This window comes from Glossina fuscipes, unplaced genomic scaffold (assembly GCF_014805625.2).
Source record: "Glossina fuscipes isolate IAEA_lab_2018 unplaced genomic scaffold, Yale_Gfus_2 88, whole genome shotgun sequence".
Taxonomy (NCBI): domain Eukaryota; kingdom Metazoa; phylum Arthropoda; class Insecta; order Diptera; family Glossinidae; genus Glossina; species Glossina fuscipes.
In genome coordinates this window covers 425,051-478,381 of record NW_023998442.1, presented here as the reverse complement: position 1 = coordinate 478,381, position 53,331 = coordinate 425,051, and the positions used below count along the sequence as shown (strand labels likewise).

Below are 53,331 nucleotides of genomic sequence, written 5' to 3'. Positions count from 1 at the left end.
AATAGATCTACCTGATACAAATTCGGTCAGGTTGACCTGTCTGTCTGTCAATTTGCTTTCATAAATCATGAAATATTGAAAATTAGACCTTTTTACCTTATAAAGATTTTGTTTTCATAGAAACGGTTATAAGAGAGGAGGGTCAAAAAATTTCCACAGCCGGTTCAAAATTTTCCAGAATACTATTACTCAGCCTATTTTGTCGCGAAGCTTTGAAAATTGCAATTTTTGCCCATATAGAGCGTTATATTGGGAGCGATCGAAAAAATGGATCAATTCAAACCATTTTCAACAGCATTCATCCTTGAGTCAAAGCATGTCAATGCAACAAATTTGATCGAAATATCTCTAAAATCGCTATCTGTAGCATAGACACAAATTTTAGCCAGACAGACATGCGGACACGCTTAGATCGATTGACGTAATGATTCTGATAAAACTTATGTAAATTAGGATCAGAAAAAATAAGGCAATATCCATGATTCTGAATCGATCGAACTGAATATATCCGGTAACACAAGTCATGTATGGTGTAAAAAAGTTAATGTATATAATATAGGGGTTTAGCGTCGTACTCTTACCAATGAAATGCTGTCAAATTGGATAAAAAATTTGTGATAGTTATATGATTTAGAACATACATACATCGAGCGAATAGCTCTTCGGTCCATCTTATATATGGAACGTATACTGACGAAAAATATTCAACAAATTTTTTGAATGAATCTAAATTTTTTCACTTGTTTATTTTCCTGTGGTTGGCAAGATTAAGGTTCCGAGAATGCTACTGCGGAGTTTACACAAATTGTTCTATCATTCGAATGAATCCAAAGGGATTCATATGAAAGGAATGATTAGAGCTCTGGCCACATTTCTCATTGACGTTGCGGTCGTTATGTGCAATATAGATACCTAATAATTGCTTTTTTATATGAAAATCGCACTGCAATCAATATGACATGAAATGAATTTGAAAGAGCAAATAACTTTGGGATTAGCGGTGCTAAGCTGGCTGATCAAACATATGTATAGCGTGTTGATTTTTCTTATTCGTTGCCGTTTGTGTTTTCATGTCTTTTCGTCAGCAAATAAAAAAAATGTTTGCGTTTGACTTAGTGTTGTTATTATTATTATTGTTATTGCTCTTGTTGTTGTTGTTGCTGTTGGTACGTTGATTTTATTTCAAATTTATTCCTGCTACTCTGAATGTTTTTACTAGTTATTCTTCACTCAGCATTGCCGCCGACCGTTGGTCAAATACATATGTGTGTATTATGGTCTCACATATGGTATACCTATGCATACTCATACACTTGTGGATGGTTGAATTGGTAGATAATATACATTTATGCACGCATAAGCGCGCACAAACACATTCGCGCGAAGACAATATGATAGATGCCCCCCATTTTTGTGCGCTGATTGTGACCAACACATGGACATATGTTGAAAATTGTACCGCAACAAAATATACGACACTGCTAACCAGCGAATCAACTAACTAAACCAACTTTAATAAGCGATGAGAGCAGACATGACTGAATTCATGAGCACACGTTTGCGTTTTATTTATTTATTTTTTCTATTTTTCAAGCTTTTTTCTCATTCTGTCTTCACTTATATCATACAACGAGGAGGAAAAAAAATTGGCAAATTTTAATTTTCCGAAGAGATAAAGTATATATATTGAGAAATTTCACCAATTTTTTTTTTTTGTTTGTTTAGGTTTTTTTTGTGTTCTTCATAAATTAATAGAGCGTTTTATTACCTTTTACGGGAAAAATTAAATCGTTATTAAGTATTTTGAAAAAGGAAAACTAAAGAGAATCATACGTTTCAGTAGAGTATTCGTGTCGAGATAATTGAGAAGACGATAATATGTAGAAAAAAAAAAGACTCGACTCGTTTTGCGCGAGACAAATATTTCATTTTTTTTTTTTTTTGCTTTTGTCCCCACATTTACATCGCGCACCTTATTACACACTACTTAACAAGCATGTGCACGTCAAAGAATATAAAAAAATAAAAAAAAACGAACAAAAATTCCACCAACGTAAGCCTTTCATATCACAGAAGGCAATAATAGTAACAGCAACAACAATCACAACAACAACAACAACAACAACATTACTGCATATGTAAAATATAAGGGAAAGAAAAATCTAAAACTTCTAAAAAATATTACAGTCATTCTAAAAAGGTAAAGTTTTAATAAACTTACTGTGAAAAGCACACCGCGCAATATAAAATACGAGCATTAAAGTTATTAATGATTGCTGCAACGATTTTTTTTTTTCCTTTTTTTGGTTTTTTGATTTTTCCTAATGCTACTCGCTCACGACGACGACGTTATTTCTAATCAGACCGCACAATTTAGCAAGATGATTTTCGCGTTCACATGTCCACTCATTCATAAATTTCATGGCTTAGATTTTGTTTTAATAAGAAACGTTCTAAAAATATACAACCAATTCAGTATGAATATTAAAGTCAGCCCTCGCTTTTTACGATTTTCACTGGATGAGCGATAAAAGACACACAAAAAACTTTCTGATAACGCGGCATTTAGTTTTTCAATCTTCTTTCTTAGACGTTTGTACATGTGTTGGTGTTGTCACAAAAAAAAAAAAAAGGAAAAAACGCACTACTTGACAGTCTCTGCTACTTACGATACACACCGAAAATTTAACACATATACGTGTATGCGATGATGGGGGACCCGAAAAATGGTTGGAAAACAAGAGTTGCACAGGTACACTACATACTACTTTTTTTTTTTTTTTGTTAAATATATACCGATGACGGCAATGATGATGATTTACTCGTCGATGTATAGTTCGTGTGCTGTGCTGTGTTGTGTTGATCTTTTACAATTTCCTGATGATGTTATTGTTGTTTATGTCTTTTTCATACATATTTGTTGTTATTACTGTTATTTAACGAATAACGACAAAAAAGCAACACCAGCATGGGAGCTTCTGTTGCGAGCACAATGCCTGCTTTGGAATGGGGCACAAAATTCAAATATTTTATCTAATTATTACGCCAAGAATTTCTTTATCCCTCTCAATGCTATTTTATGTTATCAATACACACATATCTATATATATACATGGATAAATTTGCATATGCAAATATATTTATATATATATATATACACATATGTATGTATATGGATATATATTTAATATTCCCGTTTTGTTTTGCTTATACATTTCTCGACATTAAAATCAACGTATAACCAATATTTTCTTCAACACACCATTCACTAAATATTTGACCTTCGCTCAAGCGGAACCTGATCATTCTTTAATTACACATACATTAGCCCTTTAAATATCACTTGGAATAAGCAAGAGTTTAACACAATCCACCGGTATTCCTTATGCACATTTATTTTCTCTCATCATCAGTTCACATGTGTTTTCAAAAAAAACGCATACAGCTGTTTTGGGAAAGTAATATTAACGATCAGCTGTTTTGCCAACAGCTGCGCAATAAATTCGAAATGTAAGTGATTATTGCCAGCACCACCACTGATGCAACGAACATGTGTAATAAACCAACAGAGTTCTGTATTTAAAGTAACAGACTCTTTCCGGTTTAAAAATGTATAGTTAATGATAATATTTAATGCAATTATAATGTAATTTTATTATAAATATTATCATTTTGATTTTATTTTAAATTCAAATCCACCAATTTTGTTTTAAATCATTTAATACAATGCAACCATGTTTGCATAAAAAGTAGCAATTGTGATAACATTAGTACATTTGACAATGCTCGGGCAAACGTAATCGTGTATATAGATTTCCCTACATTGAGTTGAAATATTAAGTATGATAAATGCATTAAAAAAAAACTAAAAAAAGCATATACTTCTGCAAGGATAAATCTTTTTAATTACCTTAGCATTTAGAGAGGAACGTTTTTTCTTCAAGATTCTACTAAGTTAATGTGGAATGTTATTGAACTTAATCTTCATTTTAATGGTATATAAAACCACATTTTTTCCACATGGTCTTTTTTATACGATTTTGAAATAACACGGTCCACTAATGAGAGCAAATATACTTTTTTTAAACGAATGAAAAAAAAAAATTTTTTTTAATTCTAGTTTTGGCAGTCTCTCACAGAAACTTAAGTGTACACCAACAAAATACAATTGAGGGAATACGATAATCAGATATCAGTTGGTTTATGACCATACAGGTACTAGTGACTTGCTCTACTGCTACTTGGACGTTTAAAATTAACGAAAATTCTTCATTTGAATCAAACCAAAAAGATTGTACTGGACATGTCTGACCTATCTATGGGCGATAACATTTTTAATCCAATTCGTAATAAAGCCGTTTCTGAATAAGAGTGTTACCTTTCTAAATACGATCTTAGATACGAAATTTTGAAATACCTGCCTTAAATATTCGAGGCAACTGTTTATCTACAATTATCAGAAAAGGGTATACAAAGGATATAAAAGCGGGATAAGTAAATATTTTAACAATTTACTATCTAGTGTTACTCATTATGTCATGGCGTGAACTTTGCCTCTTCTTTATAATGGCTTGAAATTTATTCGATATATACCCAACTTCTTTTTACACGGTCTTTTTTACACGGTGTTAAAATAACGCAGTTCACCAATGAGACAAAAAAAACCTTTCAATTCTAATTTCGGCAGTGACTCACAGAAACTTATATATGCAGCAACAATATACAATTGAGAAAATACTGTGTTTCGGTTTATGGTCCCACACGTGTCAATGATATGTATTAGTTAGAGTTGGGAAATTGATTTTTATTCCTAATTTAAATTCAAATTTTGGCATGTTATACTTATGGATCGAATTTTACTATACACTAATATTATTCATTTTTTTTTTTTTTTCTTTGTAATGAATATGAATTGTTTTCGTCTTACAAGTATGTAACATGGGTTTCATTATTACTTTTTTTGCAGGGTGTTCTCCGAAAATATTTGAAATTATTCCATTTTACTCGATCCCCAAATTTATCATCACGGCATGATTTTTCTGCGCGGTGTTCTTACGAACGTATCTACCGTGTAAAAAAAGAGTTGGGAGAGTATCGTAACATATACCATTTGTATTTCTAGAATGGCATTCACACACTATACGCTCGCATGTATGTCGGAGTTGCGAGTTCTGAACGCGTCTGCAATTGATTTTAATTAAAATGCATGAAAACATGTTCTCAAGATTTCATAAAGTATGTATATTTTCTCAGTCGAAAATCAATTATTATACCTTTTCGTTTCTTAAATTACAGTTTCAAAGCCTTGTTTTCCGAATTCTGGAATAAGTGTCAAGTTATTCTATAACAAAATGCTAGCGCTAGGTTCAATAGTCCACGTAAATATGCCAACATATGTACTACGAAAGAGTGTACTTTGGTGGTAGAAAGTTGTAGCTAGTGTCTAATCGGTAAGGGCTTAAGACATAGACCCACGGTGATCAGCCGCCGGTGTTCTTCTTCGATGTGTGACATCTTATTGTAGAAAAAGTCGGGGAATATTTCATCTTCAAGGTCGTAAGCTAGAAACTGTTTTTCGGTTCTCGCTGCGAATTTTTAGCTTACTTTGTCGATGAGGAAGTAATCATTTTCAGGCCTGGAGCCGCCACACCAACTCAATTTGGACCGGGTCCACATCCTGAAGCCAGCGCCATGTTAAAGAAGAGTCTCTCCAAGAGATCCTGCCTTGCCCTGTATGACGCGATGGTTTTCCAGGGTAAGGAGGTTCTCCATTACGCGTATGAAATTTTTGGCATTTAAACCCATGTCCACCGCTTGAGCGTCTGCGAATAAATTACAAGAATTTTTATTATAAATTTTTGATGTAGGTTTTGTTGAAACGAAAACCGGATGAATTTCTCTTATAAGTTGTTGGTGTAGGTTTTGTCAAACCGAAAACGGGATGAATTTTGTTTATAAACTTTTGGTGTAGGTTTTGTTGAAACGAAAATCAGAAGAATCAAACATAACATCAACACAGTGTTTCATGTATGTGAACAAATTGTGTCAACGACAGCTTTATTGAATCTCGTACATTCTTCTTCTTTTGTGCAGAGGTACTCGCTGATTTTTTTACTTTTTTATAGAATTTCTTCTACGTCGCTTCATTATTTCTTCTATGACTAAAACGAAACATGAGACGAAGGAAACGAGCAGGCACAACACACTCGCGATATGTGCGTGTGGCTGTGTGTGTGCAGTATGTTTGCCATGTTATTATAATTATGTGGGTTTATTCGCTAAGAAACACATATTAAGCGATTACATTAAGTAAATGTTCCTTGAATATCATGGATCACAGAGGGCATGCAGCATAGAAACGATGACCAGTGTTAGAATGAAGTTCATAAAATTAAAAAAGACAAAATTTTTAACCAAAACTTTTTGTTCATCTTTAAAACATTCGGAAAAATGAACTGTTTTTATTGTCTTAAGATAACATAGGGAACGTCAAACGTTATTTTCTCTCTTATCATGTAAGAAGTGTAAAAAAAAAGTAGGTGACCCTCATCTACCAAAGTCAAAGCTAATCTAAAATTCTTTCTTCTTGCCTTGAAAGACATGTAATTAATAGGTGCTTGCAAGTATTGCAATCATTTCAACACTTGAGGCAAGTTGATATAATATATATTAACCAATCATTTTGTACAACTTGTATCACCGCTTTGAAAGCAGGTTAAAGTTTAGTCAGCGATCGATCCATTTTCGCAATTCCGCAGCATTTTGAAACCGCATGCCAAGCCAAGCCATGTCGCACCGATCTAAAGAAGTGCCAATCAGAAGGTGCTATGTCTGTCGAGAACGGTTGTTGCGGCTGACCTGCCCATTCGAGTTACAACAGTGCATCCTTGACAGCTATTACAATATGTGAACGAGCGCTGTCATGGAAAAGGATGACTTTGCGTCTGCTAACCGCTATTGGCGATCTTTTTTGCAGCAATGCGTCATTCAGTTACTTTCGAGGTGGTTTGAGGAGCTCGTAACATGCTACAGCTTTATGATGCTAGCATATGCAGAGCAAAGCTTTATGAATCGGGGATGATGTGGATGGCTCTGCTGGACCGATCTATGCCTTTTTGCTCTTGGGATAGCCGTAATAGATAAAGTTTTCATCTTCAGTCATAATACGCTACAGAAAACCCTCTTTTTTTGCCTGGCAAGCAAAGAAACCGCAGTGTTGAAACGGTTCGAAGTGGCATTATCAGTCAATTCATATAGCAATCATTTTCTCTTCTTTCCGATCTTTCCCATCGCGTTTAGAAGCAAACAATTGATTTACCAAATACTAAGCTGTTCGCAAATTCTTTGACAGTTTGAGCTGGACTTTCGTTTTGCAATTTATTGTCTTTGAAATTTTTAAGGTCTACAAGGCGTTCTTTGTCATGGACATCAAAATCACCATTTTTAGGCTTTTGAAACTAAAATAATTGGGATATGATGGAGCAGCATCACCCTAAGCTTCTAAAAATGTTAGCCGGGCTTCGGCTATCAAATTAAACAGGAGTATAAAGAATGTCGAAAATGCAATTTTGAGCGTTCCATTCATGCCTATATGCCTATGGAATAACGCAATAATACAAAATGAAAAACTGTTGTTTTAATCCTCTAAATTAACCTGTTTCACACATTGATACTTCGCATTACCTAATCATTTTCACTAATTGATGTCGCTGATCAAAATACATGCAAACACCTAATATTTACCTTAAATAGAAAATTTGCAAAACACATTTCTTGCATCTGATCCGATTGAAAGCAAATTTTTCTTTTGTTCGACAGTAAACGCAATAATTATTTAGTTCATTGCTTTCGCGCTTCTTTCCCTAATAAACTTAAAAATTATCCTTCAGCAACGCCTTTTTAATGGGGTAAAGATTTCTTTTTTAAAACCATTTAAATTAAGTGCAAATATTCTTCTTTGTTAAAACCTGTCAAACTGCAAAAATTAAAAAAAATTTAAAAAAAATAAATAAATAAAACGAATTTAAAAGGAACCACAAAAATTTGCAAGAATTTTGAAAAAAAAAGAAGAGATTGTTTAAATTGTAAACCATTTCATGAAAAGGCAAAGGGGTGGAAAATGATCTCCATTAAATGAAAAGAGAAGCCACGCTAGGTATGAGACTGTATGTATAGTATGTATATAAAGGTAACCAAAACTGAAACGAAAAAATTATACCAACGATGTTAGGTATCCTTAAAGAAAACATTTCACTTTTTTTCTTTTTTTTTTTATTATTAAATGCAATTTATCCGAAATTTTTTTTTTTTTTTGTGTGTGTATTCAATCAAAAACTTAGCTTGAGAGCTGAGTTTATATGCATTTCCCACAAATGGAAGTAAAACAAACACATGGTATATATGCATATGTAAATATATAGTTTTGCGTACACGCATAAATGATCAATGATTGCATCTCGAAAAGAATTGAGTTATTTGTATGAGATCATTGTACGATTCTTTCATTTCATTTCATTTTCAGTTTCATTTATTTATTTATTAAATAACTACCTTAGGCCTTTTACCTAGTTACATAGATACATTAGATGCGCAAAAAGACGCTATGACATAAGTGATTATGCATGTGTAGCTAAATGGGTGCTAATGTAATCATCTTGCCCCATAAACTGCATAATCATCAATTCCTACCATCAAGAGTGCGGTCAAGTTTCTTCTAAAAGTATTCAAAGTATCATCGAAGGTTTTCGGACTCAGTCTAGAAACACGAACAGTAAAAGATCGTTTAGCTGATCACGGCAATCGTTGAAAAGGCTTGGGGATCGAGTTTAAGCGATTTTGTAAAGGTAGTTGAGCAATGTGATTTTGAGAGAATCGTGAAAGGAGAATTTTCACACAGCTTAAATGAAGCAGGTGATATGGCCTCTAACTTTGACACTATGTAAACAAAATATGTTATACTTTCAACCCTATCTAAATAATCCTTTGGGCACCCAGAAAGGTCTTCAATACAATACAATCCAACATGCGTCTCGAGGAGAGATTGCCTAATAGTATGTTTTTTAACCTATAGGTGCAGATGTAGGTTAAGTTTGTACAGTTTTTGGAGAGTAAGACAAAATTTAGCACAGAAATTGTCAACGTGGGAGCCAAGGTTGAGTTTGCGATAAAGGGCTACCTCAACACATTGGATGGAATCTACTAAGCCAATGGAATACTTAGATTGAATGACCCAGCACAGGGAGAATTGAAGAATAGGCTTTTAGTCGTACTGAAGTTAATGCAACGCATATTATCTATCACCCAGCAGTTAACAACTACTACAGTTAATATTGTTTTCGAACGAATACAAATTATTTGTATTATCTCTATAAAGCCGAAAGATGTCATCTGCATAGGCAAAAAAACCGCGGTCGTTACCATCCAAATCCCCAAGATCATTTACGAAGAGATTAAACAGTAGGGAATCCGAAATGGAACCTTACGGTACACCAGGCATAATCACAGTTAGGGAAGTTTTAGAATCATTCAAGGAAACGCAGTGTTTACGATTCGAAATACGATACGACTACATAAGCTTACGAGCACTCCAAGAAAAGTTGTGTTTATCATACAATTTCTTATTAAGCTTAGTATATGGGACTCTGTCAAATGTTTTTCTTAGATCGAGAGCGACAAGAACGCAGCTACAAACAACAATGATGTTATCCCTCATGGACTCCGTGACGGAGATTGGAAACTTTCAAACTTTCGTCGAAGTTCAAGTCCGGGTCGAAAACCGAACTGGCCGTCATACAGGACAATACTGTTATTCAAAAATGAATCAAGTTGTTCCTTCATGATATATTCCGCAACTTTAAGAGGCAGGCTAGGATGCTAACCGCTCGCAGATTATGATGTGTTTTTTATCAATGATAGATAGAATTTTTTAAAGTTTGCTTTACATTGATAATATGTAGCAAATTTTTCTCATGAATATTTTTGTAATCACCAGAACGTGATATATATTAGCTTAAGATTTGTTCAGCCAATACACATCATTCTTGATACCGCTCAGATGCGATTTATAACCATACTTTCAATCAATTGTGGGCAAGACAAATCCATATTTGAATTATTTCGACTGTATGGTCTCTTATTTGACTAGCTCCGACTCCAACTTAACCCGACGAGAAAAAATTCGTTCTTCCAGGCAAAAGCTAACAATTATTTTGCCAGACGAATATATAAAGAAATATGGCTAATTCCATTCGCTTATAACGTGGGCCAAGAGAGACAAATATTTCATGGGCTTACCGGCACGCATTTCAAATAATCCATAAAGAAACCATAAGGATTTATCAGCTTGATAGTCTATCAAAATGGAATGATTTATAGTCCACCAAAAATGGAGAAAAATTGAATGATGCTTTGCCATTAAGAATTAACTATCCAATGTATTCAACCCATAAAAAATTCGACGATGTAAATTTACCCCTCTTTATGGGAAACGCCATCAAATATTTTACTCAGAAGAACCTTAAAAAACTTACGATTAAAACAAATTTGTCTATCGATTTTTACACAAGGTACAACCGATTTTCGGAATATGCTGGAAACTGTTAAATCCACAACTCATTCTCTGTGCTCTACAGCTTATATGCAACAATCTCTGTTCACTAATTGAAGACACTTAGGTAATTATATGGGACGAGAAATTTTATATGCATCATTGAACTCATCATGGAAGTAAAAGTGCGACGAAAAGCATAGGATGAACAATGAAGCATAAAAGAACTAAATGCTTGCTGTGCCTTGATAATCTCTACCTAAACCGCGCCCTTCCCAAACGCTGCGCCTTGTTTAGCCAGGTCTGTGGATAACCACTGCGCAAGATGCCTTCATGGTAAGGCCACGTCAATCCTTCGTGCCCTTTCGAGCCCGTACTGAGAGCTCGCCGTAATACGTACGCAAAGCTATCATTGTCACCAAAATATCATAAGACGGAGCCAATTCTCTAAAAGCCTCCACGGTGGCTTAATTAGGTACGAATGCCTTGATTTTTCCAACCCGACTTGAAGGTAACTGCCACACTTGGTGAACGATACGATTGTCATATAGCTATCATGTCTGCATAAGCTACATTGGTTTCGTTTAAGATGCCTTTTTAAACACTAACGCTATGGCAAAATCGTCGTAAGTCTGTCGAAGATAGCCGTAATGCCTCTAAGGACACTGTTGCTATAACAAAAGTAACATAAAACTATACCCAGTCGCTAATAAAACCTCCAGAACTTTCACTTGTGCTTTTCAAACTCAATTTGATGGCTGACAAGTCGGTAATCGCGGATTCAATTCTCAGAGCGGTAGAATTGTCTTTGGTCGTAGCTATAGTAACGGTTCAGTAGGCGAAGACGTAATGCTTACTTACCAGGCTGCGGCCACCTCAGCTTTCTTGACTTTTTCATTTTGTTACACTAATAGGAGATATCCCCTGAGTGATCAATCGTTTAAACAACATTCAGGATATACAAAAATCGATTAATGCAATGTCACAATAACCAAAAAAATTCTATCTTATACTAATATCAATCTTATAATGGCCTCTGTAGAAGATGTACCTTCTGCAATTGCTGTACCCTTTCAATATAGAGATCTAGGGCCGGTTATCGCAAGCGCTAGGGAATCGTTCTATTGTGACCAGTGAGCTTGCGTCGGCTTTACAGTAACATACGCACAAGTTAAGTGATAAGAAGTCACACAGGCATTCATATTCCATTGGCGGCCAGATTTAACTTAACACGAAGGTTATGATTACAGCCCTTCCTGCAGCGGCCTCAAGATTACCGATAAACTGATCTTAAAGATATTAAAAATATTCCCAAATTCCCAATTTACGACGCATGATATGAGTTGACTAAATCTAACACCTTGTCTTCTCGCCTGGATTAGAACTGCAAGCTTAAATAAGTATGCCAACCTGTGCTTGTTTTCTTCCAAGACAATAGTCGAATAGTCGAAGTGTTGTGATATCAAAAACGGTTTCGTAACGAACTTTCAATTACAATTGCCTGGTCTAGGCCATTCGGAAGCAAATAGATCGGATTATCCGAAGTTATTGGTGTAACCCATTTCTCTTCTCTCTTTTCCGTTTTGGTTTGGGAAATGTTTGTAAAATTTTTAAGAAAATTTAAAAACATATTAAAAGAAAGAATTTGTTTTAAATTGAAGATAAGACTTTATCACAAAATTTCATATCGTCTAATATTAATACTTTAGTTGTCATTATACTTTATATATATTTTTTATATATTTACAAAAGTCGATGCTTTTTGAAGCTTTTAAATTTTCTTAAAATATTCACTAATTAAATATCGATTATAACGAATACTTCGTAATGATTTCTTTCAGGTTCTTGGACAATTTGCATGGCTGAATACGTTATGGCTTTCACTTCGGTACCTTGCGGATGTTTATCCAAATCGAATGGCTCGCCGTAACAGCGACACTCAATTTCAAATGTTTCCATATCAAATTTTGTAATTTCCAATCGTTTGCATATTAAAAATGGCTCAGCCGAAAATAAAAATAACAATTCATCCAAGAAATGAAATAGTAAGCCTTCCACATCATCGGCTTTCGCTTCAATTTGATAACAATTAGTAACAGTAACATAATCCAATTCTGTCATGTAACCGAACATCGCCATTCCGCATTGCTCAAATGTTTCGAGTAGTGACTCTCCCCAAGCATGTAATCTTAAATGGAGATTTCATGAAACAATTATTCCAAATATTTAACATAAACGAGACGAAGATTGATAGACTTACTGTACATCGGCGGTATGATCCAAATCTGCATTAATAGAAAAAGACGAACAATTGGCTATCAAATTGAGAATTAATAACTTTTAATTGTGCCTTAGTACTTACATTCGTATTTGATTTCGGGTAAAAAGAACTCTTCTTTACTAAATTCAACTTCCATTTTATATAATTAACAAAATATAAACGATCAAATAACCAAAACAAAAAATATATTGAATAAAGTTTACTTTATATTAATAGAAAAATTCCATGTGTCACTGTATTTAAGTATTGTGTTTGTTCTTGTTGTTGTTGCTGTTGGTCTCGTAATGTTTAACATGTGTGTTTTGTTTTTATTGTGAAATTTTACTGTCAACTTTGAACATATGTTCATGCTTTTGCAGTCATCTGTTTTAATTCGCTAGATGTAGTTATTGTAAAAGATTAATTGATCTTGAAACGGATGTACATAAAATAACAGATTAACAGGAAAAAAGTTTAAATTTAAATTTCATTTAAACATTTTTATATGAGATAGTTAAGACGTCAATTATACTACAATGAGTTTGATTTTGTTTTTTTTTTTTTTTTTACGACCACTACAGAACGATGAGCGCATATTCAGCTCGTCAAAACGTTTGCAAAACTCAGAAGCAAGTTTTAGAGACCGCATATCTGTCTACATACATTCTCGATCAGCACCAATTCTGAAAGAAAGATTTTCATGGGGCTTGCTCCCGCTTGGAACTTCAAACGAGAAGTAGTAAAATTTATCAAATATTGCTAAATTTTTCAAAGATTCTTACCGAGACATTTCACTGCCGTGATGTCATTATCGCTCAGGCTTCTCCTACTGCTGAATATGACAACCGAATAGATTAATAGCTCATATAAAATCCCATTGCGTGTTCTTCTTTTCAAATGATTCCAAACTGACATGGGGTTGATGTGTAGTGCCTCCCTTACTCCTCGCAGCTTACGTGCGGGTCGTGCTCCATCAGTTGCAAAATTTCATCGACTTTTTGAATCAGAGCCAGATTCATCTTTGACATCGAAATATCTAGAACCAAGTCAAGCAAAGCTGTGGTGTTCACTAATCTGGATTGTATGGTTAATACGAAGGAAAGAGTGACTATGTCGCTTAAACTAAGGCTAAAGGCATTATAGTCTAAATTTATGCTCCACGGGTGTCGGCAGCCCTCTCACACCGACTATTGTTTTGGAATTCCTAAAGGATGAAACCGAAAAGTGTATATTATGTTCATTGGTCATATTCTTTGTCTTTATAAGGAGAAGGATAGTCCATTTATGCAGCCCTTCACGCAACATGCACAGTGACCTATTTCCTAAAAAAAAGTGAACGGTCTTAAAGTCATGAAGTTTTTGAGAACAAAATTCTTGTGGCACTTTATCTATACGTTTTACAATGCCAGTGTTCAAGCAAAAAGGGAGGAATATATGATGAAGGGAGTAATTGTTTCTTTTCTATATAAGCACAAGCCAGTAGTTATTTTTTCGTAACTCTCTGTAGAAAGCATATGCGATTTGTCAAATATAAAATGCAGAAATAACACAAGTAATAACGCGATAGCTGGGCAAAGGCCGACTTTTACCTATCCTGCAGCACTTCGTTCGGTGATGGATATAAAGACGCACATTTAATAGAATTAGTGAATCTATCAATTCTGGTAGACGAGAGAAATTCCAAAATATTGCGAAATATAATAATTTAAATGGGTGAGGAGAGTTTCGATGCTTTCGCGTATTACCGAAATAAAGTAAAAAAGTATTATGAAAGGAGGAACTATTAAAAAAAATTCTGAGAACGATTAAAGGATTAACAGAAACTACAATGGTAACATATTTCCTAAATGCTCACGAGTAGCTGCGAGTAGAGTTGGTTGCATTGGTTTACTGCAGATTGGTGTTTGCCAAAATCCTTTAGGGGTAAGCTTGGGTACTTACTTAAATGTAAATACCCTGCTAGAAGCTAGTAGGTCTAATCACTCAGTTTGAACCAATGTGTGAGTTTTAATTGCTGTGTACAGCCCTTCGGCGGGTATAGAGATAATGATAGGCCTCAACACTTCCCAGAGTGAGTTCATAGGGCCATACACAATAAATATATCTGGTTTTGCCAGTATACCTTGGTGTAAAACCTTCATGGTAGTACCCATGTACCCACGTTAAATCTTCAGAGAGATCTGTTTAATAAAGCTATTCGTAAAAAAACTCTCCAAAATAACGCTTCATATGGAGAATGGTTGAAAAAGTGTTCCGAATTGAACCATTTCCAATAGCGTTCGTTCTTAGACGAAAACACATCGTTATACCAAATATTGTCAAAATATTTTAGAAATTGCAACCTATAGTTTGAACACAAGAAAATAAGACGGACAAACGGACAGATAAGCTTAGATCAATTCAAAAAGTCATTCAGAATCGACGATCGATGATAAAACGAACGGTAAAAAAAGTCGACGCCAAGACATTCTGAATGTTGCATGCAATCGCGTAAGCTTAATACCCCCTTGTACCACCACCACTACAAGATACAAAAACAAGATAATTAATAAAATTCAAGTCTTTGCACGTCTTATATTAAAGCATTATATTATCTTTTTCTTTTATATATGTAAAATTCTATGCCACCTTTCCTAATATAACAAACTTTTTCTTCTATTAATTTATAACAATTTTATAAATAAAGAAAAAAATCAAAAAAAAAAAAAACAGTCATTATTTAATTCGATTATCATGAGTATCTTAAGAACTTTTCTACGGGAAAATATCTAAACGATTCATTAAAAATATCAGTAAAAGCCGTACTAATTAATTCATTAATCATCGGTTTTATAAACGGTAGACCCAGCGGCCACATCGTATTTATCACACCATCTGTTAAATTGTCGAATGTCGATTGACCTGCGGCTAAAATATCGGCAACATGCATTTTTAATCCGCCCATATTATTCACTTCTATGTTGACTTTTAAAAGTGATCCTGGTCCACCCAATCGCCTAACGCTCGTGGTTTGACTAAAACACGCATTTTAACTTGTCTTAGAAGCAATTTGTAACTTAATAATGAAAGGCATTTTAAAATTTTTACCTATAATCATTTAATGTCATATTCCAGAAACCTTTACGCTTAATGGGTGTACCAAATAACGCACCAGAAAATTCATACCAACCGTCCAAACTCTTTTCAGGGAAATATTGCGAATATATTATTCGTTTTTGCGATAAATCCGTCTGATATTTTGTTATCTGAGAACGTGACCACCCGTATTCGGATATATTGCGTAAAAGTAATTTAAAGCCAGCTAAACCATTGCTATCCCCTCGACGCATTTCAACAAATGAAGCATAGTGGGGATCAAAAGGTCGTACATTATAGATGGGAATACCTAAAAATGAGAATTAATTTATTGAAAAAATTGAAATTTTGAAATGAAAACTCTCTACCTACCCGTCGTATAATATGTTTTTAAATCATTCAAAACTTCTTTCATACATTGATCGTAGTCTTCACTGTTCATTTTACAGCGGCCAAGCAAATGGGTTAAGTCTTCATCAACCGAAAATTGATCTTGTGCTTGGACATTACAATTAATTATAACTATAATGACTAGTAGTATAGCGTTTTTTACTACTTTTCTCAAGCACATATTTAAGTATTAATGTTATGACTTTTCTTTTATTATTATATCACCAATTAATGTTATGCCATTCGTTATGAAGTTTTTAAACCATTACAACTTTTGCCGATGAAATTAACATTAAAAAAAAAAAAAAGAAGAAAACAAATTGCTCCGCTTTGTAACCTTTAGCGCTTTATAAAAGGCATCAGTTTTAATGAATGTTACAGCAATTTTGTACATATACCGACTATTAAATTATGTATCAAGAAAATATGAAATTTAACAATTTCCACATAAGGCAAGTAAAAACGTTATTAAATAACCCTACATCATTTTACAGTTATTTATGCAATTGCTTTTCAAAATAAGCAGTTACAGGGGAATTGATCGAAAAAGCGGTCCGATTGGAAAAATTTCCAATAGCGTTCGTTCTTAAGTCCAGAACATGTCAGCCTATCAACTTTCATGAAAATATCCCAAAAATTACGACAAGTAGTGTAGATTGAAGATGCACAGGCGCATAGACGGACTGATAAGCTTAAGTCGATTCAGAAAGTTATTCTTAATCGGTCGGTATAATAAAGAGATGGAGGGCGGTCTCCAATCCCCTTCCTTCTGAGTGTTACATACAATCACACAAATTTAATACATTCTTCTACCAAATGCGATGTAGAGTATAACATAAGCGAGAAGCTTGATTAACTTATGCAAAATCATGTAATACCCGCTAAACCTTGCATTACATTTAATAACAGGAGGAAGGGCAGTACCTTTCATTCGGCAAACGTTGCGTATTATATCATTTATATATCATATATGATATATATTTAAAATTGTCGAGATCCATATTTAAATTCTCTGATTTTCAAACGGTTTCATTTTTTCTTCAAATCTAACTCTGGATTTAACAAATTCTTGATTGAGATTTTCACCAAGCGAACAGACCTACATGTCCAATCCGATCTCGATATTCTATTAGTAACGCAGGTAAAGAGCATGTGTACATTTGCGGAAGGTCACATTACTTAAGCCGACTATCGTATGCGTACCAAATCCGATTTTTATATGACTTGAGAGCATTTCATAGGCATTTGTAAAAACTAAAAATCATATAAACACACTTATAATACACTTTTTATATCCTCTACTGAGGGACGGGAGTATACTCTTTTTATTTTTTTTTCATAATGTGCGTATTACTCATAAGGAAGCTTGTAAGTCTGAGTAAGTCTGAGTCTATAAAGTATATATATTTGTGATCAGCGCGTAATTCTGAATTGATTAAGTAATGTCTGTCCGTAATACCTGTGTGGTGTTTGTTGTTGGCACTTTTCTGGTTGCAAAAATGAAGAGAGAATCAACTTCAAATTTAATAGAAACATTCGAAGTTTCAGCACGGAGGTTGGTATTGAAAACGGGCCAAATTGGTCTGAGCAGAAGCGCACAGTTGAGCATCAACTGAATTCAATTTCACTTTTTTTATAACAATTCGTAGGTTTTTGCACGTTACTTAGAAATTATGAAAGTTTGAAGGCTGAAATTTTCCACATTTACTTTGTGAAAAATTCTTTTTATTAAATTTTATTTTTTTCACTTTTTAAGGTTTTATGCTTATTTACCATAAGGCAAACAAGATAGAATGTTTTAAACTATTTTTCATATACCTCAAAGGAAGATATATTATTCGCCTAAGAATGGATAGACACCTCTATCTGGTGGTTTAATTTTTTCTTAATCATACCAGCGATGTGGGTACTAAATAGAAGAACTTGGAGAATAAAATACGAAAAGCATGGCGGTGAGTATACGAGAATATAACTTTCGTACTTATTTAGATTGTTAAACTTGACTCGAAGTTTCTACTACCGAAAAGTTCATCACCTGTTTTAAGGAACCTCAAGCTTTTTCGAATTTATTGCCCATATTTCAAAAAAGAAGAAGAAAGGAAGTGATCCATTTTTGTACATTATCAACGAACTGAAATTTTCCTTATTTCTCGACTTAAAACGGCACAAACGATAAGAAACAGTTCGATTTCAAGGGGGCGGATAAGCAGATATCCCGGGCCAACCGGGCAAATTACACGATGACCAAATGCATACTTCTATGCATCTATGTGTTAAAAAATTTCGATATCTAATACTGCAACAACAAAATTTTACGATAATGGCTCATTAACAGATCCCAAGCTTTTGAGTAGCTCCCTAAATCCAAATCATAATAGCTGTGTTACGGACAGTGGATTATAGACGAAAATGTATTTAAAAAATTAAAACGTTTTAATCGGTGGTAACCTACTGCCAAATACTGCTATCAAATATAGCTCGTTCAATATTATTCTTCGTCACAAAATGCCAAAAAAACATGCGTCGCTACCGTGCAAAACCGTACTTTCTATGAGAACTCTTTACGTAGGAGGGAGGGGAGTGTGAGAAATAGATCAATGCGGTGCAAATTTTTATGTCTAGTCAGTAACATGGTCTAATTTCCGTCATAAAATATGAAAAACAAGTGAAAAACTTTTTTTCCGGAACGATCATCGATCGTCAAAGATCTTCCTATTCTTTATCTATTTTCGCCAAAGAAATTTTGCTATCATATGAAGGCTTGTTTTTCATGAAAAATCTTACCTAGGATTCAATAAATAAATACACCCAATAGGATAGAATCTAAATCATTTCCAATAGGAATTGCTCTTGGGCTCGAACAACCTATTATTAAAGCATTCCGTAAATTGCGATCTATGAAAGCAACATACATGCGTAGATACCAGACAGATAGACAGGCAGACGTACGAACGGACAGACAAACTAAAATCTATTTGGGAAACGATTCCAAATAGATTGATACAATAGAAGGTGTATTTCATTCGCTCGTTAGCTATACTCGCATACTTTTTTTGAAAACTGACAACAAGTGGTGTAGGGTATAAATAAACATCATTTTTTGTTATTTGGCCGCCATAAACAGACTTGTGGTGTCGCGAGTATCTGATTTAAATTTTAAATGTTGATCTCTTTTAATGAAAATGATATGAGATTTCCAACCACAAACACCAAACCAACCGACCTACATAATTAATTCGTTACAAGTTTACAAAGACCCTTAGGCTAGTCTCTGTTGTGAGGAAATCAGCAAACCTCTTAACACACAATGATCGTTGCAATGCCGGGTAATTGTTTACATATATATATGACGCATAAGTTAGTTAATGCAACTGCGTTTCTTTACGGTAAATATTACAACCACTTAATCGAAACACGTTTATCATTGCATTGCTTTAACGAAAATCTCTTTGTTGTGCAATATTTTCAGGAACAATGAATGAACGGATTTGCAAAAATCCTGTTAATTATTGTATAGCGCGTGCAACGTACCACACTTATTTAACATCAATTATTATGAAACATTAAAACAAAAAATTTATTTTTAATTATATTTAACTATTTGCAATATTAACGCTTCCTTCTTACTACGTCTTCACTCGATGAAAAACGTAAAGAGCGTCTGCTTCGATATACCTCACTCAACTGTTTAAAACCATGTTGCTTGAAAACACACAGAAAAAAAAGAAAAAGAAAATTGCACGCAAATAAAACGATTTTTTGTAAAATTTAGTAACATAGAGCAAATGCTTTACAGAAATATGAAAGCTTTTCGTTAAAGCTTTTTAATCGAAAACACGCTTATGTTGCATTTAGTTTTTTCAAAAATCAAAAAAAAAATAAATAAACAAAAATGCAATAAAGCAGGTGTGGCCAAGTAACAATCTCTCCCTGGCCAAGAACGGAAAACACTTTCATAATAAATTTGCAACAAGTGTTCACTCGAAACTCTCACAAAAACAGCATAAAACCTCTATGCAGCTGCAATTGTCCTAGTCCATCAAGCCTTCCTTGATTGCCTAATGTCGCGAAATATACTTAAGTGTGATATAGATTTGGAAATTTCAGAAAAATCCATTCCTCCGCCGAAGGATAAGGAATATATTCATTTTGTGAAAAAACTTGCAACGACCAGAAGAATGCTTCAGAGATCCCAGTTATCATATATATTCTTAATCAGCATTAAATTTTAAATTGATTGAAGCATGTCCATCTGTCCAAGTGTGTAATGTAGGTTGTAAGGACTCTCTTGACCCCAAGAATGAAGCTCTTGATTTCAATTCATATAAATTTGGCATAAACGCTGGAATTTTTTGCACGCAGGTTGGTGTTGGAAATGGGCCTATCCAATATTATAGTGTATCGAAATTTCTTTTTTTTCATACAAGCAGAAACAAGCTTTAAAACCCACACAAATTATGTAAATTCTTAGTCAGTTTCAAATTTGGAATGGACCTAAACATGTTGATATGTTCGTCTGTTCCTCTGTCTGCCTGCGCAACTGTGTGTAGTGTTTGTGGTAAACATTTTTCCGTCAGCGAAAATGAAGCTATCGCCTACAAATTTGCAAAAAATGTTGTAAAAGTGACTTAAACTTTTCCAAGAACACGCCTATAATGTAGCCCACTATGCGACACAAACTTTTATTTCGGAAATAGAAAAACTCAGCCGCGCCTTCTGCTTATCATAGAGCATGAAAATTTAGTTCTTTTACTTTTTTTGTCTTTTTTAGGATAAAGGCGATGGGTACGAAATATTCGGTCAAGAGCGAATATACTTTTCTTTCTTGTTAATCCTACCACTGCCTCTGGCACATATTTTTGTATTTTAAATTATAAAAATATGTGCATTGATAAAATGTAACGGTTAAAAAAAAGAGAATTTACAAAAAAAGTCTGCCAGAGTGAGATTATGAACGCGGGAATGGGAATGTCGTATCACTCCGGACTGTTCGTCGATATTTGTTAGGTAGAAATTTACCAAGAAGAACAGCTCGGGAAGTTACTTTGCTTAGAGCAGTTAATTTGCGGAAGAAGAAAAACATTGCTTCCTCCGAGAGTGGAGAAATATAGTTTGGAATGACAAAACAAAAATAAATTTTTTTGGAAATGATGCGTGAAGGAATATATTTCGACCAAAAACAGAAGAATTTCACATTAGGTTTACTAAAAACCACTAAAGCGTGAAGGAGGACATCAAATGGTATGGGGCTCTTTCCCTTGGCAGGTTATCGGTCTGCTACATCTCAGAAAATGGATCTGTTTTTCTTTGGATGGTGTCGATCCGATATATGTCAGAGAAAACACTATAGATAGTTGTGTATTTGAAAACTTGTCGCAAACAAGTAGGTGATATACTCATTTTGTTTTTTGCTTTAGAGATCCTATTAAGTATATATATTCTTGAAAGCCCCTTGAGAGCCCCTTAATTTCCTTCAACGTTATTATTCTATCAGCCTTTGTTCTATTCAAGATAAAGGCGTTCACAAGCCAATGTGTTTTTTTTTTTGAGCTATTAACGTGGTTTTGTAAGTTAAGAATTCAATTTCATGTCTACGGTAGTCCTGTGTATCCTGAGTATAAATAATTATAATTTTGCTTCGCTATATTTACTACCCTATTGTTGTGGTTACAACTAACTATCGCTTAAATTATTATATGGCATAGGTCATTGTGAATATTTGCCTACTTTACAATTCTGACGACATTGTGTTAACGTTTAGTAGGCATAAGGAAACAGAACACTCTTTTCAAGACTGTTCTAGTAGATTAGACGCAGGTTGGTAACGCGGCGTATATGTAACTAGATATATTAGATATATTATTTGTTAAATAATTGAATTCCATATTTATCCTTTGGTGTCTTACAAATAAGCAATACATAATCTTTCGCAGTTCTATTTGGATATGTGCTACGAAATACATGGAGAAATTTGAACCCACTCAATGGCCTTAAAGATAGATACTGATTATGGGACCTATTTGAAATTTTTAAGGCGTATATAACAAGTACAAACACTGTTGATGTCTGCTCCTGTGTCTAATAGAAATGATATTTCTGGTTTGGTTGCATTGTTAATATTTAGTAATATATGGTTGGATAATTTTGAGAGGGAGAAGATATGGGAGTTTGCTTGTTTTGTGTATTCAGTCGATGCCTGGTTCAAGTGTTTTGTTGAGGAATCTGGGTGAAATTCGTTTCCCTGGTCTTCTATTGCGTGTACGCGGTTGTTTTGGTTGTTGTTTCTGTGATTTCTGTTATTATTATTATTTTGATTTCGATAGTTGAAATTCCTATTATTGTTATTGTTTCTATTTAAATTGTTGTTATTGTAATAATTCCTCTTTTGATTATTGTATCCTTGATTGTTTTTATTGGGATTACTGTTGTGATATTGATGATAGCTCTGAAGTGTTCCTTTGAAAGAAGAACTGTTTTGTAGAGGTTGATGAAACTTCTTTTACAAAATCACGAAATATCTTATATGAAAAATTGGACCCTTGTGCTTCAAATTTGATCCACTTCATTACTCAAACTAATATCTTGCACAAACTTTCATCAAAAGTCTTAGGTTATTTTGACATAGAAGTGTTTACACTTACTGAGGATCGATGCTACCCGAAAGAATAGATCAACGTGGGCCAAATTTGATTACATAGATTTCTTTGTCAATTTTTTGTTATGAATCAGTTTTCATCATATAAAGATTCAGTTTTCGTAGGTATGTCGTATGGTCAAATGTGTGAAAATGTCCCCAGCCGATTCAAAGTTTTCGCACCAATTTGGAATGCCGAAATATTACTATTCAGCCGCTTTATGTGGAAATTTTCGAGATTGCAATTTATTTCCGAAATGGTCGAAAAGGTGGACCAAAGCAAACCATTTTCAATAGTCATCGCCCTTGGGTCAAAGAACGTCCAAATTTCAGCAAAATATCTCAAAAATTGCGATCTGTAGGTTGAACACAAGAATACATGGGCAGGCATTAAACAGACAAATGCACAGACAAGCTTAGATCAGAGAATCATTTTGTGAATCGATCGCTATAACAAGAGGTGGGTCGGTCTTACAAACTGCGCCACAAGCGATAGGTATAAAAAGTCAACTTATAGACGAAGTGAAACGACACTTATAAGACTACATGATAAAAATTTTTCTTAAAATTAATGCTAGTAATGGATTAATTTAAATAAATATTAAGCGCAATTTATTGAGCAATAATTGATAAAAAAAGTTTCATTTTTCTTTTTATAATCAACATTTACGTGCATTATAGTTGTCTTCTTCTTGCTGCCTTAATCAAGAATCAATCAACAATCTCAATGGTATAATCTGGATATTTGGCCAACAAAATTTTTTCGTTTCACAATGATCAGCTTTACCGAAACCCTGCGCAAGAGACTTTAACTCGTTAAATGATCTATGAAATCGCCTGACAGGGAGATGTTTACCTGCGACTGACCGTAAACTTTTTATTCTTTTTAACTAATGAATCACGTACGATTCTACCATCGCCTAAGATTTCGGCTTTCAAGCCGACGCCTTACAGGACGCCTTGACGCGTTCATAAATGTCAACTGCGTAAATACACAAAAAAAAAAATGCATTCTGAATGAAGTGTAGGTATATAGGATTCAATAAAATTTACAATGTCTCTGGCAGTTCTTGTATCCTCTGACTATTACGTCGCAGAATCAGCGCAATTCTCCTGATCGCTGACTTTGATAACTACATACCTGAAACTGCCTTCCTCGATATCCGCTGGCTAAAAAGATGATAGCATCGGCAACTTCATCGGTCTTGCCAGGCCGGCGAAAGTAACTAAGTAAGCTTAAACAGTTCGTTAAACGTTAAAGACGGTCACTAGGTTCCAAGGGTTGTGCCATTCCAGTGTCTGTACAAAAATTCGATATTTATTTAAAATCTCCTTAAGTGTACCTTTGAAGTTTTGTTTCGTTCCGAGCAATGTGTTTCAGTTTTAGTGGATAACGCCCGCCGCAAATAGCGAAGAACTTATTAATCAGATGGTGAGAAAAACTCTAACATTAATGTAGTAAATAGCGTCATGTATTTCGTTTTCCCTTCCCTTTAGATATTAGCTTATGTGCCACAAATGCTGCGTGCCAGTTTATAGATGCGGACAAATTTCCAAAATGCAACGCGGAATTTGGAATTGTCGGCTTGCTAACATTGCTAATGCTATTTCATCAAGGACCGGACGACCGAACAAAATCTAATCAATTAAAATGAATCGGTTAAATTACAAGACGTACGTCGGTGCACTCAGGCTATAGTACTCATTTAACATATATTGAATACACAATACATGTTCAATTATCGAAAAATGTAAACAAATGTGTGGATGCTTATTCTCATATACGCATATTCTCCAAAGCGCCGAATTTTTATACATGCGACAGCTGTTCATAAACAAAATATGAAAATTCTTTTTTTGTATGCTGGATGTTATATGTTATGGTAGGTAAGCAAAGACGATTTTTCTGATGAGTAGTAAGCCGTTCAAAAAAAGATTTAATTTTATGATGGAAAATAAGAGTAAACAAAAATGTATTCATGCATTTATTGAAAAAAAAAAAAATGTAATAATATACATTATATATATAAACACTAAAAAAGCTATAACTATAAAAAAGGATGCTTTGCAGAGGAGAGTTATAATTGGCCAGGAGCGGCCATTAACTAGCCCACAAAATTTCACCGAAGAATACAATTCTTACTTTATTTTCGTGACAAAATAACAAAAATTATATCGTGTTTCCATATAAAAGCATTCTTTTTATGACATATTATATACTTGTATACTTGGTCTTAATTTTTATATGCAATTAATTTTTATATCATTTTATTATTATGAACCAATTTTTATCATAAAATATTAAAAATATAAAAGATTACCTTTCCTTGGAACCATTAAATCAAAAAAATGCAATTTTTTCCATATAAAAGCTTTTTCAGATGGGGCGCTGTATGGAGGAAATAGTTCAAACCAATCTATTTTCGGTAAAACTCGTCCTTATACCAAAACAAAGTCACCAAATTTCGTCAACATATAAAGCAGACGAAACTGCGGATTAAACATAGACACATGTGGATGGACAGATAAGCTTAAAACGATTCTTAAACTGTTTCTGAATCGATTAGTATAATAAAAGTTGAGTTAATATTAAGTCCTTTTGTACATAGTCCATTCACACATAGTTTGTGGTCTTGTACCACAAATGGTGTATGATATAAAAATTGTTAAATAGTAAATAAAAATAGTAAAAAAAATAGCATTTTCTCGTGATTAAGAAAAATTTTTATGAATTTTACGTCTATTGCTATAGGTTTGTTAAGCTTAGATTTCTGTAATCTTCTTGATGACTATGATTATCAATGGCTAGCTTTCATTTGGCACACCCCTCCCCCTCCGTTTTGCCCTTGTGAAAATTATGCCAACAAATGTCAATTAATTGATAAACACTGTAATTATGTTGAAAAATAATTTCACAGAATGAAAAGTTCAAAAGAATCTTTAACGCTTGTAATCCTCTTTGACGTCGTTATTTTAGGATAGTTTGTTACTTAAGTCTTTCGTTCCATGTCTCAGTTTACGGCAAGTTAGCGGAGCTACTTTGTTTTTATAATCTAAGCAAAAACTCTACATTAAAAATTGACGATTTATTTACATAAACGCAACAAACTGACCTGACAAAGGAGTAACGTTTCGTACTTACATATGTATTTTTCTCAGTAAAATGAAGCATAATTAGTAAAATGAAGTAAAATGGAGCAAAAAAATCCAAAAGTTAATTATCATCTAACTGCACTGCTACCGGTACGTGAACATCAACTTTTTTGTGAAAATTCTTACCAACTTTCATGTATGGCAGAGTTGGTAGCAATAATCTGCCTAAGTTAATCTCGCCATATGCTGTCTTTTCTAATTGCCAATTCACGGTATCAAGCAGCAGTTGATAAGCGGCAATCAATTCTGGTTCAAGTGTATTAACTAAAGTTGATACAAAATTAGAAGAAAATTAATAATAATAATATTAAAATTATTATCATGCAACAATGTCGGAATAAGCAAAAAAACATACTTTTAGTTGGTTTTTTAGCTAAATCGAAAGTATACTGCAGGTATTTAAGTTGAAGATACAAATCGTCTTCGCCATACTGACGTACTAAATAACCATTTTTGCAACGCATACAAATTGATCGATTGCCGCTGGTGACGTGCGTATAGCTACGCGTATTTTGATTGCAGGCTGGATCATCACATACCAGCCAGTTTTGATAGAAACGTGTTATATATTTTCGCATAGTCAAAGTCAATTGATTACGTATAGCTATCACTTGATGATAGGGAGCATTATTGCACTCAGGATTGCAACATTTTTGCAAGACCGGTTCATAGCTACCGCCAGCCGGTTTAAAAGCGGAGGCCATAAGATTTTCAGTATTACAATTATTACAAATGAAAGTGAATTTTTCACATGCTCGAAAGTGCTGTAAATTATTTTTCGTAATTTCGGCCTGAGCTTCTTCAGCCTTTTCTTGTTGCAATTTTTGTACATGACTCTTAAATTTAGTGGCATCAAGACCCAAGCATTCGGCGATGCGACCTGCATCCGTACCTTCTAAGACATCTATCATACGTGTTACTACCGGATGTATTTGATGAGCCAAATAGTAGTTATCATCTAATTTTAATGTTTCACTACTCTTTACTTCGTCTAAATGATAAGCTCTTTGAGTAGCAGGATTAGTAGTACCATCATTACAAATTACATAATCCACCATATCACCTTTTTTATAGCGACGGTTACGTGTTGAATTCATTCGTAAGGCTACCTGCACGTGAGGTTGAGCGGACGCGCTATTGAAATCACCAGGAGCCTTTGATAATTGTTTTGTTATTAAAAACATGGGTAGCGGAACTTCTCCGTTCACAATTTGATCGCGAACTTTCTCGAGATGAAAATGTATGACTTCAAGTTTATCATCCAATGATTTATCGGACAAAACTTCATCTAAAACTACTTTGCCAACCATTATAGCGATTTGAGACCAATCTCGACGGACTATATCAAGTCCCTTGTGTTCTTGCTCTTTAATTAATTCGCCTAAAAAGGAAAACATACTTTCAAATAGAGGATAGATAATAAAAAAAAAAGTAAAATTTACTACCTTTGCTAGTTTTGCTCACTTTAACAGCAGCGTATTTCTTTTTCTTTAACAGCAAAAGGCAGCTAAAGACCCCATCAACATCCAATTCCAATTGTTTATATAGTTTATTAACGTTTTGTTTAATTGTGTGCCCAATTTTAAAGACTTGATCATAATCAGTGATATTCGTGTTTACCATAATTGAATCGGTGTCACCATATACTACTTCATAATTCATTTTCTGTACTAGGGCTTTTGTATTCATAAGAATTTCACGTCCCTTATGCGTTACCAAGGCGGCCAAGTGCTGAGCAAAAAAACGAGAGTGAGCGAAACCCAAACATCCGTACATAGAATTTGCAGTCAATTTTAAGGCCATTTGTCGTATGTGATACTGCAGTTTTAAGTCGGCCGATAGATCAGCATTAGCCATTAGCTTTTTTACTTCCCGCCGCGATTCTACTAAGCGCTTCAATTGCAGTGGCAGGATCCCAGGGTCCATTTCAGGGCTTGGCAATTCAGGTAAGTCATCTAAATTGTATGGTTGCTGAACCGTTGTAAAGCAAATATTGTATTCCTGTATAATGCTCGGATATAGAGAATTGAAATCCATAAGAAGAATATATTTATCGTATAGTCCACGAATGGGATCCAAAACTAAACCGCCACTATAAGCAGCTTTTCTACGACCTCCGCTTGCAGCGGCATTAACAGCCGTGACATCATGGTCTGCGCCGTCATCCTTTGTAGTATTACTTTCGGCAGCAGAAGAAAAATCACGTTTGCGTTTGTCGGGTACTATGTAATTTTTCTCAGTAAAAGCATGTAGCAATAAGTATTCATTGCGTTCAGAACGGCCACTTTGCAAAGTGCGTGTCATAATATTACCACAAATATTGGTGATTTGCAAGGCCAATGGCATTATATTCAAATCATACATCAATCTCAATATGAAGGACGCGTCTTGCATTGTTAAAGTGATCAACTTTAATACACCATCACCTGTTTCGTACATATCCAGGAGATCTTCTTGAGTTATATCCAAACGATCTGTTTCTTTTATTTTCAATACATTTTGGCAAAGCGTTTGTAAATCGTACGATCTAGAACGTATACATTCTTCAGCGGAACGCTTGACGTCACATACCATACGTCCTACATAGAAATCCAACATTTTTTTGCCAAAAGCTATAGTCATCCGTAAGCGTCCCAAACGCGACCATTGCGGTATTTTTAATGTCACTATACGATCGGCAATTACATCGAATTGGCAGTCCATGGCATCATGAGTGACCAATAAGTCGGCATCAATTTGTTGATATTGAGCCAAAAACCAGCTTAGCAAAGCTCTTTCCGAGTCATGTTTAAATGCTTTGGTGGCCGTGAATTTAGACAATTTCACATTCAAATCGAACGGCCAATTGCATATAGCTGGACGCGTAAAACCGCACATATGTCGATTAAAGGCAGGTTGTGGTGCTTTCTTGTCAATATGAAAGCGACTATGGACTAACATTGAAATCATGCAGATTTCGTTCTTTAAAGATTTTGGATTAACAACGGTACGCACATTTAGGGTAAGCAACGTTAGAGGTGGTGGCGGCGCAGGTTTCGTGTCTTCAGCCAGCAACACATATTTCGGTTCACTTACACTAAGGTCAGTTTTACACCAACTCATAGGTGCTGGATTTAATGTGTATTGCTTCAATTTTAGCCAACAGGGACCTTTGATTTTACGATCCAATAAAAATCGTTCCAAAGAGGTTGTGTTTGCTCCAAATATATGGGCTATGGATCTATATTTACGCTTCAAATTTGGTATCGGGGTTTTTCCGTCATAATGAACTTCATATTTGTAAATAAACTTGTAAATAACAATGACTAAGGACAAATGCAAACTTACCTTCCATATAATCGCATTGTTGTGGCACATCAATACCAATGGAGTGATAGCCAAAGTTTTTGGTAACTTTACGTGAACGAAACTCGCTCAATTTTAAGTCGGTTGCAATCGTTTCATCGAATTCCTTGTATAAATCAGCGAGAGTAACCTTTTGTTTCGTGGGCTCTTTAGAAATTGGATCAAGAAGCTGAAAAAAATTGCTTTTATTTTTAATATTTCAAAAAGGAGCCTTCTTTCTTACATATTCCCGTGGTAGCAGATACAGAACGCGAGCTATTTTTTGAATTCGCACGCAGATTGACTTTCCGTCCAGCTTTCGGCCAAAGAGGAATACCTCGCCTGGACGTCGAATCGCATCTTCCCATGCTTCCCAATACCAGAAACGTAATTCTGACTCTTCGTCAGCAAAGGCATTAGTGGCAGCACTGGCTAGTTCCTCTTCAAAATCATCAGTTTGACATATATTTTCCCAGTTACTAAGCAATTTTTGCATATCCTTGGCTTCAGTTACAGCTGGTGTAATAGCTGGTGTAGGCTTTAAGGCTTTTTCTGGAGGTGCCTCTAAAGTTTCCCTCGGTGCAACTTTTTCCAATTCGAAAAGACTGGTATCATCTTGGAGGCAACTAAGGTCAAAATCGTCATCTTGAATTTCTGGCTTACTACCAATTACAGATTTTGAGTTTTCTTCAATTTCTACTGTTTTTGCATCTTCTGTGCTCTTCTCTCCTTGTTTGGAAACTACATCATCCGTAGGTTTTAATGGTTCACTGGGTTTAGTTTTATCATTCCCAAGTTTATCTTTACTAGGACTAATTCGGTCTGTTTGTTTGACCTTAATGTAATTTATAAAACTGTTCATATAATCATTGGCAGCAGCGTCATTAGCTTTCTTCGATGAATTACTTATAATTCTAGCTGGAGCTGTTACTTTCGGTGCGCCAGTTTCCTTTATGGAGTTGCCTTTTATAGATGTGTTATCCTGCAACTCACCCAAAATATCCGCTAAAATGTCATCATCTTTGATTGAGACAGCAGTTGCTTTTTTCGGCACAGCATTACTAAATAGACTACGTATGGAACCTTTGCCTTTAACTCGCTTTTCATCTTCACGTGCACGTTTTCTTGTACCTTTTTTCTTGTCCCGTTTTGAACTTCCAGCCTCCTCACCACCTGAATAATTGTCTTCATCTTCGAAGAAATCGCGGCCATCTTCAACATAGCCTGTACCATCTTTAATTTATAAAAGAGAAATAGAAAATTGTTTTAAACTTTTTAAGGATCCACAAATCTGTCACCAACCATCCTCTATCCAAACATCACCGTACAATTCTTTGGCTCTTTCAGCATATTCCCGTTCATCCACAAGCTCATATACGTTGTCTACATCCTTGTCAACTTCGTATTTATTTTTGCTGCCTTTCAATTGCTTAAGTTTTTCTAACGCAGCAAAACGTCCCGCTTTATCCGTTTTTAGACGTTTAGCTCGCGGTTCACCTTAACCCATAAGTGTACAATAAATAATAGTTTTTTATGTTTTTCTTCTTTTTTTTGATTACTCACTTGGTGAATCCGACATTTATGCGTGGATAGATGACAAAATAGACAAAATAATTAAAAATTCTAGCTAGTGTATGTCAAAAATAATTGGCGGGAAACCTCAAAGTAAACAAAAGCAAATACCAATAATAAAAGACCCAATCAAAAGTAACATTGATCTATTAAAACAACTACAGTGGTTATAAAGAACTCAACAATTAATAAATGAAAAGGAAACGAATTTTCAATCTCATAAAAATCTAATATAAATCAAATGGGATTGGTTTAAGGTACTATTTTATATTAATTTATAACAACTTGTTAAAATTATTAAGTTTTTTGTTACTGAATCAAAAAAAAACAAATTTATATTGTTGCAGCTGCCCTGTGAATTTAACAAGCCTGTGTTTATTATTTACATAGCTATTTTTAATTATTGTCAATGATGCTAATAATTTTATTTTAGTGTTAAGCTTGAAATAAAAAAAAAAAAACGCGTTTTTAATCTCATGAAAGTGAAATCTTATTTTAAACATTTTCCGATATGAACAGAACAGGCAAGACAATTAAAGAAAGCAATCGTAATGGTATATTGAATTGTTCCAATGAGATACGATAACAATTCAAAACGTTAGAGCGCTATGCATCTTTGATTATAAAGACAACTCTTTATATTTAAATTGTTTCTATTTTATTTTTCAGTTTTATTTTACATACAATTGTTGTTTTTGCCGATTTCATGATTAATTACTTATTCATTATTTCTCTGCTATTTTGTGAATAGTTTATGTTTGTTTTTCCATCTTGGTTTGATATTATACATTCTCTTTGGATTTTCTATACATCCATTGCGGATATTTACGCATCCTTTTCATCTAACAAATTTTTGAAGAGTGACCTTCTCATGTCCAATTCTTTTTCAAATAATAAGCGTTCACGTGTAGTTTCATCCCGCTCTCTATCCAGTTTCATTTCAAGTAACTGCAAACGCTTTTTTTCTACCTGCACTCTTAAGCGATGTAACTCCAATTGACGCTGTTTGAAGGTGGGAGAAGTAGATTTTCCGTTCATTTTCGGCGATGAAGATGACGGCATTTGATTTATTTTTTGTTCCATTTTAATTGATGGAATTGTTTGCGTCGGCACTTCTATACGAGATTCAGGTTTTTGAGTTGATTTGCTGGCACTCACACAGATATCACATGTAGTTTGTGCAGCTTCTGCTAATTTTTTTAGCGCCTTCACTATATCTTGCTGAGCGGGCTTCACGTCTAAAATTGATGTTTCCGGCTTTCTGTTCATTAACTCTTCTTCCTCATCTTCATCGCTTATGACAATAATTTCGGCATCTTGTGATAAAATTTGACCAATTTTAGGTTTCGTGTCTTCGGCATGAGCTTCTTGGAGCGGCGGTAAATTAAATATTTCCACTTTAACCGTATGGGAACTATGATCGCTTTTAATCGATCGTGTAGTACATGTACAACAGGAATCAGATTTTGAATTTTCGTTAGAAGTTGTTATCAACGGACGATTGCAACTCATATCAGATTTAGATAATTGGCTCTTTTGATGGTCTTCACTTTCCACTTCTTGTCGCGGTGGCATGTTATAAATTTCAACCTTAATACTTTGACGGCTTTCTTCGTTTGAAACACTTTTTTTGCAACACATAGGAGGCATTACGGTCTTGGAAGTACGTGGCTCGCAAATTGTTGAACTAGTATCGGTCACGAGTTCATCTACAGACATCTGATAAAGCCCACGTAGATTGTAAACATCTCCCCCTTCTTCTTCGGTTTTCAATTCCTTTTTAGCATTTAAAGCGGCAATCATTTGACTCCAGGTATCACGTTTCTTAACGTTAGAACCAGGACTCTTCCGCCTGTTACCAAAATGATAGTTTACAACAACTGTACGAAAAGTTTCCTTCTCAGGGGACGGATTCCAAATAATTTTACGTGGAATACGGCACGATTTTCTTAAGGTTTGTGCCTGAATTGAGTCTCTATTTAAATTTTGTTCATCTGCTAAAAGATGGAAAGAAAATTTTCATAAAATTTTTTCTTTAATCTATGTTAGAAGAAAACTTACCATGTTCTTTTTCTGAATTCATTTTACCAGCGGCAATAGAAATATCACAAATAAGCAGCAATTCGCAATTTAGAAAAAAATGCAAACGGGCCAAATTAATTAAAATGAATGGAAAAAAATTACAAAAAATTTTATCGTTTCCTTTTTTTTTTAATTTTTTAGTTTTTTTTTTTTTTTGATGTTAATGAAAATGTTTTCTATGCTTGATATGATTAAACAAAGAAAGCTTTGCGTTTCCAAATAATAGTCACCTCTGATACGCTTTGAAACAAGAAAACACACAATTTAAAATTATTGAAATCGACAAGTGCCAAAACCGCACATAAAATATCGTTTCAATAAAGTCAATATATTGATAACATTATATCGCATGCAACAAGCGCTACAAATAAATAATGATAATAATAATAAAAATGTATCTAACTCAAATTAGTTACATGACATAACTTAAAGGCTGAAATAGCTGAAGAAGTTGAGCATTGCATGGGAATGGTTGCATGATGACATTTATTCACTTAATCATTTTACTTTCTATAAAGGTAAAAAAAGAAAGAAAAGCAACGATATTTTTATTTATGTATATATGCCTTATTTTACTGTTGCTATTGTTTGTTTTCCAACTGATTTGTTTGTTTGTATAGCTTTGTCATTTTAACAGAGTTTTTGTTTGATTTGCCATTTAACAGACTCCGGTTACATAGCTTTGCCATTTAACAGATCTGAGTTACAATGGTTTGACATTTAACAGATCTGAGTTACATTGCTTTGCCATTTAACAGATCTCAGCTACAATGCTTTGCCATTTAACAGACCTCATGACGAATGTGTTGCCACTTTTTCTTATTTATTGGGAGCAACTCTATGTCTATTTTCTGCACATTTTTTTTGTTTCTTCGTCTTGTTGCTTTATGTTGGTGTAAAAGAAATAGGCAACTAACGGTTTTTTAGCCAAAAACGATTTTGTAAGCGCTTGCGAAGGATTGGGAAAGAAAATTTTTTTAATAAGAAAAGTAATTCTACCAAAAAATTACAGATAAGAACATCAATTAAACAAAAAAATTAAACAAAAAATACAAAAAAAATTAAAATTAATATTATAAACTATTATATCTGTGTTGTTTTAGTTTATTGTGTACTTTAATAAAGTTTTTATCACATATTTATTTTCAGCTTCAAATTCATAATTGACGTGTAAGTGAATTTTATAATAAAATATATATAATTTTTTGCCTAGGGGACCTTTACATTTCTCCATTTCGTCCAAAGTAGTTTTCCAGTGCATGTCATTTTATTTTGGTGCATTGCTGAATTAGATTTTATTTATTTATTTATTTATTTATTCCACTTATACAAGAAACTCAACTAAAACAAATTGGCAATCGAGTTCAATTAACTCTTAAAGTCAATCTTAAATTAATTAATCTTAAAACTTAGTATAAGTATAATAAAACAAACAGGAAGGAAAAAAAAAGAAAAAAAGCATGTACACAACTAGCATAGAGCCACATCCACAACCGGTACAGGGCCAAATTGCAAGTGAAAACCTAAGCCATCGCAAACATACGTAATCTTGTCAACCAATAATAGTTAATAACAATTAATTTTCGACTCATAATGACTTTTTAACGTTAAAAGGCAGTTCAAGTACGACATAGGTAAATCGCGCGTATTAAGCAAAGTTGCTGTAATGGACTTTAAAGAGGCCGTTAATGAGAATAAGTGATAGAAACCATTTAGGTTCTTGCAAACAACTCTGAGCGGGTTAAACATATCTGCATTGACTAAGCTTTATCAAGATAAAGTGCCTAGAGAAGCCGTTAGGGACATTAAAGCCTATCTCACGAAGTAATGCGGGCAAGTCAATTGTACCACTTATTAATTTGATTACGAAGGAAACCTCAAGAACAAATCTACGTTTCTCTAGTGATGGTAAGGATAACAAAAGCAACCCATCTTCATAGGGTGGAAGAGGGTCAATCGGGTCCCAACCCAAATTCCTAAGGGCAAACAGCAAGAATTGCTTTTGAACAGATTCAATTCAATCTACATAGCATCTGTATGAAGGAGACCACACAACAGAGGCATACTCAAGTATAGGTCTAACCAAACACATGTAAAGCCTTTTCGTAATGTAGGGATCATCAAGCTCTTTGGACCACGTCTTTATAAAACCAAGCGCGGCCCTAGCTTTGCTTAATGAGAACTCAATATGCAAATAGAAACGTGAGCTGTAATAAAATAGAATGCCTAAATCTGTGAACAAATCGACGTCCTCCAACTTGTGCGAACTTCCTTCTTGAGAAAGAAAGCTTAGATGTGAAACTATCAATAACAATAAACCAAAAGAAACATATAACAAAGAGATCAAACGAAACGAAAACGGTAAAAATGTTACAATATTTTTTTTCATTGTCCTTATTTTTATGAATTTAATAATGATTCATGTAAATGACTACTTTTGAATGTCAGCAATTGAACTGAATTGAATTATGAAACACAAATTTTAAAGCATTCTTCTGTTGTCAGCTATAATAAAATAAAGTCGTTGAGAGATTGCATTTTGCTGGTGTAAAATTTATCTCTCTATTGTGGGCGAGCAAGTGGATAAATCACAGCCACTTTTTAACCACGAATTTCAAATTCATTAAGAAAAGTTTTGCCAAAATTTCTATTTTCTGCTTTAATTCTTGTGACTGCGCTGATCCCATAATGACAGCGAATCCAATTTATCTTTTGCGAGGAGCATCATCCGCGTATTTATCATCTTTATTAGGTGAATCATTATTTAGCATTGATCAAGTTATCGAATAGTTTATTTAAAACAAAAAAGTTTAAATTATTTTATATTTTTCAGTTTATTAGAATTTGGGTTTTTATGCTCTCCAAGCCACAGATTAAAGGATTGTTAAGAAACAGATAATAGGCCACTTTGTAGCGGCCGCCATTTTTTTACGTGCCATTTTGATTACTGTGCTATCGTCAGCAAGCAAAATTTCGACATGATCGAGCATTTGCAAGTCCTCGAAATATCGAATGGAACTTCCTCTATTAATTATTAGGAATGATGAGCTATTTATAACATATTCAATGAAGCTGGGTTGGGATATAGGGAATGGGGGAGTCTCTCAACATTTAGCCATCCGCAAGATAATCTTGTTCAGGGCATATATGATTGACAGAAATTAAATAACACCATTTTTTGGTTAGTTGTTCATCCGTGTCATTCCATATCGTACTTTAACGGTACTTTCATTTATCGCCATTATCGATGCGTTTTGGAGAAAGTAGTCAATGGAGTCTCTTAATTATTATATTATTTTTGCTTTTACATGCCATTTCCAAGTAAATCTGATCGATGCATAAACAGATTCCCTCTAACTTTCACTCTATAGATATTTATTGTGAACTAATTAACTGATATATGTAACTTATATGTAACTTAAATATATAAAAACTATTCATATTTTGGGACAATGAAACTACATGATTTTCGACAATTATTAGTAATCGGTGTTATTATTTAATCGGTAAATTCAATTATTGCATATAAAAGCCAAATTAATGTTATTTGTTCACTTAAGGCTTTTTCAACCCCCGATAAGGTGTCGAAGACTTTTGTGAAATGTTTAAAACAGTTTTGATTTGTTTATACAAAAACTATAAGCTAATTTTATAAAGAAAAAAATCTTAATATAAAAAATATATATATATATATCTCCGATATTTCTGTTCATTAAACTTTACTCCACACAACAAAAATTGCATATACATTATAGGTGATCTTAAAAAACAAACTAAGAAATAAATTCAAAGTCTTCGTCTGCATCCAATATGTCCGTCACAGCTATTATAAAATAAATAGTGCAATAATAATCATATTTCTATACCTAATTGCCTTTTTTGGTTGAAGTTGGTCCAATGCACTACATACTACTGCTTCGTTTCCCGTTTCCAAGGCCGTTGTCCGAAGTGTTCAAAATAAAATTGACTTTTATGTTTTACAAGATTATTGAAGCATGACACATTGCGGACGGATGTTTCCCTACAATTTTCTCCGCTTAGCGCCAATCTTATCACGTACCCCAGGAGGTTTTTACGATGATCGTCTCCATTTGTGCATGTTCCTTTTCTCTGGAAGAACGGGACCCGGTCCACAATGGTCGCCTGTATACGCGCCCCTATTTATAGATCTGGCATGTGTTGGTTTGTTATAATACATATTAGCTTGTACGCCGTGTTGAATGCTGCGTATACGATTTCTTTGCGGAATTCGGCCTTGATGTTGTTGTTTGTTAGGATGATATAATCGTCCATATTTCTGGTCACAATGGTCCTTCTTTTCTGCACGCGTTTCTTTTGGGTATGGGTATGGTGAGGTCGACTAGACATTTCTGGCATTTTAGCTGCTCACGGATGTATCTTGCTACTCCATAGTCCGTGAACAGCCGGAAATAGTTAACGTGTTGAGAGGTACGTTTGTCGGTTACATCTCTGTATGCCACGCTATCCAGGCCGAATGGTCGGAACACTTCTACGGCTTCTGCCCGAATCTGATAGTCCAGGGTTTCTATCAGATGATAGTCGTCAGTCGTCGTATTGCCGCTACCTCAAAAATTCAATTGCGTTTTCTGCAAACGTGCTGTCAGCTTATTGATAAGCACCGTTGATCTTGTGCGCTTTTTAAACGTTGGAGCCATGTTACAGATGTACTTTGAAATTGAAATGTCAGGGTAAGCCTGCAGCTGCTCTTCTATCAATTTGGTGAAGTTGTCGATTGTTAGACGCGTACCGTTGCATACATGCTCCAGCGATAGTTCTCTTCGCAAATATTTTTTGCCTGCTTTTAACGCTGCTTTATTCTGGTCCCAATTGGCCTTGTTGATTGTGTTGCGATCGAAGACATTTGTGAACTTAGTGATGGCATCTATAAATTTATGAGTTTGCTCCGCTATGGGGCCAGCTATCGTCTTTTTGTTAATGGCTTCGTTTATGAAAGCAGGAGTTCTATCGCTGTAAAAGCTGATGAATTCGGGAAACTCCCGTGGTGCGACGACTGACGGTACGATCCCTCTGTTTAGCCAGAAATTACAAGTGGCGTTGTTTGCATCCTTCAGATACTCGTCTCTTAATTTTATTGGGATAGCGTGGACGAAGAGCCCGTGTCGTTTCATCAAGCGATAATTAGCTACTACAAGATGGATGTTGTCGTACATTAGGTGTATTTTGTAGACACTGCCATCCTTCCTTCTTTTCATGTACACCCCGCTTCTAAATCTTTTCACTGTCTTCAGGTTTTCGCTGGCTCTATCGCATACGATGCCTTTTACGTCGAGACCGATTTGTTCGGCCAGATCTATGTTCGTGTCTAACAATCTTTTTTACCGCGGGATTTGATGAAAGGAAGTGTGCTTAGTAGCATGTTGAATATCGTCAACATGCTACGCAATCCGAAGATGACGACTTTCTTGTCCTTCGTAGTGTTAGCTTTCGTCCGGTCGTCGTAGCTGCAACCATACAGTCTGCCCTTTGTTGGCGAGTATGTTGTCTGCTGGTTAGTGAACACTTCGTCGAAATCAAGTGTCACTACTTTATCCTGAGGAGTTAATCTCCTCACGATCTCTCGCAGTGCCTTGACATCCGGCCCTACGCTCTCAGTTTCCTCCTGGACTGTTTGCAGCACTTCATGATTTTTTTCATGGTCTTCTGTCTGGAGCTGCGTTGCCATTCTCTCAAGCTCCGCATTGATTCCGCGGAGGTTGACAGTCCGTCGTCTAATATACTACAATTGTTTATACTATCTATATCTATATTATCTATAATATTCGCGGGGCTTTGCATACCAATAGTGAAGGGAGTCGTCTGTTCCCCAGTCGTTTTCTCTAAAGCACTTTCTATTTCAATTTTTAATTTTCCGTCCGATATTAACTGCTTTGTTATTCTGTCCGCTGCGTAACGCAGCCCTAACTTTAACGCGTACCACAAAAAGGCGGCGTTCGTTTTGTCCCTTTAATTCGTCCAAATGTTTAAGGTCATTTTTAATAGACTTTACGTTGCGCTGGCCATCTTTTGTGGTACAAAGATATCCTATTTTATTGGTAAGGCTGGCAACTAACTCCCTAGCAGCCACGTCCCAATTTATTCGTCTTCTATTCAGACCCCACAACTTCGGATATTTAGACAATTGTTTACTAACAATGTCGTTTGGTATATAAGACATAATTTAATTTATATATAATAATAATATATAATAATATAATTACTATAATAATAAACTAAATAAATAAAACTATAATAATAATAATAGTAATAATAATAACCTGAAAAAATAATAATAATAAATAACCTGAAAAGAAAATAAATAAATGATAAAACAATTGGTTAAAATCACTTAAAATCGTATATGTATACATATAATATAATATTTTGTTATAATATAAAAATGAAACAACGAGTTATTCAATTTTTTTCAATTTCAATTTATTTATATGAAAAATTTACATTTTTTACAATATGAAGCTAAACTTCAAATTAAAAATAACTTATACACTAATTCACTTAGGCACTAATTGTCTGCCAGTTTTTTTTTATTTTTTTATTTTTTAATTTATTTCTTAAACACTGTAAACTGTAGAGCTTTCATCAACCTCTACAAAACAGTTCTGCTTTAAAAGGAACACTTATTTTAAATTTATTTTTTTAGTAAGGTTTGCACGCCCCATAAATGTAATTCGTAACAATTTGGGATATATTAAATTCCCACGTACGCAAGGAGTATACAATTTAATTCACAATATATATATTGAAGAATTCACAATGGAATTTTTTGAAATTCCTCTCATATAACCGTTCGTACGAAAACTCAATATTTATATGATAAAAAACTCGAATTTTCGAATATTTCACTTTTTACTCTTCCAATACGATAAGGATTACAATAACGTTAACGTTAAATTTTCTCCACTTCATTTTTATGTTAAAATGTTATCATGAACAAATTTCCATCATAACATGTTCCTTATGCGTGATAATGTCAATATTATGAACCAACTCTCAACATAAAATATTAAAGTATTTAGGGAATATTGAAATATTTTATTTTGCGTAGGTATGGTTTTATTAATTTTAGCTCAAGTTAAAATGCTGAAATACCATTTTTCAGCGATTTTTGGCGAGAAATTTTGAAAATTGCAAAATAAGGAGCGGTCGAAAACTGATCGTAAAATTTTCACTAGCGTTCGTTCTTGCGTCAAAGAATAGTGTACAAAATTTCGTCAAAATATCTCAAAAATGCGTAGATATCAATGGGACAGGCGGATAAAAAAGCTTAGACCGCTTCAGAAAATGATGTTAAATCAATCGGTACAATAAAAGATAAATCAAAGATAAATCTATCTAAGCCTTTCTTGGTATCACACATTTCCGCACTTTTTTTTAACCGTTAACCGAGTTAATGCACTCGCTGAGGTTTCAATAATTAAATTACCCTATAAATAAAATAGTTGGAATGTATTCATATTATTATTACTTTTATTTATTTATCTCATGTACCTCATGTTATTATATTATATTTATATTATATTATATTATATTAATGAGCGGGGCTTTATATATACTATATCTCTTATTCATAAGTATACAATATTGTAAATATAATGCATGTTATATTTAATACAAATAATGTGATTTTTAATTTAATTAATCTAATTTTAAAGTAAGTATATCAATGGTGTACGCCTAGAGGGGAGCCAGTCATTTCAAACAATTGGCAACGCGCCTATCACGGTACCTCATGAGTAGCGTGGAAAATCGTGTTTGAGTCGCAATATTGACTACACATTCAAACATGAAAATCGTTAACGAGATACGAATAAATTAAGAAAATAGTATTTAGTCGAATATACGAGCTGAAGTTCTAAAACTAGCCAAGGGAAATATCTATGAAGAACATTTGAAGTTTATTAGTACATTTGATAAAAAATGGTGTATAGATGAAAACATTATGTTGATAATGTGTGCTATTCTTCTCTTTACACCGACCGTAGATCTTGTGTTATACATTCGGATTCGTAATAAAATTGGAGCAGGTTGGAGAGTTTACATTTTAAATATAAAACAATCCGCCTGAGTGGCCGAGTAGGCAAGAGTCTCGACTAGCAACTCAATGGTCGTGCGTTCAAAGCTCAAGTGCGGTAGAGTTTTTAATAAAGCCGAAAGCCTTAGATGCTAGTGCTTTAAAGACTTTAGTCTTAGAATTTATTCTCTGGCTAAGTTTATAATAATAATAATAATAATAATACATATAGAACATTAATCGAATATATATATATATCTTCTCATGTTACAGAATTCATACTATTCCCTTCTACGAAGATATTCGGAGTCAGTTTATTGTTATCATTGTTAGTATTAGTTTTTATTTTTATGTAAGTTTCAACAAATACACACATAGACAAATAATTTAAATAATTTTTAAGTTATGCTGATTGTTAGTAAAATGGAAACAACACCAGCGTTTAAACGTATAATTCATGTGAAAGAGTTGTGGATGTGCAAACACCCACGTAGAGGAGATTACGTGTCCCCAGCAGCCTTTTGTGTTGGAGAACACCAAAGATGAGGCATTTGGATAGAAGTGTTTTTGCAGCAGCGGGCGAGACACTGGCATCACTTACTAAATAATGGCAATGAAATTATTTTGGACCACACTTTGGCAGAAAACTTTCGACAAAGTGATGACGGTTTCGGAGAGTTTCCTTGAGTTTCCTTTTGTTGATGTCCAAGTTTAATCGTTTCTAACTTGTTCTAACTCAAGAAGAAGTAACATGTAAACAAGGCATAATAAAATAAAGGAAAGATTTAAGAGAAAACTGAAAAATTTAAAGTCACGATCCACGTGAACGAACAACTTGGTTCGTTTTTCACTTTAATGGAAATAATGATAAAAAAATTTGCAAGTAATCTCTCTTTTCTACCAAAAGCATGACAAACGTGTTCTACACACTTTCGAACCTAATACACTTCCTCTTTCACCAACAAATAGAAACCATCCTCAACAGTGAAGAGTAGATAAGTAAGTGATTATAAAATAAGTAAGTGATCAATGAAAAAATTTTATCAAAAACATATAATAATTACGAATTATTATATGAACGAGGATCTTCATCTTTGACACGCCATATCTTAGAAATAGAGCTGGTTTCTCTTAATCACGCTAATAGTGTAAGCGATACTCTACAAGCAGTAGTGGCTTTTACCTTTGACGGCATTTGGCGGGTAAGTAGGAGAGACGTACCTCAATGTCCTTGGCGACTTGCGAATTTTATTGAATTTTTTTTTCCAAAAAAAAAAAATATTTTTATATTATAGAAAAATTTATTTCATGCAAAAAAAAAATTTTTTTTTGAAATAAAGTAAGATGTACACCAGCGACTAAGACTATCGGTTAAGAAAGAAAGTAAATGCGATGCGCTACTGAAAAATTTGTTAGAGTTAAAAGATTTTACGGTAAGTTGAAAATGGTACGCTTTCTGTGTATTCTAGTAAGTTTATCGGTGATGGAAATGCACAAAAACGGGAACAATTTGTACATTGTAGTAAGAGAATCATCCTTGAATATTTCATATTGGCTATGCGAAATGATCTTTGCCAATGTTTGCCTCGAGCATTCTATTTTCTGGGCATAATTTATTTTGATTTTTCATGCCCTCTAAAATAAAGGCGATATTCGAAGAGTATTAAGACAAAAAAAAAAGAAGCAAATCATAAAGAGTGCGTAGAAAACTCAAACTTTGATAAAATTTGAGGGTTTACGGGATTACTTTGAAGAAGTTCTCGCAAGTTTTTGGTCAACACATGCGTTGTAATTAGCTTGCAATTGACATGAATCGTAATTAAAAGAAAATATATACTATATATGAGGACAGACGGATAGACGGACATGCTTAAATCGAGTTAGAATTTGATGCCGATAAAGAATATATGTACTTTGGGGTCTTTGATACGTTCTTGTAGGCGTTGCGAACGTTTTGACAAAATGAATACACCCCTCGTCCTTCGGTGATGGATACAAAAAAACGATAAGGGATTGCAGAAGAATTAGCAGATTGCAGAAGAGAGCTGAGTGTGCGTTATAAAAAATGAGTTGAGTATTTGATATGTGTAGAAATGATTATAGGATGCATGTTTCTTCGATCAATGTGATTAATGAAATCAATTTAGCCATGCATGTGCAAAGTTTATTCGTATATCTTACGCAGTGACAGCGCACTCCTTATATTTTTTTAAACGTTTTTTGGAACGTATCGGTGGATGCTTACGTTTCCATAACTTGTTACGCTTATAAAGCAAACATGAAAATATTCAATAACAAAAGATTCTGATTTAATGCAAAAAACCACAAGATCATAAGTGTGCAAGATTCTAATCTAATGTAAAATATATTAAAATGTTATTCAAGCCGAAATTTATTTTAATATAATTTTTGTTTTTTTAATTTTTATACAAAAAATAAATACATATTCAAATTCTTGTTTCATTCCCTCTTTACACTACACATCATAGGTGATGGGGTATATTAACACTCAGAAGTGGCTTTGATAGATTCTTTCTAGCCTTTTATTATACCGATTTATTCAGATTCACTTTCCAATTCGATCTAAGCTTGTTCGTCCACCTATGTCTCCGTCCTTCCGTCCGTCCGGTAGATTGTTTTGAAATATATTGATGGAATTGGCCGAAGCACGAACGCTATTGAAAATGATTCGAATCGGGTTACCATTTCGGACAATTGCGCGTTACTTTAAAATATCATTATATGACTAATTATGTTAACCGAAGTGGTGAAATGTAAATAATATCTTACTGTTTTCACTTGTTTTATGATTTAAACTAATAGAAGCGAAAATAATTCGAAATTTTTTTAAAAATATTTTATCTCTATTGAAATTCATTTACTTACTTACCTTCATTGCACTATAATGTATTGAAAATTTGAAGAAGGGGTTTATAAAGAGACATTTATTTTCATTATTACACGGGGATGATTCTTTAGAATTTTTTCATTTCTTTTCGTTTCATTTTAATTTATTTATTTATTTATTTACTTATTTATTTTTTGTTTTTAAATCATTTTTATACATTTTATTACGTTTACAATTTTCTATAATTTTTTTTTCTCGGTAGGGTCAACTTTCTATTGAATTCCTGATTAATTCATAATAAATTACGAACGAACGACAATGAGATGTGAGTGAGTTTCTCGTTTTCTTTTTCTTTTTTTTTTTTTGGTTGCTTTTTTTATTAGATCGAGCTTATTTAGAATAATTCATACGTATGTATATACGTGAGTATGTAATGTTTTTTTTTTTTATATTTTTACATTATCATTTATTTATGTACACTTTTTTTTATATATATATTTTTTGCATACGCACCACTAATCGAAGAAGTTATGCTAATTTTTTGATATCACCTCATAAGAGTATATACCTCAAGCGTTTCATTTTAATTAATTAGAAGATGACAAAAAATGACAAGCGACTTCTTCACTGTACCAAAAATCCCAGACCTCTGCAAACTAATTTCAAAATTCGGTAAACCCTGGCTGGCATAAAATAACATAAATGACGTTATATTATCCCTGGGAATTTTTTGATGAACCCAGTAACCGACATTCGTGTAAAAGAGAGTCTTAAGATCCTTCCGAAAGCAGTAAAACTCTCTCTCTCTCTCTCTCTTGCTGCTCTCACTATACGAGCTTAATAGTGATAGAGCAGACGATTTTGTAACTTGGCCTTGTTTACGTACTGGCAACGTTCAATTAGGTTTAGGTACTGGCATCTTTCTCTTCAGTATTAACTTTTTTTGGGTCAAACTCTTTGAGTTTTGGACCAAATGTGTAACACAATGATGGGCAAAACAGGGCTGCTTCAAGAGATCGGCTAAAAAATGTCATTGATAAATTTAAAAAATAACACAGAGTAAATATTCTCTGGAGGGATTGTTCAGTATATTCGGTAAAAAATTTACAATCCTATCGATGTTTTTATCGTATTATACATAACCATTTCGCGCTTCTTTGAAAGACTAAACACTAAAGGCTGCGTTTCTTCCTTCCTCATTTTCTCTCGTTCTTCTATTTGACCAGCCACCTAGGAAGGATAGGGTTCAGGTGCGACGATGAGAGAAAGAGAGGAAGAGAAGATAGTCTTTTTATATAGTCTTTGAAAACATTTAGAATGGTAACGAAGGTCCACGCAAGTAAATTATTTCAGAAAAGGATTATGCTCCTAAAAAACATCTGTAGAATGCGAGAGATTTCACAATTTAGGAATTGTCTCTGTCTCTAAAAAAATGTACTCAGCTTTAACTGGAAGAAACTGTGTAAAAAACAACCGCTCAGTTGTTATCGATAACTTTTTGTTCTTTTTCGGCTCATAAAATCAAATTCAAAAATTTTATCTTCACAGATAGTTTGCCGGTCCTAACAGCTATGCGCAACTCCTTATATTCTAGCTAAGTACACAATACTGTTATTATGTAGGCAAAATTACATTTTTTGGTTATCGACATGGATTGATCTCTTGAGAAATAAATGAGCAGGGAAACCTGCTACTTTGACATCATCAAATAAAGACATCATAGGAAAAGCTAGACTTTCGTCTTTCGTTCGACGGGACCAAAATTCACACTAGCCTCATATTACTCGTTCCATCACTAATCTAACCAACGTGTTAAAAACATTTGCGAGGAATTCGCTGGTGGTCGCCTCAGGAAATCAGCTTGTCCGATTTGAACAGGCGTACAAAATCCTACGTTTGAAAATGTGATTTGTCAATGTCAAGATCTTTGCAATATTTGAAGGCACGTTTTCAAATGTTCATCATATGTTCAACTTGAAAGTGCCTGGACATTAATATATTTAACTTTTTTTAAACGGCTAGATTAATCATATAGTCTATCTTTTCTAAAAAACTTTACCTTACTAATCCCTCGATTCTGTTTCAATCCTATGATTATAATTTATAATAATAATAATAATAAATGGAGAAGTTTATCTCTAACTTATGTCCGCTTCTGCTTTCTGTCTTCCCTTCTAATATATACGATTTGCAGCAATGATTTTGATTCGGAAATATATATGAAATTTTATTTAAAACACAAAACTGGGGCATACTTCACTTATGGTGCAAAGGTATGTTCAGTTAAGTAAGAAGACTCATGTTTTATTATACCGATAGATTCACAATCACATTCTGAATCGATTTAAGCTTGTCTGTCCGTCGATTCGTCTGCTCGTTTTTTTTTTCTTATGCTCAACCTACAAGTCGCAATTTTCGGAGATATTTTGCCGATATTTGGCATAACGATGTGTTTTTGTCTGAAAACGAACGCTATTGAAAATGATTCCATTCGAAATACTTTTTCGACCACTTCCCCTATAACATCTTATTTGGAAATTCACTATATGAATAGCTGTATTAAGCGGGGCTCACGTAGAGTATTTAATGGTGAGTCCACATTCACTACATTGATTTTAGTAGTTTTTTTTATTGTTCTTAAACAAACGAGATCAGCGATTTTACACTCACAGTGTCTCTCGGTTATCAAAACCAATGCTGTCAACATACTAAGAAAATGACTACCTCTCATATAAATAGATATCTTTTGTGCGCATTCCTTCTAAACAGTTAAGAGTGTCAATCTTTTTGGAAAATTTGTGTTTGAACTGGATCGCAAAAATTTAGCCATGACGAGTATATTCGTCATACACAGAGTAAGTGTAATATGAAGTTAGATTGTCATGAAATAACTTGACAAACGGATGGACTGATCACGACATACATTTTCGTTACAACTGAAAATTTCGCACTTTTTTGATGACATATATATTCGTCAAACAAAGTTAAACGGTTAAAGTGATAAATTCTGATTGTATATAGTAATATACAAATTTAACTGATTAAAATGATAAATTCTGATTATTATATGTACACGGAATATAAAGCGAGTGAAAGGGATTTTGCTTTATATCCAAATGTATGCATTCGCATGTATACATGCGTACGTACATATACACACATATATATAAACGTATTTATATATATATTTAATCGTATATATATGTTTATGTATATGCCTGTGTGTACACAATTGAGTAAATGGATATTCGTAGAAAGGCTAGTGGTGAGTATTTAACAATTCGGCGATAGCCGAGGCAATTCTTTTGCTTTTTTGTTATTAAACTAATTTTTATCATATACATACATACATATACAGATTCCTTAGTTAATTACATTTGTGTTTTATCGAACGTGATTTAGAGGATCAGCTCGAATTTGTAAATTTTTTGTAGTTTTTTTTTTTTTTTCTTATTTTCTTAAGTACAAATTTCGTATTGTTTGAAATAAAAACCGTTGAAGTGGAGGATTTAGGAGTTTTGTATATTTATAAAGATTTCTCTTGTTTTTTTTTTTTTTTTTTTTTTTTTTTTGTATAATTTTAAAAAAAAAACGTGCTTTTTTTTTTTAATTTTTTTTGTTTTTATAAAATTTTTTTTTTGTTTTATAAATTTTAACATTTCACAAAAAAAAAAAAAAAAAAAAAGAACAAAAATTGTCTTAAAGATTTTCTAAATTACATATTGATCTGTTTGGTTTTCTTTTTCTTTCCTTTTTTGAATAATTGTTGTTGTCTTATATTGGTTCCAATTGGTTATCTTAATGTTAACATATTATCATCGTCTCTATTATCATCGGTTTTAAATACATTTCGCTTAATTATTTATACATACATATCTATATATAAATCGCATTTTGTATGTAACGGTCTTAAGTTGCTTTTGTTTATACATAAAAGGTGTTCTTCATTATAATATATCTATAGTTGTTTTGTAATTCTTTGTTATTTTTTTTTATTTATTCATTTATTTTTGAATTTTTTTTTTCTCTACAAATTTCTGTAACTATTTTGTATTTTGTGAATGCATTTTATAATACATTTACACATGCATATACACAATTATGTGAATTGCATTTATTTGTTGTGAAAAATGTGTGTGTGTGTGTGTGTGCTTGTGTGTGTGTGTGTGTGTGTGTATGTGCGAGTGTAAAAATTTCATTAGGCCTAATCATAAGTAACTGGACGACATAGTGAAAAAACGAACAATATTGCATACCAGACTTCGGCCATATATAGTCCTAATTGCAATGTACAGAGTACATATTCTAAACGTAATTTATACGCTTGTAAAACTAATAAATAGGAGACACCAAGAAAGCATGGAACAGTCATGAAAACCGATAATATTACTGGCCAGCCTTGAAAGAAATTAAAAAGTTCATTACATTCATAATTCAATTAATAATTACAATTATATTACGATTAATTATAATGAAATGAAATGAGAAATGAAATTTGATCATTATATTTTTCACTCTATCACGCTATATATTAGATTCAGGTGATTTATTACATGATTAAAATTATTTACACTTTACTATCAACCGCTATACTTATAACAGATATTAAGTCTTATAATTCGAAATTTAGCTCACTTTATTAATACCCCGCATGCAATGGTATATTAAGTAGTATGCAGAAGTTGGTAACACCCAGAAGGACTTGGGAGGGATTCATCCTTTATTGTATCCATCAATATAGAGTCACTTTCTGATTCAATATAAGTTTACCTCTTTGCCCGTTCATCCGTCCGTCCGTCTTGTTTTCTTCTGTTCTGTAATGTATAGGTCGTACAACTTTCGGCACAAGGACTACCGCTATTGAAAACGATGGAACCCTTTTTCGAATTGACTCGTTTCCATGAGGCCGCTTAAGCCAAATTAATGCGAGCGGGCTCATTACCGGTTCCGAATGTTACACTTCAAGCGGGCGAACTCAGTCAGTGTCATTAAAAAATGATATTTGATTAATCGGTCTACGAAAGGTGAACATAACAACAATTTGCAATAATTTTTCTAGATTTTCAAGGGAAGTTATGACAAACGTCTTATGTCTATATGCTATCTTCAAAATTTACGGCATAGTTCACATGCTTTTATTGAAACGCACGACCCTTAGATATGCTGAGAATAAAAAATGTCTCGTTTGGAAGATGTTTTCCTCTCTCTAATTCGAAGGATGGCATTAGGAAATCTAAAGTTCAAGCAAGCATTGCGCAATCTAACATTAATTCCGCCAATAACACGAGGATTGTTAATTAAACTTCAAGCAGTGGAATGAAGGTTTAAAAGAAACTCGTTCGAAATGTATCTGAAGACAATCAGGGGAGTTTTGAGCGCAAAACCGCTTGATAACAAATTGTGAAACCCCCTCCAAAATGCGTTAAAAGTGTAGGGACAGACGTTCACCTCCGCGTCCGCCACACTTCCTCTATATTCCACAAATATTGCGTCTTTAGACTGTTACTTTTGTTGATAGGCGGCCCGGCAAGGCAAGATGGTCTCTAGCATTTTGATTCTTATGACGATACAAAACAAGTAAGGAAATTATATTCGGTCGTGACCGAATTTTTTATACCCATCACCGTTATCCTAAAGTAGACAAAAAAAGTAAAAGAACTAAATTTGGAGTAGGTGCGGCTGATTTTTTCTACCCTTTGAAAAGTCTGGGTCATCTCATTTTCGCTAACGGGAGAATGTTTATCACATATACCACAAAATCGGGGAGACGGACAGATAGACAGGCGAATAGACGGGCATGTTTAGATGCATTTTAAATTCGAAATTGGCCAAGAATTTATTTATAGTTAATTAGGGTTTTGCCACTTTTTTGTTTTTGTGCGTTATAAAGGTATTGACCGCAACATTAAGTTTTGATACACTATTATATTGGGTAAGCGCGGTCAATTTTTTTCATTCGTCAGCAGGTACTAGGCCCTCGCATTCAAATAATTAAACAATTATTAGGTGTAGGCAATGAGCAAAATATCTATATTTTATTCCTTTTGAGGTGTTCTCAATTTGCGTGTGTCTTTCGAGGGATTTAGCTTTTTTTCAATACCGACTTAGGTGCAAGAACTTTCAATGTTTCTGAAAAGTTTGACGTCGGTAGCTTCATTTTTGCGATCAGTAGAATGTTTACAATAGACATTAAGTAGGCGGGCAGGCAGGCGGACATGGTTAAATCGATTTAGAATTTTATACTGATCAAAAATATATACACTTTTTGGGGTCTCTGACGCTTGCTTCTGGGCGTTGCAAAGATTTTGACAAAACGAATATATCCCTTATCCTTCGGTAATGGACATAAAAATAGGTTTGGTGAGAGAGTTGCCTTGCTTTCACACCATCACTGTGTAACGAACTATTCGAAAAAAATCGGTATAATATAAAGCCCGTCTATCCAGGTTCCTGTTAGCGTGATAGACATCCGCACTGGCTAAATGTACTACACGCCAAATTGAGTGTAGGGTATAAAAATTTTCATTTATAACTACAACTATATACCTATGTCTTCGATTTCAGACATTCGCGGCTATTATACATAATTCGTATCCTGTTAACGTTCAATTTATTATTTAAGTGACATCATCTCATATGAAGATCATAAGATATAATTAAAAAATTTTCGAAAGAATATTGATTCTCATGATTATCTTGCTGTCTCATACAACAAACATATTAAAAACTTTCGCTGTCAGATCGTTTCAAAGCAAAGCGATCCTCTTAATTAGTACAAATAGACCGAACCGACTTTTTAACTAAGCTGATGGAACGATTTATAAATTCATCATTTTTAAAGTATTTCGCGATGTCATAAACACGAGGAGTTTGTTCACTTTGTCATAATGTTTGCAAAACTTCGAAGGAAACTTCAGAGACCCAATAAAATATATATATTTTTATTCAGTATCAGATTCTAAATCGCTTGAGGTATGTCCGTCTGTCCGCTTGTGTCCGTAATGTCTATTGTAAAGTTTCTCCTGGTCGAAGAAAGGCAGCTATCTGGTTCAAATTTAGCATAGACATTGGAATTTCTTGCCTGTTGACTGGTATTGGAATTGGGACAAGTCCGTCAAAGCATACGATTAGAGTACAACTTCGGTTTTCAAAAATAAAAAAAATTTTGTTTTTTGCTCGTTGCTTACAATTCATAACAGGGATAAAAAAAATTTTGTACACCGCCCCCACAAAAATCGTCCATGCCCACTCAGTATTGTGGAGTGTTAAAATTTCTTTCTCTTGCAAAAATGTTTACAGCATCCAGAAAGGAGCTTTAGAGACCCTATAAAGTGTACATAATAATGTTGATTAGTATCAAATCTGAAATGTTCTAGACACGTTTGTCCGTCCGTCTACCTATGTCTACCTACCCTGTTTTTTTAATTGCTCTGGGCAAAGTACTCATGGTCGTAAAAATGAAGATATCTGCTTCAGCCATACGATAAAAATTTCCACTTTTATTCAACAGAAATAAAATAAAAACCAGCCACACCCATCCTGTAAAGTCTGAAAATGTAGTTTTTCCTTTTTCCGAATCGTTTTTCAGTGTAAAAGTTGCGGCTGCAACTGAATATAATTTTTTTGATTTGTTCTTAAATCTGGTTAAAGCTTGAAAGCATTATGAACATATATCGTGGTGGCAACAATAATGCTAACAACAATAACAATAACAATAAATGTGTTTTTATTTCTCAAGTACATAATAAAGTGAAATTGATTACCTCGATCAGCTAATGAACCTTTACGACCCATTATAATGCGTACAGTTTCCAAGACGCATATGCCTACTAATACGATTGAATCCTTGGCCAGAGCACTGCCCGTATAAGTTAAATTGATCGCTTTTAATAAACCCATACTAAGCTCACAGCAAGCAAACATACCGAAATAAAATGAATTCAAATAGATTAACACTTCGTACGCTACACTGGGACTTGTCTTTTTTGGCACATGCACTGGTACACGTTTCGGCGGTGGCATCTTGTGGTTTTCTTCTTTTTTCCTTGCAAATCAAATTATCCTTTTCATCATCAATATTCGGGGAAACAATCACTTTCTTTCTTTTCTTTTCTTTTCTATTTTTTTTATATTTTTTTTAAAATAAAATCGAATTAATTCTACATTGTGATCGTTAGACAGTTTTCCCAATTTTCGCTACGTTAAAAATAGTTAGCATAGATAGCAAATACTTGATCTATGCTTTGCATTGGTTTGTGTGTGAGAGAGAGCAAAATAAAATTGTTTTCTTGCAACTTGGTTGTATTTTTAGACTGACTGAATGCAAAATTTTCGGCACAGTTCTGTGAGGTACTACTTAGTACTAATCAATGCTAAGATGTTTCAAATCGACATAACAATAATAATTTAAATTTATATTTGAAAATCTGATATGATAGAATTTTTTAATTTGTTTTAATTCGTTTCATCCGCCTGAGTGGCCGAGTAGGCAAGAATTTCGACTAACAACTCAATGGTCTTGGGTTCAAATCTCAAATGCGGCAGAGTTTTTAATTAAAGCTATTGGCGATCGTTGAAATTTCAACTGTAACCTCATGAACAAAGTGCTGCTTGAAGATTTTTTTGAATACTAAGTCATATTAATCTCTTGGAAAATAAACAAGCGGAGCCGGCGATGAAACCCGCAACTTTTAAATATGAACAACGCAATGGAAAAGCTTGACTTTGAAAAGTATATTAGGGAAGAAATTAAATAGAAAACTGGCGAACAAAATCGACACTACTTCTATCCACACTACTCGCATATTAATCATAAACTCGTTACACCTCTGTATCCGCTCAATGTCAGAAAAATCAAACTAAAAAAATTTGCAAGAATTCGACATAAGAATGGATCCTTAAGAAATCTACTCCCCAGTCTGCAATTGTGAACAAAATCTTACGGTAAACTTATCTGAATTCTGAATGCCAAAACCTTTCTAATATCGGTTTTCGAAGCATCTGATCCTATGGTCTTCTTGGAACTTCTTCTGAAGAAGTTAAGATTAATATCAAAAAAATATTTCACTTTCTTAAGCTGCTAAACTAACCATCTAACCCACCTTAAAAGAAATGGTATCAGTTGGTAAGGCTTATCCTACTTTTACTCCTACGATTTATTTCCTTAATCTAGATAATAATAGTAATCACAACAATAACAATAATAATATTTTAAGGGAAGAAAATATCAAATGATTCAAATGAATAACAATATAGATCGGAGGGGCAAGTGGCTTTAATGTATCTGACCACCCCAACCGATTCAATCGCATTCTGTTTATGTATCTGGTTAAGTTAGTGTTGTTTTAGAAAGAGAGAGAGAGAGAGAGAGAGAGAGAGAGAGAGAGAGAGAGAGAGA

General features: G+C 33.8%; 5 protein-coding genes across 9 annotated transcripts; all 5 read right to left on the bottom strand.

Moving 5' to 3' along the window:
• Positions 1 to 12,266: 12,266 nt before the first annotated feature.
• On the bottom strand, positions 12,267 to 13,000 carry LOC119638397 (protein archease-like). The gene is made up of 3 exons (XM_038035160.1): positions 12,909 to 13,000; positions 12,807 to 12,831; positions 12,267 to 12,734 (listed from the first exon to the last, which is right to left on the bottom strand). Exons 1-3 carry the CDS (start codon positions 12,961 to 12,963, stop codon positions 12,344 to 12,346), a joined length of 471 nt encoding a protein of 156 aa, XP_037891088.1. The 5' UTR covers positions 12,964 to 13,000; the 3' UTR covers positions 12,267 to 12,343.
• Positions 13,001 to 13,909: 909 nt separating this feature from the next.
• On the bottom strand, positions 13,910 to 31,258 carry LOC119638395 (DNA polymerase alpha catalytic subunit). 5 transcript variants are annotated; one of them, XM_038035158.1, is made up of 9 exons: positions 30,946 to 31,258; positions 30,685 to 30,879; positions 29,627 to 30,615; positions 29,386 to 29,572; positions 27,504 to 29,327; positions 26,414 to 27,439; positions 26,185 to 26,322; positions 26,048 to 26,059; positions 13,929 to 14,010 (listed from the first exon to the last, which is right to left on the bottom strand). In XM_038035158.1, coding segments are annotated over exons 1-9 (4,389 nt in total). In that variant the 5' UTR covers positions 30,962 to 31,258; the 3' UTR covers positions 13,929 to 14,008. The 5 variants fall into 5 exon arrangements, with proteins under 5 accessions (XP_037891085.1, XP_037891086.1, XP_037891084.1 ...); XM_038035156.1 differs by lacking the exon at positions 13,929 to 14,010 and adding an exon at positions 23,535 to 23,887; XM_038035157.1 differs by lacking the exon at positions 26,048 to 26,059 and having other exon boundaries at positions 13,910 to 14,010.
• Positions 15,538 to 16,499, bottom strand: LOC119638414. The gene is made up of 3 exons (XM_038035181.1): positions 16,254 to 16,499; positions 15,894 to 16,191; positions 15,538 to 15,820 (listed from the first exon to the last, which is right to left on the bottom strand). The coding sequence occupies exons 1-3, from the start codon at positions 16,450 to 16,452 to the stop codon at positions 15,538 to 15,540; spliced, it is 780 nt and encodes a 259-aa protein (XP_037891109.1). The 5' UTR covers positions 16,453 to 16,499.
• Positions 31,259 to 31,779: 521 nt separating the features above from the next.
• LOC119638336 lies at positions 31,780 to 33,114 on the bottom strand. Its single transcript, XM_038035075.1, has 2 exons — positions 33,016 to 33,114; positions 31,780 to 32,951 (listed from the first exon to the last, which is right to left on the bottom strand). The coding sequence occupies exons 1-2, from the start codon at positions 33,035 to 33,037 to the stop codon at positions 31,780 to 31,782; spliced, it is 1,194 nt and encodes a 397-aa protein (XP_037891003.1). The 5' UTR covers positions 33,038 to 33,114.
• A 14,979-nt stretch (positions 33,115 to 48,093) lies between these two features.
• Positions 48,094 to 52,159, bottom strand: LOC119638356. The gene is made up of 2 exons (XM_038035099.1): positions 51,698 to 52,159; positions 48,094 to 48,332 (listed from the first exon to the last, which is right to left on the bottom strand). Exons 1-2 carry the CDS (start codon positions 51,954 to 51,956, stop codon positions 48,139 to 48,141), a joined length of 453 nt encoding a protein of 150 aa, XP_037891027.1. The 5' UTR covers positions 51,957 to 52,159; the 3' UTR covers positions 48,094 to 48,138.
• Between the last annotated feature and the right edge of the window lie 1,172 nt (positions 52,160 to 53,331).

Coding starts and splice junctions, on each gene's coding strand:
- LOC119638397 (XM_038035160.1), bottom strand. CDS start 12,963: ATGGAAGTTGAATTTAGTAAAGAAGAGTTCTTTTTACCCGAAATCAAA. Junction 12,832..12,908: donor ACCCGAAATCAAATACGAAT/GTAAGTACTAAG, acceptor CTATTAATGCAG/ATTTGGATCATACCGCCGAT. Junction 12,735..12,806: donor GATCATACCGCCGATGTACA/GTAAGTCTATCA, acceptor TCTCCATTTAAG/ATTACATGCTTGGGGAGAGT.
- LOC119638414 (XM_038035181.1), bottom strand. CDS start 16,452: ATGTGCTTGAGAAAAGTAGTAAAAAACGCTATACTACTAGTCATTATA. Junction 16,192..16,253: donor AAAAACATATTATACGACGG/GTAGGTAGAGAG, acceptor TCTCATTTTTAG/GTATTCCCATCTATAATGTA. Junction 15,821..15,893: donor ATGACATTAAATGATTATAG/GTAAAAATTTTA, acceptor TGCGTGTTTTAG/TCAAACCACGAGCGTTAGGC.
- LOC119638395 (XM_038035155.1), bottom strand. Junction 29,573..29,626: donor ATCTGCTACCACGGGAATAT/GTAAGAAAGAAG, acceptor AATTTTTTTCAG/CTTCTTGATCCAATTTCTAA. Junction 27,440..27,503: donor AGTGAGCAAAACTAGCAAAG/GTAGTAAATTTT, acceptor TTTCCTTTTTAG/GCGAATTAATTAAAGAGCAA.
- LOC119638336 (XM_038035075.1), bottom strand. CDS start 33,037: ATGAATTCAGAAAAAGAACATG. Junction 32,952..33,015: donor GAATTCAGAAAAAGAACATG/GTAAGTTTTCTT, acceptor TCCATCTTTTAG/CAGATGAACAAAATTTAAAT.
- LOC119638356 (XM_038035099.1), bottom strand. CDS start 51,956: ATGCCACCGCCGAAACGTGTACCAGTGCATGTGCCAAAAAAGACAAGT. Junction 48,333..51,697: donor AGGTTCATTAGCTGATCGAG/GTAATCAATTTC, acceptor ATTTCTTTCAAG/GCTGGCCAGTAATATTATCG.